This window comes from Chelmon rostratus, chromosome 11, assembly GCF_017976325.1.
Source record: "Chelmon rostratus isolate fCheRos1 chromosome 11, fCheRos1.pri, whole genome shotgun sequence".
In the NCBI taxonomy this organism is placed as follows: Eukaryota; Metazoa; Chordata; class Actinopteri; order Chaetodontiformes; family Chaetodontidae; genus Chelmon; species Chelmon rostratus.
Window position 1 is genome coordinate 16585268 of NC_055668.1, and position 72089 is coordinate 16657356.

The following is a 72089-nucleotide window of genomic DNA, read 5'->3' on the forward strand; positions in this document are numbered from 1 at the left end:
CAGAATGCTCGGAGAAAAACACAAGGCCTGTCGGGTCCGCGCAATAATCAGCATTTTGAAAGTACAAGCATGAGCCTAATCACTCCTCAGGAATATGTTTGCTTTGCACTGACCTGGGGAAAAGGTAGAAGAAAAAAAAACAGGAGAAAAACATTGTTTTTTTTTTATTTTTTAGCTAAACTGTGATGGCATGGAGTATCACAAAAACAAAACCTCTGCTGAAGGAAAGCAGAGATTAATGTGCTCATGTGCAGTGTGTGTCCTGCCTGTGTGTGTGTGTGTGTTCACATTCTGTATGTGTGTGTGCATTACTGCCCGTGTGCGAGGAGACAACACTGATGAATTAGAGATAAATAATGAAGTAGCTCAGGGACTGATTTGTGATAGCAAGAGGGCCCATCAACAGAGAACACTAATACTTTTGAATGCTATGCTGTTTGATGTTGATCAAGTTCAACTCGGTTGACAGGGCTGAGAAGACTGTGGGGAACGCAGGGACCGTACTAGAGAACCCACTCAGACAGGTGAAAGAGGAGAGGGACAATACCACTCAGACAAACTCACGTACGCAGCCACTCACACATACAAACACACACACCTAACCACACACATGCCGAGGAGCCCTGTAACAGCTCACAGAGTTATTTAAGCATTTTACCTTTAAACAAGTAAAGGTTGGAGCTTCGCTTGTGTCCTCAAACGCATTTCTTTTTGCATTTCAGAAGCCACTTTTTGACAATCAACTGGGCGAAATTCTTAAGAAACACACATTAAATGGCTTAGCGCCCTGCCAATTTGTGTCTATAGACATTCATGACATGCCACTGTTCCTGCATTGCTTGGGGCACGGGTCATTTTGAAAGTGTCACCATTTAACCGGGGGGAGGGATGGGTCTCCATACCTCCAGCATTAGCCCATGTGGGCAGAGTTCGGGTGTGTGGAGAGCGTGGCCTCATTATGAAGGAGATAAAGACCGTTAAGGCTGTTTGGTCTTGGGCCGGCTCCAGCCCCTATGGTGAAACACACCTGCTCCCCTCTTTAAAAAGCCCTGCTCCAGTTTAGCTCTTGGCCACGGACGAGTAATGACCTATCCAGGGGGCCGTAACGCCCGCTTCGTTTAGCCTGTCGTTAAGACCCAGAGTCAGCAGCATACTGCGGCACAGTACCGTGCCAAAACTCAGTACAGGGTGTCCTTGCCAAAGATCTAACATCAAGCCTACTCTGTTAGAATATGGATAACTAACTAGCTAACCACATTAATGAAATGGCAGAATATATTTGGCAGCATTACTCTCCACTTGAAGAATTTCTTTTAGGCATATTGTCAGTTGGATTTGATACTTTGATAATTCAACTGAATCATCAACATGAATATAAATCAAAAAATAAGCCCTTGTATCCCAGCCAATAGGAGCACACTCAAGAATACAGTATCCACTTAGTAATTAGAGAACATAAAGTTGCAGCTTGACACTGCTTGGTTTCCCATTGTTGTCCTGTCTTTGTTGTAACACACACACACAGGCACTTACAGACATGCACAAACACACTCGGCGAAGACCCGCGCACACGGGCACGCAGCGCGCACACAAGCACATACAGAGACGCACACACACACGCACACAAGCGCGCTCACACACATATAAAGATTTCCCAGTTTCCCAGTTATGTTTTCATCAAAGCTTTTCTTTGGCACTACAGAGCAGCGTCAGTATGGTAATGTGTTGTGCTGCCTGGAAAGCTGTCAAAAAGCTCCCACCTTGGATGAGAGACCACGGTAATTCAACTGGGCTCCTGTCTTCTGTGTGTTCAGGTCTCCTCATTATTCCGCTTTGCAGGGTAATGGCGTCTTGCACTGTTTTATCTGTCAGCTCACAGCAAACTATAGTTTTTTAGCCCTGTATATTAGATGCTAACATCAAAGGCAGCTGTCTTGACACAGGAGAGAAAGAAAAAATTGTTGCGTAAAAAAATGGAAACACTCCCGGTAGGCGAAAATTGAATCTCTTTACGTCTGGGGTGATGTGTGTATTGAGAATAGATTTGCTGGTTGGCGTCTATGTGTTTGTTCTCGAGTAAACAGCAAGGCTTGTTTGGGTGTAACTGTCAGGTATATGCGTGTGCCCCGTGTGAAAATGGGTTTGTTCGCAAAGTGGGAGTTAGAAAAAAAACAGCAACACAAATTCACTCTCGCTGTCTGATCAATGGGGATTTAAGTTGCCAGTGACAACTGCATAGCAGATGTCAAGAGACATAGACCTCTCGCATACCGTAGCAATGCTAGCCGCATATTCTATCAGCAGGTTTTTTGACTTGTCTCTTTTTACCCAGCTGAACGCCTCTGAGAAGTGATTTGTACATGCACCGGTTAGATCATTTGAGCACACATTTTTGTTTGGAGTTTTATTCAAGTTTCAAGAAAAGTGTGCTTCCAGAACTGAAGTCTGGCACCAGCCTGTTCCCCCACCTGCAGTCACCTCTATTTGGGCATGCAGGGCTTTCGCCCCCTTGGGTGGTGGCAGATTTGTATACAGTATGTGTGTGTGTGTTTATTTCAAGTGTGTGTACGGTGAAGTAAGATCTGTGTTTATAGGAGTAGATGAATGTGTGTGAGAGTGTGTGTGTGTGTGTGTGTGTGTGTGTGGGGGGGGGGGGGGGGGGGGGGTCTTCAGAAGACGCGGGTAGAGCAAATTAAAACTCACCGCAGGAAATGAGCGCCCTTGGCACTCCTCTTCCCAAGCAGCTGCACACACCCCAACCATCATCTGCCATTTTGACACATCCACGGGGCGTAGCAGGCAGCGACAAGGGGGGAGCGAGGGGTGCCAACGCGACACCCACGGCTGCGAGCATCGCCGGGCCGCAGCCTCCAGCCAAACAGGTGTGTGACATCATGCCGCTGGTTCCTCTTCGGGGGCCCGGGGAGCAGGCTGGGGGACCGGAGCAGAGAGGGGGGTGGAGGAGGAAACAAAGGGAGGTTAGGTCTCTACCTGACAAGCTCATTGATAACGTTTGGGACATGAGCCCTGAAGTCGATGGCAAATTGCCTCTAATGTCTCCCGGAGATCACGGGCCAAAGTCAGGTGCTGGGCGCTAAATGGGCTCATTAGTTATGATTTTTTTCTTTCCTTTTTTGGACTTTGCAAGGAGTTTCACACACACACAAACACACACATGCACACGCACACCATGTCAGAGATAGTTGAAGCCAGAGGGCTTTTGCAAACTTGGGATGTCATAACTCAAGACAGGGTTATAGTTGAGTCCAAGTGTTGAGACCTTTTCCTCTCAGCTCCTGTAGCACATACAAAACAGGACATTTCTGGTTTGGAGTTTGACTATTTCAACAACTGAGAAATGGCGACTACATCAAGTCACATCCAGATGATCTGAAATCAATCCCACGCAGACGATGAACGCTGCAATTTTTTTCCCCCATCAAATCTGTAACCGCGACAAAACTTAACATAGAGACAACAAATGAAATCAGCACGTAGATATTTAGAATTCTCGGCACGTTTCCCACATACACCCCTCTTCACACTTCAGTCGAATCCCCCAGCGACAGATCCTGTAACAGAGGAGAGGGAGGCTGTGAGTAGCCTGGGGGGTTCCTAAAGGCACCCGTCTGGGACCTGCTTCATAATCAGTGGACAGAGAGGATAGTGGTGGTACGGCTTCCCAGAGCCACTCTCTCCCCCTGGCTGCCCGAACTCTGGTAAGCACCCCAGGGCTACCTGTTAAGGCGTTCCCCCCGGTCCAGTCTCTCTTCCTGGGCAAAAAACTCACATGCAGTCTGCTGTCTACAGTGAACAAGACCTGGTTGCTGATTGGATGAAGGGGACAAGGAGTTCGCTTTTTGGAATTGTTTTCGTGCATTTGTACACAAATTAATGTTGATGCACACGTCCTTATGCATGTGTGGGCGCGTGATGCATGCGTGAGCACAACCACGTGTGTGTGTGCACCTGCATGCGTGTAATGCATGCACATGTTGCTCCGCATGTACAAATGCTGTGCATGACTTCTTGTGTTGCTGAGAGGAGGTATATTATTGTTAGTTGTCAAGGAGACATTGCAAGGGAGCTGGAATTACTCACCCACATGGACATAACTGTATGCCAAGTACTGTAACAGCCTGGACAATACAAGTCTCTCTGCAGACCTCTTTGGCCCTTATCAACAATAATGCTTGTTAATAATGTGAAATGCCTCTAATTAGTCTGCAGTGAAATTAACTGCTGTGGCTTAATAAGAAATTATCTTCCTGATAATAAAAAATTTAAAAAGACAGCAGCTCAGAGATAATGGACAATAAAGTTGAAATATGGCAACTAATGCGTGTCGTTGGCTTTTTAGGAAAGTACATTACGACATGTTGTCCAGGATCTGTTTTATCTGTCTGAGTTTTTATTGTAGTTACTGTAGGTATATGTAACATTGGCTGTGTTTCTCTTTCCATAGTCAAGAACAACATTCCCTTGACTGCGCCTCAGGGTATATCTCCTCCTTTCCGCTGTTTTACAGCAGACCTCAACATCACCGCTGCTGTTGTAGATGCAGAAAACACGATAGTGGTATGAAACCAAGGAGGCAGGTCTGGGGCTGCAGCCGTGGACTTTCTAATTCAGGCCCTGGCCAAGGGATCTGGGAGAGAGTGTAGATTTTAACAAACACTCTGGCCATTTCCAAATCTGCCGTGTGTGCTCAGCCGTCCATGGTTCTCCAAGATATCTGGAGGAGAGGGAGGGTGGGCGGGAGGCTTCGGGGAGGTGGGGTGTACAAGGCGGAGTGAGCCAGGACTGTGCCGTCTCTCCAGTTTGGTTTGGTCCGAGCACAGAGCCAGCTGGCCTCATTAGGACTTGATGGGAGGCGGGCTGGCATGAGACGTGCACATGCATGCACACATCAACAAATGTAGTGTGAAGCGTGGCCTGATGCCCGTGAAAGACCCACACGAAAGTTTTTTTTTTTTTTTTTTTTTCATTTTTTTTATGGAGTGCACTGTGGCTTATGGGCAGAGGGAGTGTGTATGATGTGGGAAAACATGATCATTAGTTTATGTCTCTCTTTAAGGTGCTGTCTTTACCTGGCTCACCTGCTCTACCTCAGTGCGCTTGAGTGCTCGTGTGAGGGAAGAACGAACCATGAACAGGGGCAATGAGGGTTGGGGTTGGATGGAGTGGAGTGGGTATAAAGAGACGAGAGGATATGATTCATGGTAGGGTGGGTTCATCACGAGAGACGGCCGCTGACCTACAGTCTGAGGGCCGTTGGACCGGAACCAAGGCCTTGTTCCGACAGAGCGAGTGTAGCGTGAGCTGTGACGGATGGCGCCGGTCTGTTTGAGAGCCCCTGAGCAGGTGTGTGTCTCGCTCACATCTGCAGGCAAGCACAGTGAACCGAGACCAAATGGCAGACGCACGGGGCCCATCGGGTACCTGTGCACTGAGACACACTAATGATTATGGATGCAGGCCTATTAACGGTCACATCTGTAAGGGAGAACAACAACCAGCGCAGTGGGAGTGAGTCAGCAGTTTTAACTCCCCCCTGGAACACAGACATGCTGGTGTCAATGTTTGGATGAAAACTCAAGTCAAAATGCTGCCTTCCCCTCATGCTCAGGTCCAGGTACGGACCTCAACTCCGCTCAGGCTCCGTCGAAAACGATGAGGCGCTCTGGCCTCCTCGAGAGGAGACTTTAGGAAGTTAACTTGTTGAACTTGAAAACTGACACCTACTTGTTCCGGATTTCAGGACAGAAACTGAAGGACATTCTGAGTAGAAAAAAAAAAAAAAAAAGAAAGAACTTGCTGTTACAGCTCACCACTAAATTATCTAATGAATTCATCAGCCTAAAAACAGCGTTAAATATTCATTCTAAGAGTATAGGTAATAAATTAAATATTACTCATTGACTCATTATTTAAAAATGCATAATATGATTTGCATAGTTTTATCCTGATAGGAAATAATAATGGGTAGTTGTCTTGTAGCGTCTTTCATGACGGATGAAGCTTGCGTCTTTTTGTTCCCTCATCATCCCTCTCTCCTACTTGCTTCTCATTAAAGTTTTAACAGAGGCTGTTTTAATTGTCAATCCTTTGACAGGTTGATAAAAGCAACTTGACAATTAAGTTCATTGGCTCTGCTATGCATATTAATTAGGTCTTATTTGGGTTTCTATTGTTATTGGAAGGAGCACTCATGGTGTAGCAAAATGTCATCCATTAACTTCCCTCTTCTCAGAACTTAATGTAATTAAGCTTGCTATTGTATGACTACGAGAGGAGACTCAAGAGAGAGGAACTTTTAGTATTCATTGTATAAATGAGTAATGCCATTCCTGTGACACTGCAACAACGCTATTTCTCCAAAATCAGCCATTCACAACTTTATTATCTATAACAAGTGCTGCCAGCTCTTGTTTGGTTAACAGACAAAGGAAGCTTGCTTTCATGTCATTGTGTGTGCACTCACATGTGCATGTACTGCACGTGTGTGTGTGTGTGTGTCTGTGTGTTTGTACGTGGGTTTGTTTATGTATGTGTGAAGGAGAGATGAAGCGTGAGAGGGAGTGCATGTCAGAGGGGAAAACGAAGCAGGACATAAAGGGTGCAGAGAGGCTCAGAGTCGGGCGGGAGGGGAAAGGAGTGGCGGGGTTGGAGGTGGGGTGGGGGTGTTCTAGCAGATTACCCAGTGCACCTTGCTCAACTCTGCAGGCCCACACACTCACATCAAAGTGGTACCCCCTATCTGCCCGAGGCTTAGTCGGCCCCTGTCCACCCCCCGTGTCACTCCATACATCCTCCTGTTCATGTTGAATAATTGACAGTTCTGTTTTACATGCTCAGCATTTGCCAGGACATGGAAGTGTGACTCCAAACAGGGCATGACTCGGAGAGGTGCTGTGCGTTGGGCTGACTTCATTATTGTGCCCTACTAATGCTCCGCACGCACCCTGAGCTGAATACCATCAAGCACAATCCATGGAGGAATTGTCTGCTGAAACAGAGAGGTGGCTACGGTAATGAAGATGCATTTTTGCTGCGGTTTTATCTCGACTTAATTGTCCACATAGCTTAAAGACTTTCCCTTCCCACATGTGAGTTGACAGCAGGTTTCATTTCCTAGCCAGGTTTATGAAGGGAGCAACAACTCCCTTCATTGCAATGCAACTGTTTCAGCTCCTTCTTTGAAGATACTATGTACTGTCTGGTGTGCACTTACATTCCGAATCTGCTGAACTTGTTGGATGTCACTCAAGACCGCCAGAATGGCCGTGCATAGCAAAGGACAATGACTGCCATGGGTGTGTGAAGGGGGCTAGAGTGTTTGTGCCAGGGTGATCTCTGAAGTCAAATAAGCCATTATCAGTCTGTCAAGCCAGGTCTCATTTGAGGTCTCTTAATAACAGTTAGGCCGTTTGGTGAAGTCTCTATCAATGCCCCGGTAATAGCTTTTTACAACTACTGTAGAGAAATTAGACAAAGAACTGAAGTGATAAAGTAAGGTTGCAACAGGGTGGCAAGTTTCTCAAGTTATAATCGCCTCTTGTATATGTGCTGAAATGAGAGAAAATACAAAAGCGCGTCTGGTGTTCTGCCTTTGCATCGCTTGGTTTGTATGGAGATTGAGGCTTTTCTCTGGTAGTGTAGTACAGTATGGTATAGTCCTTACAGCAGGGGAGGGAAAGGCCTGGCTGTTCATTTGATAGTTTACCTTGACCCCTGAAGTGTGTCGCTCGCACCCTGAGGGCTTGGGCTGGCAAAACCTTTCTCAGCCCCCCCTGGGAATGATAATCTCGACGTGGGCGTTTACTCCGGACACCAGACACAACACCATTAGCCACAGCTCCGCTGCTGCTCATTAGGACCCCCGATCGATATAGGCGGCCACAGAAATCGCCAGTCCTGCGGAACCAGCTATCACTCTTCAGAGTTATTATCGTAAACAGCACAGGGCAAGATTTAGGGCAGTACCCCACTTTTGCTGTTTCTATTGGAAATAGAGGGTTGGGAGGGCAATAACTGACTGACTGAGGCCCTTCTAAGGACATTATATTGTATCACTTGTTGTTAAACTTTGCGCTGTGTGGAGTCATTGTCTTGCAATAAAATTAGAAGCAGTCAGGAAGCATTACTGTGCACGCTGCTCTGCTCTCTCTGGGGTTTGGTATTATGACATGGTCGGAGCAGAAAAACACTGACACAGAGGAAGTTCACTCATTACTGCGGAGATATTTGAGCGCTGATGTCTCCCTTATTGAGTGTCAAGAACAAATGAGTAGGTTTAAGCACAGCTTCCAAATTCGCTGAGTTTGCAAAACGTCTCGGAAGACGACGCAAAATGTGTTGTGGACAAAAATGGAGCCATCTGTAGGGTTAAAATGGGAGCAGCTCAATGCAGAGCGGCCACGCTGCATTTCAAATGTTTCAGTGCACCGTGGGACCCCTGTTTGATATCACCATGACAAGATAATTTAATTATTTTCCAATTCGTCCCTCCAAAACACGAGGTGTGGAGACATTAGTCACAGGAAATTGTAGATGAAAAGACAAAAAAAGGATAGTCCATTGGTTTCTGGCAGAGGAGAGAATAATATCGAGGCAAAATTGTGAAAATAAGAAAAAGGGGAGATGTATTGATTTTTGGTGGAGCCAGGGAAAGAAAAGAGAGGGAATAAAGAAGTGCTCTTTGGCCGATGTGTCCAAATGATGTCTCAGGGGAGGTTCTTAATGGTAGGGGGAGGGGTGGAGGGGGGTTAAGGGGGTGAGGTGGGGGTGACGGGGGCAGGTGCCTACCCTGACTAAGGCATGGAACTGCCCTTAGGCTAGGGCTAATGGTATTGGCTGAGCTTACTTTAAGCAGCTCTTTCCTAATGGCCAACTATGAGTGTGCCACAGGATAGACAGGTATTGATTGGTTCAAATGCTCTTGAGTTGACAAGAACTGAAAGTCCCTCAAGCATATACAATCTTGCAGCAAATTATGTCACACGGAAAGGTGATTAAAAACAGAAGCTTGGGGCAGGCACACTCATTAAAAGTGTATATGATATTTTTCTTGTCCTTGTATCGCTCTGTCTTCTTTGTGTTTACTCCTCTTTCTGCCAACGCCTTTTGTCTCTCTGGCGTTTGTTTTTTCAGTCGTCTTGAGTGAGAAATGTCTGTTTATACGTCGTGAAATTCCACCAGCAACACAGTCTTCAAACCTTGTTTTCCATATTAGAGATGCAGCGCATTGACGGTTGGACCTCCATTGCATCAGTCAAAGTGGTGCACATTCTGTAGTTGTGCACTTCATCAGCGGTGCAGGCTAGTCATTTAAATAGAGTCAAATGGTCTGACATTTTAAAAAAAATGAATACAGGTGAGATGGTTGTATTCTCTTTAAAAAAGGTGCAGCATGCGGGTATAGTATACAGAGAACAATGCCATATATTTGCTTTGTTGTCATGCCCCCCTTCCTCATACACACATACAAAAAATGCTGTGTACAAGATTTTCTCTTATTCACAAGGGGCGCTTTCTAGACTGCTTGAGGCATCTGCTTTGATTGCATAATTCCCAAGAGACGAACAACACAAAACAAAAATACTGACTGAATTCAGACTTATAATATACCGAACAAATAACATACCAGCTCCACTCTTCAAAACCATAGTTCTCTAAAGAAAAGGAATTGGAGAGTAAATTCAAAGTTGAAAGCTTAGCTCTTTCGCAGTGAATGCAGGGATAAGGGGTTAAAGATGAAATAAACTTTTTCCTGGCTGAAAATGTGTGGCATTACCAAAACAAATAGGCCATAGCATGCACATTTATGTACACTTTAACTTAAGTGGCACATATCAGAGATGTTATAAGCCATTTTTTTTTTTTTTAGCCATAAATGCTGTAGGTGGTTCGGGGATGACTGGTGAGGAAATGTTTTATTATGCAGGGGTAATACAACAGGTCCCCCACGTCATGTGGTGCTTTGCCAAGTGTAGCATGACAGTTTCAAGCAAAGTTAACAGTGTTGAACAAATGAAAGTTAAATGAAATGACGGGTCCTGTTTCCCCAGGAAAACACGAGAAGAGAGGGAGAGAAAGATTTTCTGCATCCAAATGATACGGCTGCACTCAAAGCTCACAGTTTTCTTCTCTTTCGATTAAATGCTCTTTCTCTGGCTGTTTGTGTTTTACAGTGGAGTGTGCTACATCGCTACTTTCTTCTCTACAGGGGCCCCTGGGCTCCCCAAGCAATAGGAGTAAATTAGAGTGCACCTGTTCCAGCTCCAAGATAAGCCATCTCCAGAGGATTTCCTCTGAGTAAAATGAAGTGAGTGAAGAATAAACAGAATATCACAGCATTACTCCGCCAAGGTGAAGTTGCTGCTGCTCTGGGGACACGGTTCGTTTTGCACAACACCCAGCAAAATATCCTCTATAAACCTCTGGATGTAAGACTGTAGGAATGGTCTCTGCTCACAGCGGAGAGAATAGGCGCTGCACTTTTGTGTTCCAACCAAGGCAGCGAGTCTGCTTTTTGACTGTATCTACTCACAACCTTGACTTGAAATGTTCTTATTTGTGGTCTGGGTTTTGTGGTTTGTTTCCAGCATGTTTTGACTCTGTGTCAACACATCTGCGATAGTCAAACATCAAACCACATACTTCCCCTTTTTCCTTTCCTGTACCGCTGCCAAATATTTCTGAAAGTATCTAATTAAGTCAAGTAAGAAAATTGTCAGTGCATCTCTCCCCTCTTCCCATCAGCTTAGCCACATGAGTAACTCCTTGTATGTTTCTTAGAGGAAATAAAAGATGTAACCCCAGTGTGATGCCCAAAGACCACTGACCGTAGATGTCTAGAATGCAAAATTCACTCAGTTGGTTTACACATAAAAGGCATGGGTAATTAGAGGAAAAATGTAATTCATCATACGTTTGATAATCAGTCTGATTTGGTCTCCTATCTGCACCAGGGTATTCAAATAACCCCCCTACTATTAGCACCCCACTCTCCCTCACACCAGTAGTCTGTTTTACCCTCTCTTTGTTCCCCTACAACACATTATCATTATTGTAGCTAATTGCATGGTTTGCCTTGAAGTTGTGCTGGAGACTCGTGATCTGGGGTTGAAACGTGGACAGGGATCCAGTCTTCTCCACAGCTTGCTTTGCACTGCTAATTGCCGTTACCACAGGATAAGGCATGCTCCTCGCTGTGGCCAGCCGGACGAGGCTGGAACAGTCATGGGGCGGGCGGGGTGGGGGGATACTATCACACAAGGGTGGTAAGACGTGGGAGGGAGAGCCAAGGGTGGCATAACTGAAGTGGGATGGGTAGACCAGATTGGGGAGGGAAAGGATAGCGGTCGGGGGTAAGCGGGGGGGATGGAACCGGCGTTAGATGTGGGTCAGCGGGAGTGGAGTACCCTAAAGATTACAGTTGGTTAATGCGACCCCTCTCTGACAGGATCTGAGCCCTTACTCCCAGCAGAGGTGGACCCTGGCATTTGGGGAACCCAGCTATTAGTGAGGCTAATAAAGCCCGGGCAGAAAGTTTTGAACCTCCAGCCGTCCAGAGACACTGTCCTGCCACAGGTCCAAAGGCTGGATCTTAGTTAATATAGTCCTAAATGACTGAGGAGGGTCTTTAAACGCTTATTAATAAGACAACGGAGCTGTGATGAGGCGTAAAAGACATCTATAGGCACCAATTTTCATTTTACAGTCTCTCCTAATAATTGTGTTTTTATGAGCCCATCTTTTTATTATCTTTGTTTATTAAAGAAGTGTAATGTGAGAGATGAGTTCATCTAACTCTGAAAATCTGAGATTTGTGCGAGCTCTGATAGTTTCTTAATTCAGATGGGAACGTTAGTTTTACACCACAGTATCAACTTCCAACTTCAAAATGAGTCACAGCTCCCGACGGGGTTTTAGAAAAGGAAGTGGAATCACAGACATAACTAGTGACAAAGCCTCCATCACCTCATATAAGATCTCATTCCATCTGTGAGAACTTTGGGTCTACCCTAGAAAAATAATAAATATCCTCGTCTCATGGCTGGCGCTCGTTTTGTTCAAAAGGTGGTTTCAAGACCAAACAAAGGAAATGGTGTCATTAATCATATATATTATGAACTAGGGCCTCTTAGAACAGTTTCCTACAAATGCATGGATAAGGGGTTGATCTCTTTCCTAACAAAGGATCTCTAAAATATGAAGTGAAAAGCTACCCAAGATGAAGCTGGTAAAGAAACAGGCGAGGAAGAGCCTATTTCCACAACACAAACAGATTTCCTGGCCTTTAGCAGTCTCTTACTGGGATACTTTGAGACATATCCATCAAAACACAGCTGTATTCATTCATATTTCATACCTCCTCCTTCTCCCAGTGCTTTAACACTGTTCTTTGATCAAAGGAGAGAAGTCGGATCACAACAGGAAGGTTCCCTGCCAGCCAAGAAGGAGAAGGAAGGCCAATCCGCTACTGTACTGTACATGCTACCGTATAGATAGCTGTGCTTCAACTTCAGTCACACACACAAAAAAGAGAAAAAAATTAGAATAAAATAAATTAATGCGTAAATGCAAAACTAAGAACACTTGAGAAATTCATGACTTTCCACAGATGAAATTCTTTAATATGAATTTGCACATTATGCAGCGAGTGTGGTTTCAGGCCACGCACGGCTCTGCTGCAAAATTGTACAAAACACTTTTTGTTACAAACACAAACTCCATCAGTCAGCGCGCGGCAAAAAATTAACAATTTCTGCAGAGTGAGAGATGATTGATTGAAGTTTGTGTTAGATTTGGAGGAATAACAGCTTCTGCAACTTAAAGTGATGGAATTGCTGAGAGACGGCGGAGCCAGGAGCAGATTCAAAACACACAGCTCAAGAGTGGCACCATGTGGACGCGTGAGGACATGACGAAAGAGTAACCGAGCAGCGCTGAGAGCAAATGTTTCACCTGAGAACGCAGCTCAGCAAGAGCGGACATATTTTCATTTCTTCTGCGACCCCTTCCTTGGATTTTTTTTTTAAAATATATATTTTTTTCCAATTAAATTCCATGTCAACTGCTTTACATTAAGCCTTCAGCCTCCCTCTCTTCCTCACCTCCACTATATCAATTCCAAGACACAGCACTTCCAAAGACCCTTTTCAGTAAGGCTCTGGGAAAAAAAGTGTTTGAAGACCTCCCTGACATTTAGACTCTCTCTGAAGATGACTTTGCCTTCTACTATAGCCTGCGGGAACATAATAAGACCCACACTAAACTTCAATTGATATGCAGTGCCAGATTCCTCTAGGGGAAATTATCATTCTGTTCATAATAAGAGCCACAACAAGCACCTGGAAAATGACTTTATTATACACTCTGCTTCAATAAAAGTTTCCTATGACCCATCGGATACACACACACGGTGCACAGAGCATAATCGTGATGAAATGAAAACTATATTATGCATATGATAGAATGCTTATTTGATGGTAGGCTGTGCGAGGATGCACATCTGCTCGGGCGCGCTTGATTGGCAGGTGTGTTAATGCAGCGCTGTAGCCTTGGATGGAGGTGCTCTGAGACCCCTCTTTCCTGAAGTCATTATCCAAATATGTTCTGTTTTTCAAACAAATGAATGGCACAAAAATCAAAGTATCAAAAATGTATTGCCCTTCATAATGGAATTCCCTCTGAGCAAGGACATGTAACAATGGGCCATTCTGAGCTTCCTGTGCTTTCCCTCTCTATATGCCAATGGACGTGACCTCCACAGCTTTAACAATGGGGCATCCAGCAGCACAAGCACTTGGCTTCTCGCCACAGCCACTACGTGCAGTAAGGTTGCTTTCATCTTTGTTGTTATATTTAAGGATGACATCCTAGCCTGTCGGCCTCTACTATTGTCTTCACCGTGATTATTTTCTACCGTTGTTTAGCCCCAGTTGTGGCTCTTTGATGAAAAGGTCGCCACTCAATTGGAAAACAGTCATTAAAATGCGGTGGGTACTATTCACCAGTGTGCATGGGGGAACCAACTCAACTGAGCTGGTTAATCAAAAGTTAATTATATAATTTTCATGCAGATGAGGGAAACATTCAAATGAATCCCAACTCTACAATCATTACAAAAAATAAATAAAGAAATAATTCTAAAATGCTATAAAATGTTCAGGGACCGGGAGGCTGTAAACAATATGAAGTTTAATTTGAGGTAAACAAAGTGAATATCCACCAGGGGGTCTGGGAAGGAGAAAGTGAGGTTAAATCAAATTTGGAAACATAGATACCAGCAGGTTTTGTTGTCCTGATATACGTGCAATTAGGCAGGTCCTTGATGAGGACACTGGGAGGGAGAAAGTTGGCTTTCACAGCAAATGCTTTGGGATTATTTAAAGGGAATTTATGGGATTTTATGCTTTATCTGTAAACATTAATTATTCTCACACAAGTATACCAAATTGAATTAAAACCATATTTTAGAAAATGTTATAAAAGCATAATTATCTTTTATGAGGATGTTGCAAACTTATTGAAAACTGCGTAAAGATAAGTATGAATCAATTCAAGGAAGTCTCATAGTGACTTTCAGAGGAAAATGCCCTGGACATCATTTTCAACTTTGTCAAAGAATGTAAACTAGAATATAACACTTGACAGAAAAAAAAAAAAAAAAAAAGTCTTTCCTCATCAAAGGAAATGATTGTGTTATGCAAATTACAACCATGAATATTAAACCAACGATGTGAAGTATCACAAATGAGCAAGCATTGTTCTGGAAGTGCAATGGAATGTGGTTTAATTTCTCTTTAATTCTATGTGCTTTTATAATGTTCACCTTTTCCCAGTTGTGCCAGCGGGTTTGGGTTCATTGGTGTGCATTACAACCGCGCTCTAACAATGCAGGGCCTCCACGGTGTCAGCACAGTTCATGAATCCTGGCCCCTTATGCACCAGGCGATTAGTATGGTGCTCTGTCTGTGGGGCTTTGCCAGAAAATGAGTTCTCTTTAAAACATATGCCCCCTGCTGATTCTTTTCCTTTCCTGATATGAAATTCCAATTTTTATAATGAACACCAATTTCCTGTATATGAAGAGCAGGGGGAGGAAAAAAAAAAGTTTTGCACTTTTTCTGTTTTGGATGACTGCAGTTATCCTAAATTAGCGGGAAGCCGTCGTGGACAACACAAGCAGAGCATCTCTCGGCTCGGGGGCTAATCAACATTCAGGTACGAGCACAAGAAAATCAGATGGCGTAATTTTCCACATCACGTAAGCACACGGCTGGTGTGGCAGAAAATGGAATTACCAAAACTGTAACAAATTCAATTAAGTCATTGATTTCTAATAAATTGGCTTAATCACCAGCTGTTGTCATGCTAAGATTGTTGTGTCACAAGTTTGTCATGCTTGTCGGTCGTGGCGGCTTTACAAAGACAATTTCATCTATTTTAAGTCTGTAAAACAGCATTTTATGCATAAGTAGAGTCACTTCGGTTCTAATGGCCGGATCTACAAGGTGAGATGACACTCTGTGACAGTCTGATTTAACAAAAGATTTGATCGTCTCATCAGATTTCAAAACCTTTATTACGATTTGAAATGGATTTAAAAGTTACAGACATACATGTAATTGACATTGTTGCCATAAATGTAATGATTCGTTGAAGTCCGCATCCTGCGCTCAGGCGATCCAGCACTGGTGTTGTTGATGATGCAAATAGTCTCTGTTTCTCTTCTTCTTCTTTTGTAGCTCTTCAAATATTCGGGAACCTTTTCTTTCGGTCAAAATGACTGGACTCATCATTAATCTGAAGGGGTTGGAATAAAATCACAGTTGGTCTGCCGTTCGAATATTTAATCAGAGAAATATTTTAATTTTCATATATAGATATGACACCAAACAAGTCTAAGCAAATTAGCGTGACATCTGCCCACACTCAAAAAGATAAAACGAAGCATTTGCACATTCAATCATGCAAAAAGGGAAAATAAAACCAGTCATTGAGCAGTTTGTATATTGTCATTGCTGCTTTGGAACACAGTGGCACACAATGGTGTAGTGTGCATTAATATTGTACAATTGAAGTAGACATTGGTGATAAATTATGTATAATAAGCACTTACTACATTGTATGGTCTAAGTCTCTCTTGGGTTTGGGCACTCGCCTCTTCAGGAAGGGAAACCACTCCTCCTGTACCCATCATCTAAGCACAATAAAAAAAAAAATAGATATTTTAGAAGATGAAACCAATGTTGACTGAATATTTGCAGTATTGTGAAATGAGTAAAAAGCAAGTCGTGCTTTAATTGACCAGCTTTATGGAGGCATTTCTGTCACATTTTGCTTTAATCTCATCAAGACTCCACATTTCCTAAAACCACACTCACAAAATTAAATAAAAATAAAAACACTCACCCTGATGGTTGCCTCCAGCTCTCCCACACTCCTCTTTCCACCTGGTAGCCATCCGTAGGACCAGTGCTGGGACAGGGTGACCTGCACCACCAACGCCAACAACAGCACCTGCACCATCACTCTGCTGCTTGCTTCCATTAGAGCTAAAGAGGAAGCCACATTTGCAATTAAAACAATAATGTCACAGTCTTCTCTCTCGCAGCCCCACAGCTCACAGATCAGGGGATACAAAGCATTGTCTTACATTAGTAAACAGCATTTTAGAGAGTAATTAATAAGAGGAATCTAATTTAATGAACATTGAGCAAACTTCATTGAGGACTGGCTCACCTCTGTATTTGCCTCGTTAGCATGTGGTGCATTAGCCAGAGGGGGATTTTATAGGTGTTGCAGAAGACTGCTGTCAGGATTATAATCCCCTCTCTGCAGGTGTGACACATTTACTGACTAATGGGACACAAAATACTACTAATGGAGCTGGCTAAGTGCTCAGCTATGCTGACATCACCGCGAGGGTTCAAACAGCATTAAATATATATCAAAAACGTCTTAATGTTTATACTGAATGCATCTGTGCAGAGGTAGACAAACAGACAACATTAGGATGAAATGCGACATTTCTCTCCATCTATAATTTATTGGAATCAGCTTTTAGCAAACAAATAGTAGTTCAATTCCATACAGATTCAAAAGGCAGAAACATCGTCGAAACAAGATGCTTGTGCATGTATGTTCACATCAGCTGCAAGGCCTCACTGTCATTACCCCGATTTCTTGTTCCTTCAGCATGACAGCACATTAAAATGAAGTCAACGATGCAGGAAACCTTAGTGATGATTAATGACCACAACAGGAATTTATGTACACTAAATAAACAACATGATCTGTGTGTCTTGTATAAACCCATCTTATGACTTTATAATAATGCAAGTACAAACACAGTAGAAAGTTCTTTACCCAAACGTAAGACTTCCAAGCTTACCGTTCTACAAAGAAGTAAGCAGAAGCCTTGCAAAAATATATGCTTTTGAGTTTGCAGCAATGTTGGGGTTTCCTTGTTTAAATATGAAACTAAAGCCTAACTATCATAGTCAAAATATGTCAAAATGCTTGTGCATGCATATTTTATATTTTGGCTGAGCACTGGCTCTTGATATCGATGCTTTTCACTGTCCCAGACATTTTTCATCTCAGCTCCTGAAGATGAACAAGGTTCAGCGGCATCGCTTATCAGCTCTTTCATTAAAACAGTGTTTCTCCTCTCGTTTTTTATCACACTTATTTTAACTAAAACTATGGTACATTTTTTATCCTTAGAATATTCTGAGAAGTGTTTGTACAAACAATGAATTAATGATCCATACAGGGACCACCATTCAAAAACAATACACTCTTTAAAATGTGTCTATCCTATTAAATTAAACATAAACATCTGGCTTATCTGTATTAAAATTGTGTCACTTAGTGACAAGTTATGATGATTAGAACTGTCTTTCTAATCAGTATGGCACTGCTTTATGCACATATGTGTACAGTTGGCTTGTTAATGTGTATAAAAAAATGTTTTTTTTAAGCAGGATGTGATGCTTGACTGCAAAACTTTTGTAAGAATGATACTTTTAGATTCATGTAATAATACATTATTTTCTGCCTGTTCCAATGTGGGCTAATTGCATTTTGCAGCGTCAGGCGCCAATCCACTAAGTAATATTGCCACAGGCAACAAAAGAAAGTTGGTGAAGTTGAATAAAATTGCAACAGGCAGCAGCTGTTAAGTTATTCACAGACAGACGTGAGGTAATTTGCAGCGTCTTTTAGAATGAAATGTGTCTTATGTGTCTAGTGTGTTTTATGCTTTTGTTTGAGCTAGAAAGTAGATCATAAATATTATTAACACATGTCAGACAGGACATCATTTTAGCACAAGCATTAATCAGTTTAGCCTACTTATCATACAAACAATTTATTCTCCTCATGGCGATCAAACATGTTGAGTGGGCTGCATAAAATACAAGACTACCGGAACGCAAAGGCATTGTGGTCAGTAACAAAATAAAGTGGAAATAAAAGAATGCATGTACTCTACGAAATGTTAGTGATGCACTTCAGGTAGTGAGTAATACATACTGCAATATATGTATATATTTACACTATTTATACAGGTAAAGTTGGAATATACAGGAATATTTCCTCTTAAACAATTTATTAACCCTCACAATGTTGCATTTAAGCAACGTAAATCTCATATTTTTTTTACATATGCAAGAATTCAGCCAACTCATTGAGTAAACCAGTATAATTTCTATATTTTACATTGGGAAACTTAAAGATCGAGCATTCCTGAAAGAGACAGACTCTCCTTGAGCTCAGATGTTCTCAACTATATTATGGTATGTTACATGTTTTTCTTCGATCTGTAATCAAGTGCAAAATGTAAAAAGAGCTTGCTTTAGAAAATAACATTCAGAAAAAAAATGCATTAGATAATTTGCCGGAAGTATAGAGAACAGTATCTGACAGGCATTATTTAAAATTGGCATAGTCAGAGAAGATGTCAACAAAATCCTGAACCACTCTGTAGCAGAAGTCGTATTGCTCCTGGAAGGAAAAGCAAAAGGAAAAGTGTTACTATGCATATATGTGCAGAAATGGTTCCAAACAACACAAACGTGAACAAGCTGACAGTTTCTGCACAGCGGGTTTGATGTTATCGCGTTTTCCACCTACCACGGTCTGAACCATGTGTGGCCTCTGCATGCGTAAACTCTTGACTGTCTGAAAAACGTCCAGGAGGCCTTCAGCTTTCACCCTCTCCAGAATGTTACTGAGGGCGATGAAGGTGCCGGTCCGACCCGCGCCAGCACTGAAACATGAAGGACGGACCTATGAGCGACCACATCACGCAGTGCAAACGCCAGACTGCATTCGAAAATGGGGGGATTCTGCACAAAGCTGCAGTTGTGGCTCAGAAGCAGACCAAGAGAATTTCAAATTCTTCTCTATTTCTTAACAATAATGCTGCAATGGAAGTCTTGTAATCTCAGCAGCACATCCTTTTTCCATTTAACTGAAAAAGTTTGCAAGAGAAAAGGTGACCTTTGTGTAATAGTGCTAATAATCATCCTCACTTAAAGAGAGGCTAATCCAAACGCTAACACCAATCAGTTAGGAAGCTCAGTGTTTGACTGAGTCAATGTTTACAGTGATGGTGGGTTGGAGAGAGAAAGACAGAGAGGGAGAGACGGCGAGCGAGCACGAGAGCGATGTGCGATTCGGAAGAGAAGTGTAGAGAGACGTTGGGGATTGCAGCGGGTTAGCCCCATTTCCCAGGGGCAGAGAAAAAGCTTTAAAAAGCCCTTCTTAGACAAGTGGTGATGAAGGAATAGAAGAGAGTGATGACACCATTTCCTGTCGTTAGCTCATCTTATCAGATTAATCATAGTGGGAGTCTGAGGAGATTTCACTTTGAGAGGTTTTAATTGACTGTGAATCAGTGGATTGGATCAATCCCACAGGGGCATGCTGCTTTAGAATCACTTCACCTGAAGCTAGGTTCTGATCAAAGCTTTCACAGCTAAGTCTTTATAAGGGATCACATAAGTGGTTTAGGCATAGAACACCAGGTCTACTGAGGCAAAATGTAGAATTTATTGTAACAGACGTAAGAAAAATGTATCCGTAAAACTGAAATTGCTTTAAATATCACTCTGAGAGGTTCAGGTGATCGGGTAATAAAAGCGCAGTGCAAATGAAAGGGGTTGTATTAAAAGCTTGAGTGGACAAAAACATCGCTGCATATAATTCCTGAAGATGCACATCATGCCGCAGAATTGTCAAACCGAAATTCCTCACCTGCAGTGCACAATTATGGGACGGTTTCCCGACTGCTGCTGCTGCCTCTGCACAGCGGCAATAATGTCAATCATTCCTCTTCCCTCGGCTGGTATCCCGATCTCAGGCCATCCGTGGAAGTGGAAGTGTCGGACGTGTTGTGACTGCTTCTCCTGGTGGGATGGAGCGCTTACTCTGTTATTTTCATGCAGCTAAAAATGGGAGGTTTAATTAAATTCCCCAAACTTTGAATCTGCAAAGACAGCATTAACAAAACAGGGAGGCAAATATATTCATTTTTAAATTTTGCTGGTTTTAGCTGGCATATAAAACATCACGCACTGGTCTGTAGGTGAGCACCATGTCTTTGAGAGTGAAGGTTTCACACAGCGTATCTCCAGTCAGCTCAACAGCATAATCTCCAAATGTCACACTGCCCTCTGATGGCCAATACTGGAAACACTTTTCCTGGTAGGAAAGGTCAGATGGAAATACAATTAGGCCACATTTGACTGATTTATATCCGTTTTTTTGCTTTTATATTATAAGTGTGCACCACAAAAACAATATAAAACTATTAAATACATACACAGACTGACAGAAAAAAATAAGACAATGACATAACGGAATGGAAAAGACGGTTTGAATGTGCAACTGCACTTTTCAGCATGTACTTTTGCAAGAGCACCATACTGTACCTGCTCCCTCTCTTTGAGTTCGGTGAGCATAACGATTGAATGACACCTCCACTCCCACACCATCCTCCAGAAGTCCTCCACTGTGTGAGACAGGGGGCCCTGGGTTGCGATAAAATAGTCCTTCTGCCTGTAGCCCTGGAGGGCAGATCATCCGGTAAACAACACTTGAGAGTGCAGCAAACATAATATTTTGCATTGTTTGTAAAGGAAACAATGAGCTTTATATATACTTCTATGGGAAATCCATACAGTAGGTCATGAGGGAGTGCTTACATCAATAAAGGAGGCATTGATGTAGTCGGTGAACTCCTGTCCTCTTTTCACTGAGAGCATTACTCGGTTGAAATCATCTGCGGAAGAAAAAAGGAAAAATGAAACTTTCCGCAAGTGGTTCCTAATAAAATAAAAGTTTGAAGAGGCTGATGGAAGGAAAAACAGCTAAGTAAAACTTTAGCTGTGTTATTGAGGCCAAACACGCCAGAGCCGGGATCAGTTTTCACTGTAAAAAGTTGTACCCAGGCTTTCCATTCCCGCTCTGCTCCCAACTTTAAGTTAAGATACAAGCCCTATTCAAATGTCACTGATCACACAGACATGCACTGATTATCCAGACATCTGTGTACGGCTATCTATAAAATCACCAGCAGTGTGATACTTTGATGTTACTCGGATGTGATGTATTATGGAACTGTCGGGAGCATCAGAGTAGTCCTTACACGGAATGATCTGAAGCACACGGTTCTTCTTCATGTTGGCAGGGAGGTTTCCAGTTCTCATGTTCTCCTTCATTATGCGAACGTTGGTCAGCTTCTGACGGGAGAAAACACGAGCGCACTGATCAGGACGTTTGTTTTCATCAGCGCAGGGCGGTGCAATGCTAATAAAAGGTGTTTTTTTTTAAAATCTGGTGACGCTGAGGTCGGGGGGTTTGTTTTTTTTAAATGCAAGTCGGATAAAAGCATTTCTTATTAGCAGAGAAGAAGAAGAAGAAGAAGAAGAAGAAGAAGAAGAAGAAGAAGAAGAAGAAGAAGAAGAAGAAGAAGAAGAAGAAGAAGAAGAAGAAGAAGAAGAAGAAGAAGAAGAAGAAGAAGAAGAAGAAGAAGAAGAAGAAGAAGAAGAGGCAATAGGGAATAATTCCATTCAGTGTGTTGGGAACTGTGAGGGACTCTTTGCAGCAAAAATGAGAAATTTCCAGCAAGCTACAGTAAATTCTGTGTGGCAGATGGTGGTGCCTTATAAAGTTTTAGTTGATTCAAAGCATTGTTATTTATGTTACTACTGCCAGGAGTGGCACCCTGGGCAAGTTTTCCATGAAAATATAGCGATGCAGGGCACAGGGTGATGGGGACGATTCATTACTGACTGAAATGTTTAAGAGTGAGCTTCTTTCTTCCTACCCTGAACTCCTCCTCCAGGCCCATCCTGTCGTGGGGAGCCCTGGTGTTGTGAAGCCTCTGCAGATGGCCCTCCAGAGAGCACACATCTAGCTCCGTGTCTCCATACAGATAGTACTCCAGCAGCGCTTGGTAGATGAAGGAGTACTGCATCTGAGGAGGAAAGACAGAGGAAGTGAAGGAGACGAAGAGGCAGAAGAAGCTGCTTTAGTTTGCCAAACTATTCCCCGCTATTTTCGCATCACAGGCACGGCTGTTTCCCGCGTCCTCGGCTTGTTTGTGCCGCGACAAGAGCGAGCGAGTCGAGCTGTCAGTCCAAGGTACAACAGGTCGGAAAGGGTCAGCACTTACATCTGTCTGGATGAGCTGACAGCGCTGTTCTCGTATCCTGCTCACGAAGCCAAAGACATCCACTCTCTGTTCCATGTGCATCATGTCGATCATGCTGTCAATGACAATGAACGTCCCAGTCCTCCCCACCCCGGCGCTGTGGAAAACAGGAAGCCACAAGGTCTTGTCTTTAACAAAGAGCCAAGCTACGAAAGAAAATGCATCAGATAAGAACCTTACAGGACACTGCATCTATTATAGCACAAACAGAGGAACGCAATAGAAGAGCATTCGTTTTTTTCTCCCATAACACAGAACAAGAGTAATCCCACTATTCTTAACATAGACGTCAATCGTGGACATCCCCAAGCATGTGTAAAAGTGCTCCACCTCTGAAGCCCAAACACACTCCTAATAGATTTACGAGGGTCATTTCAGCAGACGGCACCTCTGGGAGCTCAGAGCTGGGATTCCACAGCGGGGCGTTGAAGCCTCATCAATGGGCCCCATTCAAGTACAGCAGTCCCTCTCCCCGAGCACCTGTTGCAGCAGTTGCTACAATCGGCTGCAGATTTCTCTGGTGAGGCTTTACGCTCATCGGCCAGACAAACACGCGCACATATCATTCACTGATTCTACTTACAACGACGTTCACCTCTAACCTTATTCCATGAAAACCAGGAAATCTTTGTGCTCCTGACATACACAAGTGTTTTCTCCTCCTTAATAATGAACTGAATCACTCTGTATCTGTGGCTTCTCTTAGATGCCCTCTTCTGGCTTCCTTTATATGACACATTTACCTGCAGTGCACAACAATGGGTCCAGCATAGGATGGATTGACAGCCTTGACCTTCTTGAGGAACTTCAGCATGCCGATGGGTGAGAACGGCACCCCGAAGTCTGGCCAGCTGGTGAAGTGGAGCTGGGTGACCAGCCGGGGAGCTCGGGGACCGTCGCTGCCCTGCTGTGAAGCACAGACACAAAGTTTCAACCTGGGCCTGAACAACACGTCAGTTGACTTGCTGTCTATTATTCATACGAACGGCATCAACTAAAAACCTGCAGGAGAAGTAACCTCAAATTAACTGAACAATTTGTATTTTTTTCGCCACTTTGCGACAGAATCTAATTATCAAACATGTGTACTGGCTTTCCTTTGCCTCGCTCTCATATCTCCCGAATGCCCTCTCAGGAGGACGTCATTTCATTCTCTCGAACACTCGGCTGCTCTGTGTTCAGAGAGCTGAATGCGAAAAAGCAGCCGCCTCGTAAGGCAGCGCTGGAGCACAGTCACAGTTTTCAGAGTCGGAGAGGATATCTGCACGTCTCTGGCTTCAAATGCACAGGGAACAAAGTGAATTTTGCAATCTGAAGGCTTTGCAGTACACTGAGCTGGAGCGTGGTAGTCAGAAACACAGGAAAAGAAATATAGGTGCTGTATGAACTTCTAAAGATGAGTTTTGAAGATCTGTGCAGTATTGACTGCATGTTGAACACACCTACATATTGATAATTTGACTCTGTTCATTACATATCCTTTAATATTCTTTAATGTGCTTTCATTTATTTATTATATTGTGTATCCTCTTACAGTTTACTAAAATGTTTCAATTTCCCCATGGGAAACATTGCTTTTTTACACCATCTCAATGCAGCTTTGTCTCGTCTTTAATTTTTAATAAGCATCCAGCTATTATGATTATAGATTTTTACAGCAATTAAGAACTATATTAAGAACTGTTATTACCACAACTGCTATTATCTTCAGAACATGCGTTTGACTGAATAAAAGCAACATTTATCTCAATGTTAGGTCATTTTTTGGATAAATGTTGTCCGTGCTCCTACTGCGCAGTACAATTTTAATTTAATTATAATGAATGTGCAGTGAGGTAAGTCAAACTCTGCGCTGCGCCATAGGGGACGCTGTTGTGTGTTTAAAAATGATAAACACTTGATAATTAGCTTTAAAAATGCATGAGTGTCATTAATATTCTGATATGTACATCCACATATTTTTACTTACATATTGAACACAAAATTTCCTAATGGTGTAGTCCACCAGGACGGTGAAGTCCTCCATTGCCACCCTGACGTTCCCGTACATCCAGCAGCCTTTTTCTGGCCAATACTGAAAACATTTGTCCTGGTAATAGAGTCGCAGCAATAAAGAGGTTATTCTCTTTGAACTGGAAGACACATTTAGGTCTGTAAAAAAAAACACACAGCATTGCAACTCGCATATCAGATGGTTGTAGAGCAGCATCTATGGTGTGTATCGCACGTGTGCCGGATAGAAACGTGTATTTGACGTGTGTATTTCACAATCCAATTCACAGGCAATCACAGGGACTTTGCGCGACTCAGTCAGTCAATAAGATCTTCACCGTGACGTTTCAACTCATTAACTAGATTCTCAGACTAATTATCATGAAGCCTCTCAGGATCTTATCAACAATTATTCCGTCATTGATCCCCAATGCCGCCATTCTGCCCTATCAAACCTGCTGTTGAGCTCTCAATTGATCATCCCTTTGAGGCGAAATTTAATGCAATGCTAAGTAATCTGCTGGGTGACACTTTGTATAGATTCGAAGTTGGGAAAGGGGTCAAATAAATTATGCCCATGACTTTGGGTCATGAGAATACAAAAGGGTTTCACTAATGGTGCACTGGAGGCATATAGATTGTATAAGTTCACGCTGTAACACGCTCTGCTTGGTAGCATTAGAAGAATGCAGCTCAGGGGGAGAAGACTCGCAGACAAACCTCCTTCCTTTCTTTCAGATTCGTCAGCATTACTATAGTCGCTGTTTTCTGTTCCCAAATCATCCGCCAGAAGTCAGCCACTGTCTCGAGCTTTGGGCCTGCAGCAAAATCAAGAAAATTAGAAAAAATATGCTACAAATGGTCAGAACTTTTATGTGCAAGTTCTAAATTAAATTCTAAACCAGGCTAAAATGTGGATTTACCTTGTGCTGCAATGAATTTGCTCTTCTCTTTAAAACCCTGTGTGAAGAAAAAAGCATTAATGATAATTTGCCAGCTGCATTAAAAGCTGATTTATAAGGAAGACTCACGTCGATGTACGATGCATTTATGTAGTCTGAACATAGATGTCCATCAAGATGACTTAACATCACTCTTGAATGATCATCTGCGGAAGAGAGGAAGAAAAAAGGCCATCTGCCTGCATCAACTTTCCTTAGGATTTAGTGATCAATAAAACTAAAGGTTACATTAATATTGCCTGCCGCAGACTATAGATCCTCACTCACATGGTAAAATGTTGGGGTATCTGTTTTTCTCTCTGTTGTGCTCTCTGCTCGCCTCCTCAAAGGACCCGTGGTGGTAGTAACACGGCAGCGACTATAAAGGAAGAAGCCAATCCTCATGAGATAAAAATAAAGCCGCGGACATGCAGCCTACTAGCATAACATTTTATTACTGTCCTTTGCACTGCTTCTATGCATGCAGGACAAAGATCTTGACTCCGGTACAGACTGCACTGCACAGACCATGCCGCACAAACTCAAGCTTACATTGAACTCCTCTCTGAAGAGCTTGCCGTCGTCTGCGGAGCGTATCCGGTACTCCTCCTCCAGCGAGTCCAGAGGGATGGGGAAGTACCTCTTGGACGGCGAGGGAGATCTGGGGAGGAGGACCACTGTCTGCTCTCCTGTGTTTAAAGGAATATATGGCGGTCAGACTGCTAACGTTTCCCAATAGGGAGCATTAGAAGCCCTCATAGCACCTGCAAAAACAAGCCTGATGGCCATTAAGATTTCCTGCTTTTGTGGGTACATGACAGAAATGATTTCTTGAGTCATAAACATGCTGCTGCTGCACGGAACTGTCTTAACTCAGAATTTGGCCTTTCCCTTTATTTATTTATTTTTTACTTGAAGTGAAAGTTTATATGGCTCCCTACGTGCTAGGAAAGCTAAGAGCCTTCGAAGACCTTTCCAGATACACTGGACTTCAGATCGTGAAACTTTCCCAGTCTATAAAGACCATAAACCTACAATTAAAATAAAAAAGGAATAAAAAGTAAAAGGCTGAATTATATTTTCATGCACTGGCGGTTATATTGAGTACAGCACAACAGTACCTTGTTCCTCCATGAAGCCATTTGGGATCTTTTTATCCACCGAGGTAACTAGAGCTTTCCTGTGGTTTTTGAACCTATAGTAATGACAGAGGAAGAAGTAGAGAGAGCAAAACCATCAGAGAAGATAAAGGGCAGATATCTGTATTAAAGAATGCGCCCCCGATTTCTCCAGAAGAGGGCGGTTAAGCACATAAAGTAGGCAAACAACAAATACCAAAACCAATATCAACCATCTCAGAGAGGCGAAGCTGTTCCTCCTCATGCCGTCGTCGGCTTGGCCTCTGAATGAGTGTCTGCGGCCTGACCTGACCTGGCTGTTTTTGTTTGCTGTCTTACTTGAGGTGCAGCTGTTTACCCACAAGCCACTGCTCACCGGCTGTTTCCAAACCACCCCCAGCCCGATGCCCCAGCCCGACACACTCACTCTCATGCTCACACACACGCTAAAAGGAAGAGAGGGACAAAACAGGAAGCGGTCAAAGACGGGCAAACAGAGTAAACTGTGCAGGTTTATTCACCTTAGACAGTAGATCGTCAGCAGCACGACGATGATAAGAAGCAGGGATATGACCAGCGTCGAGGGCAGCACGTGCGCACCCTGATGGGTGGGGTTTTCTGGATAGAACACACAGATAGATAAAATAGATTCAGACAAATTGATATATGACATTCAAAGGAACAGTTTGACATGTTGGGAAATATTATTATAGTATTCTTGTTTTTTTTTTCTTGACCATCTGTCCATTAAATATGCAGCTCCAGCCAGGAGCTGTTTAGCTTTGTTGCACACAAAGGCTGGAAACAGGAGGAAGCAGCTAGTTTGGCTCCGTCCAAAGGTAGAAAATCTGCCTACCAGCGCTTCCAAAGCGCATTAATTAACACATTATATCTTGTTTGGTTCATCTTCACAACAAACAACACATACTGTGTTAATTAGCGGGATTTAGATGTGCATGTAGGCAGATTGTTTTATTTTTTGACTTGTTTCCAGTCTTTCTGCTAAGCTAAGCTAAAGCTATAATCGGCAGATATGACAGTCGTATCAATCTCGCTCTTTGCAAGAAAGAAAAATGCTATTTTCAATTCCAAACTGTTCTTTAATGCAAGACTATGTTTTGCTGAATGGTGACGGCTAAAGGATAATGGTTAATAATAAAAGTCATGAAGTCAGCAAACTGACTTAATAACATCAGTTGCATAGCAGTATCTGTCTAAAGCTTGTTAACTAGCTTGTTAATTAGCTAAAATTAGCTATTGTTTCATAAGGTACTGAGCATATGAAAGTGAGTAATTGTGTGATTTAATTCTAATAAATTAAACTTTTCATCTGTATGCAGAAAAAAAGATTTAATTAGTTACACAGTCGCCCTTTAAAATCTGATGCTAGCTATAGGCAGTATAATTGCATAAATTACCTGCAGTTTGGTTCTCATGAGATGAATTATTCACAGCAATAGAGATCCCAATCAGAAACAACACCATTGTCACTGTGGATAAAAAAACAAAACAGCCACTTAAAATAGAAAAACAGATGGACCCCTGTAATCCTTCACAACCTCCACTAGAAGGCGCCAAATCAATAGGAAACGCATCTGCAGCCTGGAGAAGCACAGCGAGGCCAGAGAGGAGAGCTCAGCTTTGATGAGGCTTGAGAGCCATGTCTGTCTCTCCGCTGAGCAGTTAAAGTCCTTATGGGAAATCTGCTTGCAGTCTTGTCCTGTCAGGCAGACTTGAAAGAGCAGCAGCATATCAAAAACCCGATATTCAGACATCAAACGAGAGAGGAGGCTTTAACCCACAGGTGACAGTAACCGTATCCCCCTGTGGACCCTGTGGATTTGACAGTGGAGTTGAGCTCAGCGTAGTATTTGTTAGAAGCCATTTCATTTTGCTGTGTTGTCTTTGATGTGCAGCACTGTGCAGCCTGGCAAAGCATCATGCACCGTGACAATAAGACACGCACACTGTTCCTCAATGTAGTTGCTGTTTTAAAATGCAGTAAAATGGCCAGAACTATGATTTCAGGGCAACTGTAACATTGATAAACAGGCTCAGAGTGCTGTGTGAAAATTAGCATATGTATATAGGTTATATTGTTGGCTTTTTGAAGAGGGCCAGATGGTGTTGTTTTCCTTTTGCTGCAGCGTCTCCCTTTTTTTCTCCCTCCATCACTCCCTCTCTCTCTCTTTCCGTCCCTCTGCAGCGAACCATCATTTTATTCTACATTCTCAATGTTCCCTTTCACGTTATTGCTGGAAGCTGCTAGTGATTTATTTGGGGCAGAGCTCCGTGAGTGTCTTTCCAAAAGGAAAGGGATACGTCAAGCTCCTCACAACTACACCAGAATTAAATCGATTCTGACACATTATCCTTGTGTCTTATTATCTCAAAAATGTAGCAGCCAATTTCTCCAAACTCACATCCATTTCCTCTTTTCTCCCCCCCACCCCCGTCCTGCAAATAAGAGGGTAAGAAATCACAGAATAAATTGGGCAAACGGGGCAAATCTGCCTAAATGGCTTTGATGGAATAAATGAGAGAAGCAAGAAATGAGTGTCCTAATTTATCCTCTGTTCCAAGTCCCCTTCTCGTTATAGAGGCCACAAGACTGAATGGAATAATTCATTGTGTCAATTTAGTTCTTCTAGAAATGGGTCATCTAGGGGCCTAATTTGTGATCTTTGAGAGAATTACATGCACATAGCACTAGGGGGTTTCATATAACTATATCTCCCAGAGCTTTTTAGAAAACGGACCAACATAATAACGCTCTAACAATGTGCTCAAAACTAAATTCCTGTCGAAACTTATAAACTATCATTGGACAACAAATTAGGTGCTCTGTGTTTTGCACATTATACAGCCTCTCTCTGCAGTACAACACCCACATGCACATTTGCACACATGCACATTTGCAGACTTTGTAATCAGGATGGCACCAGCTGAACAAAACCTCCTTTTATTTAATTAATTCAATGTTCACAGTCCAGTCTGGTGTCTATTTTTCACACTAATAATAGCTGGACAAACAAATAAAATCTCCCAGACACACACATACCCCAACACACACACATACACTGGCTTTTCACACTTCACATGTATGCATGCCTGCACATACGTCCCGCAGCCAAAGGCTATGTGTTGCATATGTGCCACACTCTGTTGGAGGAGCCAATTCTCTCTCCAGTGTTAACAAGCTGGCAGTGTCGGCACCTGTTCCCCACTGTACCCCACTGGGCAAGTCACATTCACTCACTCAGACCCGTCCTACAGCTCTATGCTGCAAGGCATGCTGGGTCACTGCACAGGCCACAGCATATCTGTCATCTCCTGGCAGCTCCAGTATATACAGCACACGGCCAGGAAATTGAAAGAAGGACACAAGTGAAATGTCAAAATATGTCAAAAACACTATCGCTTTAACTGACGAAAAAATTCTATCTGATTGAGACTGAATTTTTCCTGTGAAGCTGAAGGGAAACAGAGGAACTGGTAAAAAGAAAAAAATCTAATTACTGAGATCTATCTCTTGGTACAGTCTGTGCTGCAGTGTGGCCGTCTGACCAACAGAGGGAATTAATAACACAACCTGTTTTGCTAAGCAGAGGAGGCAATAGTCGATACCTTATTGCATTGTACTGTAAGCATTAACAGTGTGGCCACTTTATAGAGGATGAATGCACTTATTGTAGGTCACTTTATATTCTTCAAAGTGATAAACTAAATGTTTTTCTTCCTTTATGACTAAAGTGTTGCTGTATTGCTAACCGAAGTATTTAATGAAAATAAAAAGGTCTTCAGCGTCATCCTGCATGCAAGGCCTCAAAAGTCCTTTATTATGAACATAATACTTATCTTCAGTTCTCTAGTGTTGTTCTAAGTAGAAGAAATCATGGACAGAGCGTGACTGAACCCTCATTAAAAGTGATTTCTGTGATGATTTCGATCATATATTTAATTAATGAAAAAAAATCTTCATTTATCTTCATGAAACTTGTCATTATGACACAAAATCAGTATGGCTCATACCACTTGCTATACACTATTTATATATCTTAATTAGCATATGACATCATCTGACCCTCATATGAAAGAGGCTTCGCGGGAGAGACACATTTTAAACAAGGAAAGAAATGCTTTGTTATAATTGGCCTTGCCGTCCCCACCAGCTAATGCATCATTCAGTCCAGATCCCTGCTTTTTCTGTCTGTTTAATGATACTAACAACAATGTGATGACTTCAACCTCCAGCACCTGCTCGGCATAAATGTTCCCAGGGAATTAAATTATACTGCATCACTTGAGCTGGGAGTGCAGAAGCAAATCATCTCACCCATGCATGATGCAATGGTAACATTCAGAATGCATCACATGCTGGTTCAACCTTGAGGGTAACGTTAATATTTTGTGCACGAATATGCATTATTCAACATTGATCCGCTTTGCTTTTGTGCTTGTGAACAGAGGCCGGATGAAAATAGCACATGATGTACATTAAATGTTCGACAGCTATAGAAACTTGAAAAATCCCAAGTGCAACAAAAAGCAGGAACATACACTGTACATCTTCTCAAATCCCAGGACTCGGAGCACCCTGAAATGAATCTGTTCTGCTTCGCATCAACGTTTCCCTCACCTTGGCTCCCACATGAAAACCAGAAAACTGACTTGAACAAAACAGACATCAGAAATAGAAACAGCAACCACAGAAACCTTTCCTTGTGCCAGATCTGCAGCCAGTTCACTCTTTCTTTCAATCTTTATCATTAATTCAGAGCAAACTGTGCAGGGAAGGTGATGTATTATCCATTTCCAACCAGCCACATAATAAGGTGACCCAGGTGAAAGGTGTACATTATACTATTCTTAAAGAAAATCAGGTTTTCACCTTGTTAGCACGTCCATGTGGTGTTTTTTATACCCTACAACACATATCATGAGCAACATAAGCAGTCAACGCCATGTCTGAGCATTTCAACCTCAGAGCTGTCGTGCACCAATGGCAGTCTCACAAACATGGCTTCAGACAGGCGGGGTTTCATACGTAATGTACCTAAGGAACTGATACCATCAACACGTGGGGCTGGGACTACAGTGAATAGAGGGCCAGAGGTACACTGGGTGGGACTATTTAGCAAACTAAATGAAGGCAAAGAAGTAGAGTTAGGCATGAGGGGATTTTTTTTCATGGGCAAATATTTGAGTAGATTCATGAGAATTCACAGTTCGCTGTCGTATTTGACTGCTGAGGCTCATCATGTGACGACAGGGTTCACACAGTGCATATTAAAAGTGTACAATCTGCTGCCGTGTTCCCACTTCATGTTCTTTTAATATATGTGTTGTCACAGTGCGCTGGTTCGATACAACACAACAAATTGCAGCCCTGTGTTTGTGTTCAATCTATTTCAGCCTCAAAGCCAGGAACGTCAGTGAGTAGCTTGCTCAGCAGTCGTTCTTTAAATCTTCACCCTAAAAGCATATGGACGCAACATGGAAGACACAATGATGAAGTGTTTATACCTTCACAGGGCCTCTGTGACGGACCAGCTGGCAGTTATTATGGTACTTTTATTTTTTTTTTAAAAAGCAGTCTTAAAATCTGCAAAGTAAAGAAAAAAACAGTGCAGATCATGTTTTATATATATATATATACACATTTTTTTTGTTCTTGTTCTGTTTTTCTACCTCTCCTATTTTATTCGGCTCATGTAAAAGGTGAAATTCCCTGGCATGGGATAAATAGTCTTATCTTATCTTGTCTTATCTTAATTAGCACTAAGGTACAGTTGAGGTTGACAGGGATGAATTTATTTAGCGAGATAAAAAGCCAGTTACTAAAGTTACTATAATTTATTCTGAGGAGGACATAAATGTGACCCATCCAATAACTATCAGGAAATTTCACCTAAAAGACAAACATTAACCTCATGGGCAGAAGTCAGCGGATTCATCCTCTGGGGGTCATGAACACATCCATCTAATAGTCTTTCAGTGACACATTTCAGTCTGGACCACAGTGGACCACTTTGCCATCCCTACTGCTCTAGCAAATGATGCACCATTGCATCCCCATGCATCAATCCCACATTACAGGTTGATTAAAAACAGGAAGCTCAAAGCATATAGCAATCCAAATCACTGCTGACTTGAAAAATGCATGATTTCTAAATTATTTATCATCCATGACGTTCATTCACATTTGCCAGATATAATTCTTATTGAAGTATGTTTCTGTCTGGAACAACAGGACCACTGCTAAAAATATGGCTAGCATTTACACTGCAGGATAGTGATTTGCTTTACAAGAAAGGTGAAGAATGCTGTGTTTATAGGGGTCTCTCAAACAATAACAAAATACATCAAACAGATAGCTGCATCCAATCATGTCTCCGTTTCTTCAGAGATCAATACAGCCTCAAAGACAGATCCACATTTTGTGCTTGGCACGGAATAGATGGCATGTCTTGTACACAGAAAGATAAAAGTTTTGCTGTTTTGTTTTTTTCGTTTCCAGGGAGAGGAAGAACAAAGGCAAAGCAAAAAACCAGAAACAGCCACCACTTCCATCGTCAAGTGCCAAGGAAAAGGATGGAACGAGAGCACAAGCACATGTCAGTAAAGTGTGGCAGCGGAGAGGAGAGAGGAAAGATGAGAGAGGAGATGAGATGAGAGGAGAGGGGAGAGAGGAGTGAGGCTGGAGGAGATAAATGTCTAGATTCTGGGTTCAGAGATAACAGCCATAATGGTAGACATCTTTAGCACACAGAGGCAGTGGAGAGGATGAAGCTGCACAGCCTGGTAACTCTCTGCTACATCTTCAAATGCAGTTTGCTGTATTTCACATGTGAGGGAGGCAACAAGGCTGCCTTTCAGAACACATCTGTCGTGCACTTCACAAAACATCACAGTGCAACACTTCCACTCAAACAGACACGAACCCGAACGCTGCTACTGTATCTTTATCCCATCTCCCCAATCCGGTCTCCCGGATCTAGCTGTGCGCTGCATAGTTAAGGCCAAAAGAATCAATCTTGAGAAATTATCTGAAATCCAATTAGTCTCATCTAGAAAGGAGACACTGTAATTATTGGATTATTTCCCATTTAATGGATTACATTTTGATTGATTCCCTGAAACAGAACTGACCTGGTTTGTGGTCAGAGGGATTAATTAAACACTTACACTTCCAAGCAAAGCCAGCGTGATCTGGTATCAGTTGACCCGTCAGTCCATAGCAGCCACGTGATCCCGGTTCCTTTCTTGGTCGGACTTATCTGGATTTCCTATCCTCAGTCCTTCTCCCACTCACATCCTCTCTGAGATATCGATAACAGCACCGGAGGAAGGGTTGACCGGGGTCGGCGGCGGCGCCTGAGGTCGTTACGAGGTGTGTCAGAGCTTTAGATTGGGATCAAGGCACAGGGGATCCTGGAAACCTGGAAAATTAAGCAAAAGACAATCACAATGTATAAAAGTTCAACCAAGCCCAAAAGCTATTCAACATATGATACTGCTAAGCAGAGGCAGATTTTCTGTGACTCACTGTTGAAGGCTGACTCAAAGAAAAAAATGAAATGCATGAACACACAACAAAAGTGGAACGAGTGGGAGTTTGCATCTGTGATCAACTGGGTGAGTGCGTGTGGATGTGCAACCATTTGCGCTGTACATGCTGGATGTTCGCGCACTGCTAAGTGCTCTCCTCTGCGACAAACCTCTGTTGCAACTTACAGGAGCCAATGTTGCAGAGCAAAAACATTAACAAGCTACTCATCTCCAACCATGCACAACTAATTATCCCCAAATAGGTCTTTCCGAAGAGTGTTTGTGGTGCACACGGGGAGTTTACAGACGTTTCGACGCTCGGCGAGCGGTGTTCACAATCAGTGTTGCCCAATTAAAGTTACCACTACGCACGGCCCGGATCTGTCCGCGAATGCGTCTGTACAAGAAAAGCACTGAAGTATGCTGGAATTAATCCGTCACTACTTACACAAAGACTTGACTGTGATGCCTTTCTATCGCGTTGCCGGCGTCTGAGAAAGAAAGCATGTCCTCTTTTGCCCCTCACTCCTACTCTCTGAGAGTCCCACTGCCCACAGGTGTGAGGCACAAAGCCATATTGTTAACACTTGGCCACTGTGACACAGCCGAGCAGCAGAGCAGCGGAGAGGAGGTGAATTAGTCACCGGACCCAGCTGGACGAGCCCACTCAGTCTGAGGAAACTTAATGAACAAGGTATGGAAAACACCTCTTTTACCCCGCCGTATCATGAGAGCCGCGCTCAACTTTTCCAAACGCTGAAAAGTCTTTGGCATTAAAGCACAAACACGTTCGCCATTAAAAGCACCCCATTCACCTAGAGAACTGTAAACCTCGTCAAAAGATCCTTCATAAATGAGGCTTTAAAAATGTGCTCCGGTGGTTTACTATTACGCTTCCATGAAGTTCACGAAGAGGCACGACTCAAGGTGGAAAAATTTAATCAACATTTTGGAAAAACTATACATCTATAGTTAGGATTTTTGAAATAATGAGTTTTTCTATAATCAGCTCATAAATGTTCCCACCCACCACGATACTGGACTTCTACCACTGGTGCATATCCTTCTTTAGGCTTGATTTATTAATGTTTAGCTCATTTTTAAGGGTACATCCTTAACTTCCATTTAAGTCCTGTTGTCCAGTCTGAGACACAGTTGAGTTCAAAGTCTCAGTGGCAGACATTTTCCCACAATTTCCATCTAAGTTTTGGTGTTTTCGCACTGTGAGAACAAAGAGCATCACAGGCAGGAAATTCAAACAATCTGAACAATCACTAGGCCCATAATTCACCCACATTAGCCAACTGCGTGGGTTGATTTTGGTCCTTAAATTAGAAAAGAAAATCTCCAATATCTGATTTACAGACTTTGCCTACTCTGGGCAGAACAGTCCGTATACTGCTCCACATCTTGTCTGGCATATATCTCAGATTATGGATTCACATTCACATCGCACAGATGCAGTATCGGCCTGACTTTCAGTCCTTAGCATGGCTCACAATCCAGAAACTGCATCCTACATCTACCATGATGTAACTCCTTTACAGAAACTCCCTGCCTGGCTAACACCCGCGTCTTTAAAACTCCACGCCCAAGCAAAGACTCGTCAAGTGAGGTCATTCCCTCAGACTGAACAGGCTGCGCAGCACTCCCTGAAGAAGAGTTCCTTTAAGGTAACACGTCTCCAGCATGGTAACAAGTGACACTACGGTGCATTTATTCTATATGTGGAACTGACGAACACACCGATGATACAGGAAGGTCAAGCTAAAAACATACCATGAATGTATGTCATCGCACAGTTCCTGCAACCTTTGACCCGGGCCTCAAACATTAATCTTGTTACTGAATCTGCCACTCAAAGATGAATCAGAGTAATCAGGCAGAAATGGTATTTTTCTCCGGATATGTGCACATTTCAGCTCCTGGGTTGAACTCCCTGCTAGCTGTAATACAGCAGCTTTAAGAAAAAAAGATATTAATGATGAATAAAACAGTTAAGGTGCCACACTGAAGTAATAACATGCTTCAAAGGACTAGGCTAGGCTTTTTTCACCGGTAATAATGTATATTTTTATTAATGTTAAAAAGCCTGAGCTAAATGATAATAGGTATAAAAATGGATAAATTATACTATAAGTTATTCATACTGTATTTCAACTGCCTAAAAGTCTTTTGGGAGACTTTTATGGAGCCAGCTTCATCTTTTCACACAGAGTATTGTTCTGCTTTCAGCCCTGCACATTTAGTCCAGAGGAGGAGGAGACATGCTCACGGCGCACGATTACTGCAGGCACAAGCACTTCCTTTCTGTGCCTGTCTGCCCATTGACTAAGAAGGGAAACATGCACGCCATTAAAGTTTTATGGGAGTGCAGTCATCACCCAGCACTCCGTGGTTCAATCATTAATTCATACCCAAACAGACAATACTGAGTACTGTAGCTTAGCACGGCTACAAAGTTATTTCTTTTAAATACATATATAGAATTTAAATATCTCAATTCTTCAATACTCACTCTTTTTTTCTTTTTTGGGAAAATATTCTCAACCCATGCCCAAATCTGACGGGTGCTATTCACACACCCCACATATTCAGTTAATTCAATGAATCTGAACTTAGCTATTCATGCCATTCACGCTGCTGCCTTCCTGACACATAAATCCAATATTGATGGCTCCTGCCCCAGAGGCGCACGTGGTTTCCTGAGCTGATGAATCCACGGTTTCATCTATAATGGACTAAACCGCTGTAGGTCTTCAGAGAGCGCAGATGCATGCAGTGAGCTTCATTCATGGTGCTCAATGAGCACAGCAAGACTGTGTTTTTGTCAAGTCAGGTTGGAAAGCATCCTTATGTTTGCTAATTCGATCCAGTCTGCGAGGCTGCTTGAACAACAAGAGAAAATGCTGCTTTTTAAAGAATGAGATAGAGACACACAAAATATATTAAAAGTCATTTCATAGTGTTTGTGTAAAGTTCTGCCACTTCGAGACTTCACATTACTTCCAGCTCACACAAATCCTGAACTTTAACTGCCTGGTCTACTGAGCATGTCAGAGCCTCAAACACCCATGCTTTGAAATAAGAGGCTATCGCCGAGGGAAATAGCTGAGAAACATTATTTTTATGCCTTCGTGCGAGAGGACGAGTGGATTAATCTCCTGCCTCAAGTTTGAGGACTCTGAAAATGACACTTCTGGGGCACGGATAGGTGAAACCAGGGACAAGAGATAATAATCACTGCAATTACAGCTTCACCAATCGTTCCTGCGGCTCAGCTAAGGGTAACAAGTTTGTTCTTTTTTGCTTGAGTCTGGTACAAGTGGGTTAGGGACTGTGAATCAAGCAAACAGTGCTACAGCAGTCCAATCCAAACTGCTGTTCTAATTAATATGGCCACGCTCAGGTCTCCTTGTCTCATTCACCTTGAGTGTTTCTTGAAACAGCTCTTTGTGTTTAAGTGCAGCAGCTCTCATTAAAATGAGCAGTCGCTTTCTTCCAGACAGAGTGACAACACGAGCACTTCCCTTTTCTCACAAGTGACACCACAAGTCACTGCTCGCTTATGAACGGCAAGCAGCTAAGCCTCAAACAGGCGCTGTGTGCGTATTCATATACAAGAGCCAGAGCAGAGTCAGAGGTTAAATGCAAGCAAGAAACTTTTTTAATTGGGTTGTGACGGTGCAGTGGGTGGCTCTTTCATAAAATGTATGGATGTAGAGCCTGAAGATTATTTCCTGGCCTACATCCAGCTGCATATGTGAGGAGCACAGTCATTTCCATCCAGCACACTGTGCCACAATCAAGACTGCAGAAGACCGTCCAATCACAAACAGCCGCATTGTTTCATGAGGCTATGAGGTGTCTCTCTGCTCGTTTCACCAAACCACTCACAGGTCAGTGTACGCACGCACACAATCTTATATGAATAATCAGCGGAAATGGTGACAGACAGCAGACAAAGACGGCAACAGAGACGAAAGTCAGACAGTTGAGATCAAGGCATTATGAAGGCTAATTACCCATGTAACTAATGAAAGACTTAATGTGGAAGCCCTGATAAAAACAGTGTAATTAAGATAATGAAATGTTAAACATACAAATCCGTTTGGATGAAAGACTTGCTTTCCCACACTGCACAAATCCTCTCTGGCCTAAATATTTCTGCATGAAGCATTAAGTCTCTATTAAAAAAACAAACAAATCTAGAAACATTCCAGTGCACACAAAAGTGATTGTGAAGTTGCTCCTCGATACAAAACTCGACTCAAGTGCTCTCTGCCTGCTTCTTTCAGCCCACCCATCTCACACCTGGCGGAGAAGCACTGAGGTGGGCTTTAATGGCAACCTCTGAGTTACCCCTCAAGCAGATGGAAGTCACTTTAAAGCAAGAGAAGTGGATCCTGTTGACTCAACAGTGACTCACGTCTCTCTACGCAGGCTGCTGTCATATCAATGTCCCGCACCCATGTGTCAAAGTTTACATAAACTGCCCCATCTATTCTTCTGCAACGCTCCCAGCTCTGCTAAGTTTAAAACAGGGCGGCGTGGATGCATTTAACATATCAGAAATCCATCTTTATATTAGCATGAGTCTAACTATAGCTCATGTATTCCCAAGGCGAAGAAGATGTGGGCTATGCAGCCTGATATTCAGACCACAGATGAGGAATCTGAGGTAATTCTAAAATTAACACCAGCTTTTTACTAGGCCATTTAATCAGGAATGGAACTGGAGGTTAGGATATTGTGAATGAGGTTATGGTGAATGAGGGACATTTATAATTCATGTGTGAACACATGGTATTTCCATCAGCTTCCCGTGCTGCAACAATTACACATCATCTCATTGTCACATTATCGTTATATTAAAGATCAGCCTGCAAAAACCAATTAAAAGCTAAGATAATGAGCTGGCTTTCCATATTCCTGCCTGCTCCTGTCTTGTTCACTTGTTCCAGATTCAGTATTCGAAACCAGCAGCCTACTAATGTGAGACACTGAGGAAATGTGTGTTTTGAGGATATTTTATTATGAAATGTGCATCAAAATACACCCAACTGACACGTTGGTGATATGAAGCAACCCATAATGTGGAGGCTACAGCATCCAGGATGACTGATGAGTATACAGCGCACAGGCCTGTCCAATACGCGTGGAGCTACTACGTGTAGTCGCCCCCCTTGCTTTTTCTGTCTAGACCAGTGATGCCAATGCGCCCCTTTCCCATAAAATCTTAATGTGAATTCAACAATTTTATTGGATCACTCTGCAATTAACGCAAAACAATTCTTGGTAACAGAGAAAATAATCACATGGTGGTCGCAGGGCGGGTGGATTTGCTCCACTAACCCATATTTACTGTAGTCCGTGTTGTCTGTGTTCAGGAATGGCAGGCTGAACGGAAATATGCAGCATGTCCAGAGTCCGTGGCCTGCATTCGCTTTCCCTCCCCTGATCATCAGATGTTGCAAAAAGCGAAACGCATAGTGGTCTAATTAGAAGATGCATGAAGCGCCATGCATCACAGCTGCACTGAGTGGCAGCAAAAGATGAGGCTGCATGTACAACCGACGGAAAAGACTCGTTGTTTACGCATAAAATACGCGGATGGAGAGACACCCGGGCTGTTTTTTTTTTTTTTTTTCGTCTTACCGTGGTAATCCGCGGTGACCTCGCCTCACACGGCGCAGCGGATGATGATGTCGGCTTGTGCCTCCTCCTGCGCGTACCCGACGCCCGCTTCTGCTGTTATGTCCTTTGGAGGATAACGCAAAACACGAAAAGTTGTCGTATCGTCTGACCGGAGCCGAAGGATGCGTTCATGTTCCCCCGACGATGGCGTTTCCAGCAGATCTCTCTGAGGATGCGCTCCCCCCGCTGCCTGCCTGCCTGCCTGCCTGAGCCGAGCGGCGCTATGGCAGCCAGAGTGGAGACTGGAGACCCTCCCCCGGGCGCAGAGCAGTGTATCAGGTGGACACTCAGCATCCTTCACATTCCTGCATCACTGGACGATAAAGGGCAGGCCTGTACATAAACAGGCCCAGTCTCTTCTTGTATTATTCTCCCCTGTGACAGTTTTCACGCTTGACATTTTAGCATATGACGTTTGTTCAATACATTAAGAAAGGCCTTAAACTATCATTTTGCTGTAGTGTTCCTCTAGGGGTGTTATACTGACCTTATCAACTTTGTTAAAAAAACAAACAAACAAACAAAAAAAAAAAAACATGCCCCCTAACATCATATCATAGATAGTAATAACAAACATTTATTCTCTCAGCTTTAACTGGCCAGGAGCTCCATATTGGGCAGGTTTTATACTAATTTATGTTTTTTGTTTTTTTGTTTTTTTTTAAAGATATTGTTCAGGGTGTGTTACAGCAGTGCTTCACACAATCATATGGACAAACTTTATAGTGAAATGAGAACTGGCCAAAGGTTTTACTACTTTTAGAGCTTAGATGGAAGTAGAGCCATCTGCTGGCAATCATGAACCTGTCATGCTGCCTTCACAAGAACTTGTAAATAGAATAGCAAACAGTAAAATGAAGTTATAGTTGATATATTAAGACCATGGAAGTTTCTTGTTAATAACTCAAGAGGAAGAACAAATCAAAGGTTATATTAGATGGTGTGTAGGTGTATGTTTGACAGTGTAGGAGAGAATACGAAACATTTGTTTTAGATATTTTCTTTGTTATACTTGACATTTTATTTCTAGTAAATACTCTGTCTTCATTCTGCTGCTGCATGACAGCTAATGCGAACAATCAGGTTTTGTTACTATTAAATTCTTGTGCACAGAAAGTGACATTTGCATGCGTGAGTCAGAAATACGAGCTCCCAGGGAAAACATGAGGGCAGCTTTGTTAAAGGGCAGCTACGTAAAAGCCCTTCTGTTCCCAGGACGCGCAGCCGAACAGGCAGATATATCAAGTCTGCAGAGGCTCCAGAATATCACAAGGAATGCATTTTTTTATATTGTTTATATCAGTTATAAAATGTCATAAACAAATGTGATTCTTAAACAGATGGGACAGTCCTCTGTGGCTTTTATTGACTTTCCAGACACATGAAAACAAATCATGTAGCTTGACTGTGTTGCTTTTGCTGACCTCTTGTGGAAGCTGCATTGAGTTCATGGAGAGATTCAGTCTCGACTGCTGCCAAATAAATAGGATTCAAGCGGGGGAACAAATGATTTCGTAACGTCTGCGTAAGATCTAAATTGAGAGATCTGTTCCGCAGATTTATCCACAAGCTGTGAAGTCTTGGGAGCAGAGGGTTCAGTATTATTTTTATTTTGTTTTTATGTTATTTTTCAGTTTTGTTTAAGTACATAAAAAAAAAAAAAACTACTCAGACACACCAAGTGGAAATAGTCCCAGATACTGTGACTCGGATTGAGACTATTAACATTCATGGAGTTTGAATTTTCTTTTAATGTGGCCCAGAGCCTCATGGGTGGATGCCTGCAGGAAAATACAGTGCAGCGTGCAGGACACTTGGCGCAGTCATAAAGGCCTTATTTCATAGAGAACAAATTTGAGCTGACTTTCTTGCACAGCTAAGGACACAGATGACAAAACATACTTTGTGTTTCACTGTAGTCAAGTGTATGAGTCCACATGAACAGGGCAGCAGGGTCACCTACTGTAGTGTCAGTCAGTTTCTCATGTGCTTAAGATGACCAATTACTGTCTTACAGGTGATTGGAAAAGTCTTCAAACGTAGCAAACTTGGAGTGTGAGTCCTCTTTTACAGCCTACAGTGTTTATAGCAGAATTTCTGCTCTATTTATTGAATAGCTTAATCACTGTGTGAGCTAAAACTCAGCCACATTTTTGATGGACTGGCATGTTTTAAGCTTCAAAACACAGTCCAGGCATTTGTTGGAATTGTTTAAACGGGCCATATTTCTGCATAAATATGCATGTTGAAGTAGCGCGTTAGGGGATGTTACATATGCACAATTTCCTGTTGTGTACTCCACTTTACTTGTAGCACCAGTAGCACACACCACATTTCAGCTGGGGGCAGTGTTGCTCTATAAATACTTCATAAACATCTACAAACACTGTGCACTGCTTAGTGATTCAGAAAGTTTCATGTGTGTGTGTGTGCGTGTGTGTGTGTGTGTGTGTGTGTGTGTGTGTGTGTGAAACAATGACCCAATCACTTACCTAATTTACCTCATCATATAATTGAGTTATTTTAGTTTCACTCCATATTGAAGGCAAAAGAGATCCAAGCGTCATGCTCGGCTGCAATTAGCCAAAATGCATTGTGAGTGAATCATGCGGATTGCTCGCCCAGCTGAAGTTAATTGCCATAGAAGAAACACTTAAGCCTGCTGAAAAAAAGAGGGGGGGGGGGGAATGCGGCGTGTTCAAAGAGCATCTTTGTCTTTATCAGTGCAGCAACAATAATTGCATTCTCATTGTTTGAGGTTTAAATCAGCAGTGCTTTGTGCAACAAACAAACTTCAATTCCAAATTGACAGGTTGCATCAGTGTGTCAATACTGTACCTGATTGCTTTGGTCTTCAGTGACTCAGTACTTTTTTCTTTTTTTTTCTTCTTTTTCTCAGATAATATTCAAACGTGGATTTACAGCGAAACAGCGCCGAGGCTTTCAGCGGATGGACAATGTGGCACTATGTTGTACGGGCACATTCGCTTCCTCAAGGCTCCGGAGACCTTTAGGGAGGAAAATGTTTTCCACCTGCATGTCAAATAGACTTCTGTGCTGAAAAACAACCCAGTCTGACCTTCATCACTTCATTTTATCACATCTGAGGGAGGGAATCCTTCAAGTGTGTTTTAGCATTGAATAAGACAGTTTCTGTGGGGGGTGGGGGGGTGGTTTCTTCACATCCACTACAATACAGTGACTGATGACACTGAGTTGATATATTAAGGCTTACCACAGAGCAGAAATATCCTGTCTGCAACCAATGACAAACCCACACTACACATCTTAAACTGTGCCCTTGTACTTGAAGCATCCGCAGCTTGGCACTAGCGGGTATATTGTTCTCAAATAGGCCATGATGACAAGTTGTTCACTAGTGACCGCTGGCAGTGATATAAATTTTTCTTTCTGTCCTGCCTGTTGGCTCTAATGCCTGACCAAGAGAAAAGGTGCTGCTGCGAGCTTTATGACAAAATGTTTTATCCCCCATTAACCTTCACAGAGTGGGAATCAGGAGGGGATTTCAGGTGGAATAAAGCACCGGTGTCAATAGGCAGGTGTGTCACTGAGCTCAATGGAGACGACGACGGGCTAGCATGAGGCACCTTCTGTCCTTCATTTCTCCTCTTTCTTTTGGGGTCATTCCTTAGCTGGGCTCTGACAGCAACCGCTGATAAGAAAATGATTAAGTATCATGGACACAATCCAATTCACATTCCCAGTTGCTCTGCACACACACACACACACAAACAAAAAGCTGTGTCAGACGCCCTTTTTTCTAATCAGGAAATCCTAACAGCTTTTTGATTACTCGTCATACAAGCCGTATGTGTGTAGGGCTGCCAGACTTACAGCCTGAAATCCATTTACAGTGCATTGTGTTTCTGAATGTGGCACATGTTAGAGATTAGAGGCATGGAGGAGCGCGAATACTGACTCAGGATCAAAGAACTCAATGAGGCAAGTCAGGCTGAACTCTCCGCTGTATATCTGACATGGATCGGTCTGAGCTGAGGTACTGTCAAGTGCCAAAAGCTGTGGAAACATACAGTCTATACACACACATACAGTATCTGCACATGTGTGTATGTATAGGCAGATTTAGTCCACGGGGATCAGCGGTCGGCCATGAAATTCCCCCCGTGACACATCTGGGCACCCATGAAAATGGAAATGGCAGCGGTTGATCTGTCGATGGGGACCAATCTGTCTTCTCATCAGGGCTCTTCATTAAAGTCAAGCACTGTCCATTAGACCCAGTAATCCTCTCTCACCCAGCGCCCTACACGACCTTGAGGTGTAACAGTACGCACTGTTTAAACAGCTCCTGAGTTCTCACAGAGGCATGAAATGTCAGATGCGCTTTGGTTGCCGACTCCTCTGGGTGTAAAAGTTGTTCTCGTAACACTGCGGTTCCTCGTGGAGCCGTCAGTCACATTCCAGCCAATCGTAACCTGTAATTTAGCTTAGCCTCATGATGCTGTCACGGCTCCGTATGACTTTTTTCAGTGTCTACTAAAGAATGCGATCATTCCCTGCTCACCATAGTCGCTGTTTAATTGAGCTGGATGCGCGTCAATGATTTCACTTAGAGGGGATCATCAAGATTCAGACAAGCACCTGGTCTTTTATGTGCCTGTAGAAGCCTGGCAGGAAAAACGATTACCGGCCTCATTTGTTCTCTATAGACAGTTGTGACCTTTCCAATTGGCACATCCTCTTGCGAATATGACAGCTTTTCTTTCCCAAAACCAGGAGTGATCTTCCATTTAATATGCACATAAATTGCATTTTCGCCTATTGGCGTGTTTGGAGTGAGAACATACTGTACTGTGCAATTAGTATGGCGGCGCTTTTCGACATTGGGTGCGTCAGTTTTCAGTGAGAGTTTACGGTTGTCCCATTGTGCTCGCCTTACAGCTACATGAAAAAAACATAATTTCTATAGATGCCTGTACGCATGCTGAAATATGGTTTTATTTAATGTCCAGTGTGGTGAATAAATAACTATATGAATCATGTAATATTAACTCTAGATTGCGCTTTTTTAAACCTCAGTTTGAACACAGATATATGTAGAACAATGAATAAACTATGGCCTCGCACAGCAATTAAAGCTGTAATATGCTGGATGACCTACATACAAGCCTTTATTTGGCATTAATATGTAATATGCCAAGCCAACAAGATGCAGAAAGACAAAGTATTCCTCCAGAGCTGTCTTAACACCAAGTAAGAACTCTTGGCCTCTCAGATATGAGTTGCTGGAACGTTAACTTTTAGAAATACAAGACAAAACGCACACATGGGGGATACACAGCAAAATATAGTGTTCACAGTACATACCAATAAAATCCCCAGTCTCCCTTTGTACAATGTGGTTAGATTGTATCATAAAATGCATTTCTGCTGAGGGGTTGGGGACGGAAGCACAGGGAGTGATTGCCAAAATCACTGTTTACTTGAATGGATTACCTTTCAGTGGAACTGTTTGGATGTGCAATCACCGGGAAATATCAGCGCCGAATGAACTGGCAGGACTATCAAAACAAAAGGCTCGAGCGGCTGTTTGATTTGGAACTTGTATCCTCACCAGGAGCCACAAGACTTACAGTAAATGCTATTTTTGTACTGGACAAGTGCTGCTTTAGAGCGCAAGTTCACCCCTATCATGTTTATCAAAGACACAACAGTGGGACTGCTTTTAATCTATAGATTTTCTCCTGTATGTCGCTTCACAGTCCCTACAATTTCCACTTTTTCTTTTGTTCGAGCTTGAATCACACATGAATTGCATCGCTCAGACCTTTCCAGCGTAGTAAAAAATTGGACATTCGTAAGGAAAATGAAAAGGAAAGAGTGAAAAGAAAAAGAGAAATATTATTTGCAGCCGTCATTAGAAGTTTAAAGTTTTACAAACTTACATTTTTCTAGTGAGAGGCAGAAAATGCAGCGCTGCAGCCTGGAAAACGTGGTGTGATGTTGACCTGCGGAGCGCAGCTGACAACTCGATCTACAAGCATGACGCAAAGACAAGGAGTTGATGAAATGTTTTCTCATTTTTGCGTGACATAAAAAAAAGGAAGAATTCAATTTGGGTAGGTTATAGAGAGGGATTCATCTTTTGACTGTGAAGAGACAGAGAGAGAAAAGGCGTAGAGGATTGCATTTCAGGCACTTCTATCTCTCTATGGGAGTGTTAATGCGTTTTGGTGTTGCCTCTGTTTGTTGTGCAATGCCCGTGTGGATCAGCGTCTGCTGCCTCACTGTCTGTGGAGGCTATCTCTACTGATGAGATCATACAGACTGTCTCTCAAATGCCCACACATACTCTCATACACAAATACAGGAATGCCCACACACACACATATAGTAGGCAATACAGAAAAATGAGTTCAAGGACACCCTTAATACTACACACACTGTGTTTACACATCTCCTGCTTCCTCTGTCTGTCATATTTTTGCATCACTGCTTCTGTTTCAGTGTTTAAGCCAGAAGCCTTTTAAAGTCGTTTTTTTATCCAGGGGTTCTTATGTCCATCACTGCTTTCATATCTTCAACAGGATTGGAGCCCAGTCTAAACCTGGGTCTTAGTAATGATGACCACAGGCACAACAACCATCTGTAATGTGTCTGCTCCTCCCTTCAGGGAGCTGGAGAAGGATCTGCTGTCACTCTAGCTGGGGAAACATCTGTTCCCATTAAATTACTGTGGCCCTGCCATGCAAGTTATCTCCACCGCTCTCCATTTTACTGCCTGAGTCCTGCGCCTGTCGACATGGGGATAAAACAAGATTAGTTAAATGACTGGGAACTGGGGAAGTAGTAAGGGATGGACAGAGGGGGAGAGAGGGGAAAGAGAGGGAGACGTCTCTTCTCTTGTCGTCTGCTTTCTTACCAATTAGGAACTGGGGACTGTCCTCGAGCGAAGAAAAGAGGGAAATAATCACCTCATCCATCAGTTAACTTGTCGCCCGCTTGGCCTAAACCCATTACATGAGTAAGACTGTGAGTGGCCTGTGAGAACAAGCTTGTCCACACTGAGGATCACTCAGATTTTAGGATGCCTGAGCACAGTTGTTGTTCTGACATTTGCTTTTTTTCGAACGCTGCAGTGCTGCTCAGGGTCAGAACTTTGTTTTGCTTTCCAACTTGACTCCGTTTTTTTTTTTCAGTCGCGTCCAGAATCCAGCTGCTACATTTTTTGTGGTCAGATGGATGCAGAATGAATGTTTGATGTGCATTAAAGCAGAAAAGATAAAAAACTTGGAGCCGGGCATATGGTACGCAACCGCAACCCGCAACATCTGGTGTTATCTGATTGTAGATGAAAGAGCTGTAACTGTGTCACATCCAGTTTTGTTCTTTTTCTTTCAAAGGACACATAAATAAACAGAGTGCAGCATCATTTGGACAGTTTGTTCAGTCAGCATGAATTAAATATAGCAGAGAGAGGTTTGTGCGTGTGTGTTGATGGGGGTGTTCATGTGTGGCTAAGTGCTCTCTGTGACTCTAACCTTTGTATCGCGTTCCATTGTAGTTTTGACATTTTCCTCTGAAAGAAGGCAGAACAATCTTGATGCTTATGCGTCTGTAACAGATGCGGCTTGAAGTGAAGCAAAGCAGAATGTTTTTTTTTTTTTATGTAAACCTGTACATTCTTCACACAGGATGCACTCAATTTGTATTCAGCAAATACAGATGTGAGCTAAACTTGAGGTTGCTGTAGGCTCTTTAACATAACAAGCCTGCTGAAAAACCTTTTAGAAAACATTTACGCTGTCATAAAAACTCCACAGGAACAGTGCCAGTGTGTTTTTATCACATGCTTAGCGGCATGAAGTATGACCATATGTGCAGACATCCGCTGCTGAAACGCATTGCAAACCACAAGTCACAGCAGCAACTATCGCTAAGGTTTATTTAATTTTTAAAAGGTGTTTGGTTGCACAGCTTTGCCTTGTGAGAGTTACGTGACTGGAAAATACAACCATTTCCCTTTTGGTCTGATGTCATGTTGCGGTAATGACACAGGCGACTCGCAGCCCAGCGCTACAGAAAATGACATGTTATGCTAATTAAAATGAAAGTCCGTGACAGAAGACTTTGGGGTTAAGCTGTAAATGACTGCATTTGCGGTGGTTCTGTTGTAGCTTGAAGGAGTGCAGGTGAGAGCTGTGCGAGGGAAGAGGGTTGGGTGAGGAGCACGGGGCAAGCCTGGTAAGAAGAAAAAGAGATATCTAGAGGGTAAAAACAGCAGGGGAGAATTGAAGTAATGAAGAATATTGGCTGAGAGAAACCCCTGCTGAGTGTCATGACAAAGTGAGTTGGCAACGACACAGACTAAAAATAGAGATCCTCAAATGGAGAGATATAAACAAAACACACACACACACACACACAGTCACTCATCAGATGACATATGTGTCCTTGACAAAAATAGAGAGAGAAAGTAAGTATGCTGCAAGTCAGAGCTTTGCACAAAAGATCTGGAGTGAACTGATAAGTCCCGAGAGGGCAACGGAGGAGATGAAAAACAGAAAATAATATCAGAGGCTGGAGAGTAAATCATTATACAATATTTGGGTGTAAACAGAGCAAAAGCAAGTGCGACAGTTTAATGGAACAGTTCAGCATTTGGGAAATTGATATCAATACTCTTCTCACATCTATTCATTTAATATGAAGCTACAGTCAGGAGCTGGTTAGCTTAGCTTAGCACAAAGAGTGAAGACAGAGGGAAGCCACCACAACCTGTAAAGCTTATAATGTGTAAAAAGAAAAAATGTTGGTTATGCGCCAAACTATCCTGGATTTTGTTGTAGTTGGACATCACTTACTTCCTGCCTTTATGCTAAGCTAAGCTAACTGGCTGCTAGCAGTAGCTTCATATGCTAGATTTGCATAAATATACTCATCTAACTATCCGCCAGAAAGTGAACAAGCGTATTTCCCAAAATGTTGAACTGCCCCTTTAAAGCTACTCTGTAAATGTAGGAGGCTTTACCCCTTTACTGCACCCCCACGTTGCAGCATAGCCTCTCATTACAACAAACTCCTCATCATTAAGCTGTCTTTGAAGAGGCACCACAGTCCAACCTTTGCCTCGTTCATCACAGGTGAGATCTTTCCCATGCAACTGATGGAATGTTTCATGGTAATTAATAAACCTTTTAATTATTCAGTGGAGCGCAGCGGGTGTCATAAAGCTAATAGTAAAAAAGCAGCAGTGGCTATCATCTTTCACCCGGATAGTTTAATTCTTAGCACTGCATACGTTTGATTAAAGCTCCGCAGCTCATTGCTATGCTTTTCAATACAATGACTGGGAGCTGTGATAAACAACTTTTTAATTGCAAATGCCTGAAGTGTGACCAGTGTCAGAAGTTTGCATTTTACATCAGCGTGCTGTTTGCATTGCAGCACGGCTCACCTCGCCTAAAAGACGGTGAAATGCAGACCCAGGCTATTCAAAACACAAGACGCTGCTTTGTGCATTTACACAGAACATTTGGTTTGATTTTATTTATTGCTTTCATGTTTCTCTTCTTTCATAAGCATAATCTATTTGACCAGTGACTACTGCATTTACTGCATGGATTACCTGAGGCAAGACTGCATAAGAAATGTCCTATGTAGGTACCCCGTGTGAACATGAGGATTAATCATCACTGAATATTCATTAGGAAATCATTGTTACCATCTCCACCATGTGATGCATCACAGAGCAGCTTTCTTCTGATAAAGACATAATTGTCTTTTGGGGTCTGCAGACTCTAGTGGGCTTCAAGAGATTCTCACACAGTAACGATTGGCCCTCTGTGTTGGACATGGATAATCAATGTGTAATTATTCTTTCAATGTGAAATGAATATGCAAAGACCAAGACACGGGACATGAAATACTGTTTTACCCCCATTTCCATCTGCTAATAAATCAATGACATGAAAAGCGATAAGAGAATATCTCTCTCTCTCTATCTCTTATAAATCTGCTGGCCCATGACGCCCTCTATCATTTGGATTCGTTTTACAGTAAACTTTTACAAGCAAGATATCTTGGCTTGTTACGAGACGAATATAGATTTTACAGGTTAGCGGCGTCTATCTGGCAGAGCGTCTTCCCCCGCTGTGATAAACAACATTTTGTAATATGCATTTCACCTTGAAAAATGTTTAGCTGCGCCATCGCTGCATCATAAACAACGATTACCCAGTCTGAAGCCCTCTTATCATTCCACTTCATAAAAAATACAAAAAGCCAAAAATAAGACATTGGGTATCTTGATAACAAGGCAGCACCCAGGTTTCAGCTTTCATCAATATTTATTCAGAAACAAAACACCATATCACTGTTGTGTAATACAGGCATTTTATAGAAGTGCTTTCACAGCAAACAGCAGCACTACCTTTGTGCCCTTGATGCCCCATGGTACAGGATAAGACATTTATCTTGCGCACATGCATATGTAAGCATATATTTTAGAGCACATGCACACAATACCACATGAGCACTCATGCAGAGCCTCCGCATCGGCCTCTTTCTCGCCCTCATATCACAGGGATGCCACTGAGGAACACAAAGAGAGAGCATCATAACCTTGTGCTGTGGCTAGCCTTTGTAAATTGTTGCCTTTAAATTATTCATCAGCACCATATTTGCCAGCCAGATCCCGGTGTGCTGTAGAGGGTTTTAAATATTGAGTAGATTTCACATCTAATAAGACCGGAGTACGCGCTAAACTCCATAAAGTAACTATCAGGCAATGCATGACTCATATACAGGATGTGTCAGCCAAGCTTTAACAGCAGAAGAGAATCCCGCTGCATATGTCAGCATCACTCCCAGTCTGCCTCTGTGCTGTATGAAAAATGGTAAACAGTGTGAGAGCATCCCATTGAATCTGCCTCCCACTCAGAGTCTCTCTGCTTGGTTTTCTGACACTCTGCTGGTGGGAAACAGGGGGGCGGGGGTCAGAGGCACGCTGCCCTGGTACTCAAGATACCCCGGAGTTCATGACTAGCTCTAATTGTGGTTCTGGAGTGGAGGAGGTTTTGACCTTTACTGATTTATTTACACACACCAAAAAAACATTTTTTATCATCATCTATCATTATGGATGTGGCCGGTCGTCTTCCCTCTAAGAAATGCTTGGATCCAGCTACAAAATACCTCTTTTAAATAAAGGTCTCTTTTATGAGACAACACATAAAACAGTGAGACAGACACAGTCGCATTTGCATGCCCTGGCATAAACACACACACACACACACACACAGAGACATACACACTCTCTCACTGGAGGAGAAAGCGAGCAAAGTCATTTGATATTTGTAACAGGGCAGAGTTGAATTAATTAAACTAACCAGTCTGGAGTTACATTTGAATTTAAATCTTTCTCGAAGGGGCATCTTCCTCGGGACATCAGTAATGTTTGCATTTTACTGAGGGCTACAGATAACATTATTCCACATATCTTGCTGAATGTGATGTTTGACTTTCACCCAGTTGAAATGATTGGATTGGGGCCTTTCATCATGTTAACGTCATATGGCAACAGCTAATAAAACCTTTGTCATCTTTCCACTGCAGCTATTTTTGTAATGATGTAATGGTGTGCATAAGACTTGAGCACCTCTGACAGCAGCAATATTGCTACAGCCTGCTTCGCTATATACAGTATATGTCATTAAAAGTCAAACAACCCTTGCTTACTCCTCTCCTGTTACAGTGTGACTCCATTTGTATGTCCTTCCTTGCTGAAGTCAACATTTTCAACCAGAAACACATCACATGATGGATTGGTGGCAGACATTGACTGGAACACAATAGTAATCAATGCAAACTGGCTCAAATAACCAACCAGCTCAGTGGAGCACCATGCAAAGCTCTGAGACAAAACAAATAAAGGTGTGCGGCGTGCAAATGCTGCCGATACGTAACAAGCTGTTCTCTAACATGTGAGACAATAGTGAACGCAATTATCATCAGCAATGCAAAATGCATCACACACTGAAAACATGGCTGACAAGCATATTAGAGTGAAAAAAGGTCAAATCTTGTTCCTGCAGGTATAACACTCACTTGGTCTCTCATCCTCTCTTTTCTGTCTTTTTCATTCTAACTTGTTGACATTAATAGCGTGTATTATAATCTGCAAGATCGTATTAATATTATTAAAGTATAGTAATTGTCCTCTATTTAGTTGCTGAATCGTCATTAAAGGCTGTGCGCCTAATTTAAAAGTTGACTAAGAGGTATGTCAGGATGAGAAATTGAATGCTGGTCATGCAAAGAACAATGTAATTGGATCAGGCAGATATGTTGCGAAAATGATTAATTCATGAAATTACAGCATATAATGAGATACGAAGAAACACCATCACACGCTGATAAATGCCTGCAAAAGTCTAATTACACAAACATAACAATCAGGCTCACAACATTAACTATGTCTTTGTGTCTGTCATCTCAAGCTATTTGCCATCAGTGAAATGAATATTTAATCTCTGGAGATCTGACTTGCAAAAATAATAAATTGGGGTCCCAGGAATGAGTCAGTTTGCCTATTAAAGGACACGCATCGTCGTAGATGGCTCGTAGAAGGCTCAACACAGTAAAGCAGCAGAAATGGAGACAAGAATGATTTTGGTGTGTTGGTGTGTCACCTGCAGCAACACTTCACCCGGGAAATTACATTTTAATCACCTGGATGGCCCAGTATGTGGTGAAATGACTTTGTAATTCGTAAAGGTAATTTCCCAATAATGTAATGTTGGAAAGCATAACGGTGTAGCTCCCCGAATTCTCTGCATACAGGTGCAGTTGTTTTCAAGCAAAGAAAGAGCAAACAAGGAATAACGGGTATTCAAAGAGTGTTTTTTTAAATGAAAATATGTATCTTTTTGCCATTTATTCTGTTATTGGAAGGTACAGACAAGAAGCAAAGGGAGAGAGAGAGGGGATGTGACATGCATCAAGGGCCCCTGGCCAGAATCGAACCAGGTATGGTGGGATTATGTGGTCTTAACCGCTAGCAGGATACCCAAAGAGCAGGACTGGGGTTTGCACCTCTGTGTGGTTTGATGTATAGGTAAGAAAAGCACTGTGGTTTGTGGTTTTGGCTGCATATTGATAAAGTAAACCCCCGTCCTGTGCTTTAGATCAGTGTCTTGCGGATGTTGTAACAAAATAGAGTCGTTCAACAACATTTTGGTGAGAAAAATGTTAATTAATGTTTCCTCAGGTTGACGATAAATAGCAAGCAACATTACGTGTCCTTCAAAACATTTTTGCTGTTGCAAATGAGCAGCGGTGAATCCAAACATCATGTCCTGTCATACCTTACAGGGCTAATAATTTAACCGTGAATATCTTTCACAGGCTATAAAATATCAAACCGGAGACTTCTTTATTCATCAGGTTTTTGGTTATTATTAAACTTGCATTCAAAATTATCACTCAAAAAATGTGGCTGTCTATCCCAGCGGGACACAACCTGAGCAGATCAAATTAACAGGCAGCACACTGAGGATTTCTCCAGCGTTGCTCACCCACCATGTGTGGAGCGGCCACAGGGGACAAAGTGAACAGCAATAAAAGAAGATGAGTGAGGGATTTGGATAAGTCACCCAGGATCACCCCATTATATGAGCTATTCCTTTTTAAACCCTCATCAGCATAGCAGGGATTTCCAGTGCGGCTTTACCACAGCTCAGGCAAGACTACAGTCTCCCGAGAGAAAAAAAAAAAAAAAAACGCTTTTTTTACCACTGCAGGATGCAGCTGTCACTTATCAGCACATGAAAATAAAGGCCTCCTCGTTTATGAGATTTAAGAAATTCCTGCAACACCTAACATTAAGGCGATATCTCAAAAAACTTCAAATGAGAGGGGTTGCTCAGTTCTTTTAATGCTCCATCGGAGCAGTGAGAGGTTTTTAAGTAATTTCCAGGCAACCGTTAATCTGCAGAAGAAATTCAATACGTCATCCTTGAACAGTGTCAAATATTTTTCTGCGACAGCGTGTCAGAGCTAGGAAAACCGCGAAAGAGGGCAAGGGTCAAGTGTTTGTGTCAGACAGCATCAAGAGAGGCGTTCAGGTCAGACGGTGGCAAAGTGAAGAAGGTGGATATGGGAGGACTCGGGGAAAACAACACATTGCTGCTGGAGTCAATTCTATGAGGGAGAAAAGCATTCTGCTTCAGATTCACTGAAATCTGCAGAGATTCGACTGAACATCTCTTTCTCTGTTCTCCCTCTAAGCCATTACATTCTTCAAAACACGTGTCCATTAAACTGCAAGTGGTCCCCCCCCGCCCTCACCTCTTTCCCCTTCAGCTACAATATGTGCTTTATTGATCACAAGGCTGTTACTTGGATTGCTGTTATAGTTAGATGCCATTGCTTTGGTCAACCGGAGCAGCCTCACAAACAACACAGGAGACTTTCATTTTCAAGGTGTCCAGAACATAACATTCAGGCAGGATTGTGCAGTATAAGCTGCAAATATTTCAACTTTTTTTTTGCTTTTTTGCCCACCTTGATTAGTATACAGTATGTGCATTCACTTGAAATACGAAGTCCTGGTGAAGAAGGTTTGCATAAATTGACGAACGGCTCTACCTTAATATTTTAGGTCCTCACTTTGGAGTGAAGGAAGCTTATGTCCGGACAAAAGTCCTTGCCATGCACTTGAGGTGAACTTAAGACATCTTACACAAAAGAGGAAGGCAATCAAATATTGATTGGACTTCTTCGAGAGGAAATGAATGAGGTCGGCTGCAGTCAGCAGAACAAAACCCACAGATAAATGTTGCATGTTTCCCTTGATCAAGCCAAAAAGAAAAAAAAAAAGAAATAAAAGTGACCATCAGTGGAGGGATGTCTTCATTTTTAATAACTAATAACCATAAATAACCAATGAGTTGGTCCATTGCCAAGTCTGTCAGGTAGAAGTCACTCTCTGCTGTCTTGAAGTGCACTTAATAGTCCATGATAAGTACTGATACTGACCAGCGCAAGTTCTGGCAACTGGCCAATGACACATCCAAGCAAACTGGATTTGTGCTGTCATGTTTCATTCCATATGCACGCACAAAATGGCCACTGTCAGTATGCATAACGGTTCGAGGTCCAAAGACTGAGGACAGCGACATGTTCAATGGTTTTCTTTCTGCTTTCTGTGACAATTTGTTTGCTAAGGCCCACCTCCCTTAGTTACTGTTGCTAGCCTGTTTTACAGCACTGCACATGAGCAGTCTACAATAATAGCTGCACCACTTCAAATCCATGGTCACGCTTTTTTAAAACACGCTTGCTTTAAAACCAACCAGCAGATTTTCTCAGCTGTAGCTACCTAGATAAATAAGATAATATCAGCTCCCTGCATTAGCCATCTTCAGCGGACGTTTTTGAAAATAAGAATCAACAAAAATATGCACTTATTGGCTACATGATATTGTGCTGAAACACTGAGGCTAAAGCTGCACGTTGCATCCAAAAAAGCCAAAAAAAATCATCCAGCTGATGATCCAAGTAGAAGATGTTATTGCTCTTGAAGTGCAGGGTGGATCTATCTAATTAGAAGGCCTTTTGTAGAATGATAAGAAAGCATAAGATTACAGACTGTTGGTTCTGGCATAATCCTTTGGCTGCAGTTCACAGATGCGTTCACATTTTAGACCACATGACTTCACCTTTAAGGTCAAAAGAGAAAAGATTTAACGGTCTGTTTGGCAAACATATCGCTTCCTCAGTCAGTCTAGTGTTTGTGAGGGTTGCTGGAGTGTAATCCAATAAAGAGCAAGACAGAGCTGCTAACGCTATCCTACACTCTGACATGGTAATATCCAGGGCCGGCATCCACACGCTGGGGAAATACTACACAGTGGATGTGCCGGTCTTGAACGGGGGCTTCTCACAATGTAATTTATGTATCCTACATGTTAATGTAGTTAGTAAATGATGCGTAGTCCTCAGCATCGGAAGTAACGCTATGCCTAGTGACCTAGTTACCTTGGCATGCTAATGATTGCAGCATTCATTAGAGCAGAACACAGTGTTTAATTCATTCCTAATACTTTTGTGTTTTGCTTTAGAAAAGGATAAAAAATGGACACCCCCTCCCAAATAACAGAGCGTCTCTGTTCCTTGAGCATGTGGCTCGACAGGCCTGCCATGTCCAAAGTTGTTAAGCTATGATTGGACAAATGGTCTTCATGGGCGGGATTTAGCAAACATTTAATTTTTTGCCAGAATAATCGAATATGTTTTTTCTCCTGGCAAGTGTAAGTTTCAACAGGTGCTCCACAGTGCATTTTACAATACTGATTCATTTGCCTGAACTGTAAGTGTATAAATTAGACTCAGATTTATTTCTCTCCAGGCCGTTTAATCGCTCCACTGTAAATCTATTATGAGGGAAAAAAAACACGAAGGGGAATTCACGCACAGCAGGCTCGACCGCAGACTTTCAGAGCAGGTGTGAAGATACAGTAGAGAGGCTTTATAAAGTCAGTGTCGGGTAAATAGACCGAGTGGAGAGAACAAGTAGCAGGGGTAGGTGTCATTCTGACAGGCAGCACAGTGAGGAACAGGAGTTGCAGTGCTGGGATCAAGAAACACCTGCTGCTCCCCGAAGAGCTTCGCAGCAGCATGGAAATGCAGAGGAAAAAGAAAACAATAAACACTTTGCTATGCAGCGAACAAATAATTCTGGCTCGGCGTTTTGAGTAGGGAGCCTAATAATGGCATGAGACGTGTTTCCATTTCCATCTCTGCTGAGACAGTAATCACATTATGCATAACATTTTTGCGTCTGAATACAGCCGGCCCTTTTACCTGCACAGTGGGACATCACGGCGTGTGGGGCTCAGTTTGCAAATACCAAACCTGCTCATCTCCCCCAACCCGGGGTGGCACAGGCGAAAAGACACATCAAAATATTACGCATTTAGGTGTATTCATGTACAGGTTTCGTTCTCTTGAACCTGCAAATAGCAAGGGCACCTGATACTGAAGAGTCGGGCCTCTTTTCACAGTACAATCGCTCACATTTACTCGAGTGATGTACTCAAGTACAAATTTAAGGTACTTGTACTTAATTAGAGTCTCTTCTTTTCGTGCCACGTTATATTTCGACTCTACAACATTTCAGAGGGAAATTCACTAAATTCACAAAATGATTGACAGCCAGCACTGAAAATTTATAAAACATGTTTAGTTTTAAATTAAACTACCCAACTGTAAGTACTCTAGAATCAACTAGTCAATTAATCAATTAACTGGTTGCTCGAAAAAGTAAATGGTAACTATTTTGATCATTTTTCATGCTTTGAATTTTTATTTTTTTTTTAACTACAACTACATCAGTAAACATTAACGATATAATATATATAATGATATACAATTTCTCCGCATTGAATATTTAATACTTTGTAAGTAGAGTCTAAAAAATTTACTCAGACTTCCACTTAAGTAATGTTTTATATGCAGGACTTTACATGTGACAGTATTTTTATGGTGTGGTATTAATGCTTTTACTTGAGTAAAGGATGTGAATACTTCTTCCACCATTGATGTTAGTAACTAAGAAACCACAGAGCAGTGTTACACCACTGCAAAGCTGAGCGAGCTCGCACTTGAACAGAGGTCAGCACTTAAATGATGACCGACAGAGGCAATCAGGGCCCCTTCCCCAGCTGTGTGACATTCCCACAGCACTGTATGTGATCATTATGCACCCTGAGCACATAACTTTAGTGGGCTAATTCCTAACGATTCCTCAGCCTCCCCAACCACGACCACTTCTTTTTAAATTCAGCCAGCACAATTGCCCATGAATCACAGCTACTGCACAAATCAAAGGGGAATGACTGCAGGACTCATGTGGAATCCCTAAATGTTACATTAGCACTTCTATCAACTCTGCCTCTCTAAAGAAAGAAGTGTGTAAAAAGCAAGGAGATACAGATATAAAGCAGAAAGAAAGTAAAGAGTGGTACTTTGTAAAGTGTCTTACCAACACCTATCCAAGGCATGCCCAGAGTAAACTGAAAGCTGTTCTTCAACCATTTGGAAGTACAGTACATGCATGGTTTTTGGTCTCTTTTGAAAGGTAAAGCTCTGAAGTTCAATCCCCAAAAAGAAGAATCAGAATCACTGTGAGTGCTGCTGGCAATGAGGACTGTATGCTTTACCCTGAACATTTTCTTTAAATCTGCACCTGTCTTATTGCTATTAGTAGATTCTCACGCACATTTAAAATGAAAAATTACTAGCCAATCAATTTTTTTACAGTGAGAAAATAGTCTCACACACATACATATATTTTAACCAGGTAATATCTTGAGATGTACAGCAGGAGATTTAACACACCATTGAGAAACAAAATGTAATAAAAAAAAAGTGTATAATAAAAGCCATATACGTATTATTCTACTTAAATACAAAATTCAATCATATTAATCTCAGACTGGAATATTCAGTGTATTCTTAGTACTCACATGATCATGTGGTTGCATGATAAAAGAAGTTTTATCAGATGGAAATCACCAACATATCTGGGTAACAGATCAGCCCACATTGCAGATTACAGTAGTTTTATTAATCTACTTATACGCAAATCACAGCTACAATATAGTATATGGTGAAGCAACCCAACAACATTCCTTGTACAGGTATCTCCTCATGCATACCCTTGAGAGAGGTGGTTTCTAATAAAACTTCCTTATATAGGACATGTCAAACAAATAAATCGCCATAATGCTTCAGTTCCACAAAACCTTAATGCACATATGCCATAGAGTAGCATGCTTAAAATCAATAAAGTGGGCCAGACAGGATATTCTTGTGAGAGTGCTTTTATGCTGGCCATTTTTAGGTTTTGATACATTTCCAATTTACAGTGCATCAAACAATATGGCCATTTCATCATATTGTATCAAAGGACAGGGTACATACATCATTGATGGGGCAACATTTTCCAGTGTGAGTCCGGAAAAATTCGTCATTAGTAGAAAACTCTCTTTCTCCAACCCTCTCGCTGTGCTTTGTGTGAATAAAGCATATGGGAGCCTGAATAATGTTTATTAATAATGAAATGAACTGGCTTTTACCTCCATATATTGTTTCATATTGCTGTTTTGGAGATGACGCATGAAGACGTTCAACAAAATGCAAGGCGGAAAGTGTCTGCTTTTGTATAAATGAAACACATAAACGTTTACTGTAGACAAAAATTTCAATGAAACAAGGTTAAAGTTAGGAACCAAACCATATCTAGTGTGCAGGAGTAGAAAAATGGAAAGGTGTAGAAATTTATTGGAAAATATCAAAGAACATGAACATCCTGTTTTGTTATTGGTGAGCTCAGCGAACACATGTGAGAGGGACCATTAGGTAAAATGAGGGTCTGAAATGCACCACGAACCTCCAGTTAATAGACTCTCAGACTCTGTGAATGATTGTCAGTGGAGGTGGGGAACGCCGTTCCACATGTCCCCTGTTTCCATTCTTCATCATGAAAAGCTGGGTGAAAGGATAGCAGCCTGAGAGTTACAAGAAAGAAGTAATTGATTCTTGCTCCAATACTATTTGTTTCACTGCTTTTAAAATGAACGTTATGCTCCATTGAAATACTCCTGCTCATGTGCAATTTAGCCTGTAACAATAAATGAAGCACTTTCACAGGCAGGTACTTCTTTCTGCTGCAGCGACTGTTTGTATTTTGCACTGTTACGCAGGTGAAGTAGAACAATTGGTTCATTTTCCTAGAGGTCGCGAGGTGTTTCTGTTGCAGCAGAAAGAAAAAGAAACACAAAACACTGATTTCGGAGAGCAACCAGTTACCTGCTCTTCCTCTAATCAGTATTCAGACCCTACCACCCTCATCTAGCATGGATCATTTTGAATCAATGGACGCTAATGCACCGACAATGCCCCTGTCAGACACACCTCTGTCTACAAAGGCAACAGCAGAGCGGTGAGATTGAAGATGGCGCAGCTCAATGTTGGAATTACCTGGTGTGATCCCCCTCCACAAACACACAAACACACAAACACACACACACACATAGGATTTGTTTGACTTTATGCAAAGCAGTAAACATTATTATAGCACCGTGTCACGTCAGGCAGCGTCTGAATCCAGGGCCTGATTACTGTATCTGAATTAGCCATGAAGAAGTGAAATGGATGCTTACAGGGCCAGTCACTGGGCTGATGCAGAAACAGTTTGGGGCTTTAGGTTACCTGGCTGCTTGGGAGGATGCCGGGAGCTTCAGCGACTCCTCGCCAGCAAACAATAAATACATGATTTAGCTAAAAGAGAGAAAGAAGAGAGAAACTGCAGACAGACACCAGACTTACACAGAGAAGTGCACACATTGCACCCGGAGACTGAAAAATCCCAAATTGGAACGGATTATGATGCTCCATGTCATTTCACTACTGTGCTCTGAAGACGTTTTTCATTCTCAAGAGGGTCGACCGAGTTATTAATATAAGGACATGTCCTGGGTGATGGGAAAAAATCCCCCCGTATTTTGATTTACAGAGGAATGTGAAAGTTGTGAAAGGATTACCCTCCATTAGCAAGTCCTGCCAGGTATTGAGACTTTAAATAAACATCTTTCAACATCAGCTCCGCCGACAGGGCTTAACAGTGGAAGTGTTGGCGTTCACTGTATCGAAGACAGTGAGAAATTCCATTTTAGGGTCTCATTCAGACTATGCCGCTTACATGCACATTTAGTTTAGTCGTATAAAAATAGGATTTCTAGGAGAATGGCTTGACAACAAACAGCAGCATTATTCTGTTTACTGCACATGCTCCATTATCCCAGCTGGAGTTGACACATCAAACCTGAGAGTTAATATGTATATGTGCCAATTCAAACATTACATGGGAAAACTGTGATTATGTTTGTAGAGTAACTGCAGTCAGAAAATCATGAAGAGAATTTGTCTTTTACCCTTTTTACCATCTCAAGAACTATAAGTTCTGCATTTCTTGAAGTTGTTTGATTACGTTTGTAATTAAACTTAAAAACAAAATTAAAAAGTTTTTCTGAAAAGTTACAGTTTTCTTTTTTTTTCAGCCCCAAATCAAGATCCAGATAAAAATCGAACGTTTGGACTTCAGGGAACTTCATCCCAGATATCGCCACTTCATAATTGATGTGAATAAACATAATCTGCATATCAATGACATTCAAATGACATTCACATTAGCTTCACTCTATTAATTCACTGCAGTCACCAAAGGCTTGAGGGGTCTTTGTCACATGTGGCAGCTCTCCAAATGGTCCCTTTGCAACAATGGCATGAGGGAGTCACTGCAGAGCTGCTTGTAATGAACTGAGTGCTCTGATGGAAAGATGTCTCCGACACAAACGAGCCAATGGCCTTCAAGTAGTTTTTTTAGTAGGTCGAAAAAACAGACACTTAACACTCCTCACATGTCATTTGAATCAAGTTGGTGACAGTTAATTCCACTCTGTGATGCCTGGCTGGTTAATAGGAAGCCTGGTTTGACTAGTAAATTATGTGAGAGCTGAATCTGGAATAGCAATAACAATAAAAATGATATAAATATTTGAAGGATAATGTTTGAACCGGATCACAGTGAGTTTCCGACGGCATGAAATTCATATTTTACTGAGAATCAGTTTTAGTTGCAGGCGACGTTAAACAGAACACAGCCACAGGTTACGTTTGCAAGTGATGTTCATTTGCCTCGTCAATAAAAGACATTAAGTCATTGAATGGATTATGCAACTCATTTCAGCTGGTATGCTGATGAGTTACAAGTGCCTCAACAAGCCATTAGCCTGCAGTTCACAGTACTGCGGCGGTAAATGTTCCACATTTTCTTATTCTTGTACATTTGAATATACTGGGAATCTATTCCTCTCCCACACTCAGAAGAAGCCAAGATCATTTCAAAACACAGGTGGCATCTGAATATGAATGTTTACCTATTCACTCCGTTGCAATTCCCAGCACGAGCTGTATTTTTGAAACAAATGAAACAGCTCCTAATGTGAGGATTCAGCAGTGCTGTGTTTCATAGCGATAAGGTTTCCTGAAATAAAGGAGAAGTGAATAGAATAACTTGTTGAAATTAGACACCAGATGACTGCGTTTTGGCCAGACTGGCTAAATGTGGTATAATGCGCAGACAGCACACGGAAAGATGAAGGGTTGTGATATTCAGCAGAGGCTTGCCTGGCCCTGGTTTTTAATAAGGGCTGACTATGAGCTGCTGAGATCTGTAACTCTGTGCATTTCCACTGGGACTGTGCTGTGTATCGACCCCAAACACTGGCTCTGAACACACCCATGACTGAGTCCTGCTTGCTTATTTCCCTCAGTAAACATTAAACACTCCATGCTTGGTTGCATCTACATTTACTGGATGTAGCAAATTATTTACTGAAATTAGAAAATGAAACCGGACCTCTTCATCTAATTTGCTTGAAACATATTTTCAGCTGACCCGTGCATTATTTGCTTCATAAACAGGATTTTGTTTGCCGTAATAATGCTCTTGTGGGCAAACCAGAATTATATTTGTCCTTTTTATGTTCAGACTATGATACAGACGGCAGATCACAGTTTTTACCTTTAATTTTGATCAAGGTTCCCCGGATTCTTTCTTGTTAACAGGACATCCAACATTTTCAACATTATTCTGGTGAAGTCAAAAGTGATTTCACTGATTATGCAGAGCAGAGGAAGTATTCAATTTATGCACCCGGAGTTTGCAGTGAGTGGGTTGTGCAGTCTCCCCTGAAATCCCATTGTTGGCTTTGCTTGTCAGATGTGTATTTCAACCCCTTTGTAAATCTATATGGACATTCTGGGGTTTACTTTATCACTTGATAACTGCGAGAGACTTGCCTACCCTCAGGGACTGACTCCTCTCTGTGTTCTTGTTGCATAATGTCAAACGCAGCCAGTCTTTTTTAATGACGTGTCTGTGCTGAGATATGATACGTCTTATGGAGTCTCATACCTCAATATGTCTGAGAATAACCTCAACTCAGATGAGCACCAGCATCACCCTAATTCTAAATTGTATTTCCAAGCAAACACAGCTTCATTTTGGCACGACTGAACAGGAGCTGCTCTTGGGGCAGCCCATTATAAACTATGAGGAAATGTTGAGGAAAGTGTTTTTTCTCACTGTGACATTTCCCATGCAAATCTGATCAGTATGACCCAGCACAAACATGCTTCAAAACAAAGGCAGTTAAATACGTCCCACCTTTGCCTTGCCCAATTATTTATTAAAGATGGCAGCCGACTCCTCTCCTGGGCTTCTTTCGCAGCATTTTGGAAAATGTTGGTTGGAGAGGGAAAGGGCACAAAGGAAGAGTTGGTAGCTATTTTTGATCCACTTGAAACATCCAAAGTTCAACTAGATAAAAAACGAGTTTCTCTCATTCAGCATCCAAACACTGCAGTTGTGCATAATTACGGGCCACTTGCCCTGTAACAGTGCTAATAGTTTCCTTTCAGACTATTTTTAGCATTTTCAAAAGGTATTTTAAAACTTCAGCATGACTTATACATTGTCGAGGCAAAAACTTTTAGGAAATACAGGAAGCCTACTGCACCTCAGGGCAAGTTTAAGTATGAAGGCACCAGTAAAAGCTGAAACTACATGCAGAATTTCATCTATATATTATCACAGGATGCATGACAGTTAAAGAGGCCACACAGAGAGCAGTCAAACCAAACGGACTAGTTTTTCCTTAGCAGGTTTCTAACTGAATTAATGTTAATTCGCAACATCCAACTTTGGAGTCAAAAACTGTAATATAATTTCAATGACATTCCTCTGAAATATCCAACTGCTCCTCGCAGTACTCACCTCTCTTAGCGAAAATTTGACGAAAGTGGACGTTCAGTTGTTTCTGTTTGGCTGGTGCCCATGCTCCTTCCCCGCACCCCCAGCTGGAAGTGTGTGACTCTCTGCAGCATCGATAAAAGGTGTTGAGAGCTGTACGTTTTAGCACCTATGAGGTAGACACATGCTGAGAGAAGTGTAGACAGAGGAAGTGGAAGTCTAAATGGAAAGTAATGGATTTGCGATGGGAAGGAGCACATCATGTAGGAAACTGCAGGCTCTGACTTCAGCAACCTCCACTCTCTCTCTCATCTGAGCCCTCTTTGGTCAGTGTGACCTGAGCCCCCTTCACCATTCATTATCTCTGCCACTCACTCTCTGTTTCACTGTCTGTTCTGAACTGCCCTCTCTCTTAATATCCCCTTACCCTCTTAAAGTCCCTCTCTTTTCAAGAATAATTTTCTCTGTTTAACTTTTAAACACCTAATATGCTGAAAGAAAGAAAAGGAAGAGGTACAGACTGGAGAAGATGAATGACAAGAATGGGTAAGTGAAGCTCAAAATCAACAGCAAGGTTACTCACATTATTCACTAATTATGGCATTAATCCTGTTGTCTTTGTTCAAAAAAAGTGTGCAGAATTTGTCACATACTTAATGAAATTTTACATTACAAACTGTCATTATGACATATGGCATATGGCATAATATCAAACTGCTGAATTTTCCATACTGTTATTTTGACTGAAGTTTCATTGATCTTGTCTTTTTAACCTTTACTCATAATGTGACCCGTGAGGTCTGAGCAGTGATGCAAGGTCTGCAAAAAGTTGGCTACATTGAGAGTAAAATGTTGGCAATACTGGAGCGGATGATTTTTTTCAGCTATGTTCAGGTGGTGAATTTAAAACAGAATAATTTAAATGATTGACAGACTAACTTAGATGTGGTGGTTGGTCTTCCAGGTGCTTTTATTGTGACATTCCACTTCCTGTGTTCGTGGCTGTGTGCGCTAACCTTACCTTTGTTTCTGAGGCTCCCCTCCCCGCCTGCGGCGTCAAGGAGTGATTGGACGCACCTGGATTCACTTCCGAATCAAGACGGCTACTTATACCCTGCGGTGACCCTCCTCGATGCCAGAGTATACTACTACTTTCCGTGGTACCAGTGGCTTCAAGTTTCTCTCGTGGTAACATTATAAGTCTAGTTTTTTCAGTGAACTTTTCGTGTGAAGTAATTCGTTGTTTCTCTCTTGTCTCTTCCAGTGCCTCCCGTGCCCACACAGCCCAGCACTCTCAGAAGCCTCTTTCTGTTGTTTGGATCTCACGCACCATTCCACCATTTTGATTCTTGTGTTTAACAATAAACCTTTGTTACCCCTTCTCCGATTCCGCTCCTGGGTCCCTCTCTACTCCAGCGTCACATTAGATTTAGATATTAGGAGTAAAGCAATTGTGTCACTGGTCAAATATGATATTTTAACATTGATTTAATTTTTGTATTGATTCATAGGTAAACTTCTACTCGACTACATTTCAGAGTGAAATATTGTTGTTTATATTCCACTACATTTACTGCATCCTACAACTAAAGTTACTAGTCTCTTTTCCGATGAAGGTTTACATTAAAAAGCATATCATAATCTGGTGCATTTATATTTGTGCTAATGTAAATGTGCAAAATTGCACTGTTACTCTGTTGCGCATTTTAATTGTGGCGTTCCTCAAGGATCCGTCCTTGGCCCACTTTTGTTTTCAATATACAGGCTTTCTGTCAGTCAAATAATTCAGAACCACAGTGTCTCCCTCCACAGTTATACAGAATGGCCTTCTCCAGTTCAGCCTACTCCAGTGACATTAAATGCTGAATGTCCCAAAACGTCCTGGAACTTAATGATGATAAATCTGAGGCCATAATCTTTGGAAGTACAAATTCAACAAGCCTGATTTGCAATATGATTGGTTCCCTGAGTAAAATTATTAAGCAGGTTGCTGAAAATCTTGGAAAATCCAAAATCCATCTAAATCTTGTCTCTTAATGATTTACATAAGGTCATACATGCATTTTGTTCACACCTGGACTACTGTAATGAACTTCATGCTAGTGTCAGTCAGTGTTCCCTTTGACTTCAATTCTGCTGACCAATTTTATAGGATTAAATGATCTTGTTCCAAGTTATATCAGTGACTTGTTGGCTCGCTATGTGTCTGGGCATTACCTGCAGTTCTGCTTGTTATTCCTGCATCTCGGCTTCTGACCAAAGGTGACCCAGCTTTTCCTGTCAGAGCCCCAAGACTGTGAAACACTCCTGCCTTTTGAGATCAGACAGGCTACATCATTAGTGTCTTTTAAATCCCTTCTTAAAACTTTCTTTTACAGAAAAATGTTTATGAATATTTAATATGCTGCTGAATTTTTACACCATTTTAACTTTATTTTATGTCCCAGTATTTTATGATCCCTGTTTTTATTTTTATTTTTTTCTGTAAAACACTTTGTGACCTTGTTAAGAAAATGCTACATAAAGTCATTAAAGCTATTCAAACCTCACAAACCTCAGTGGAAGTGTGCTTCATTCAAATGTGTGTTTGAGGATCAAAGAGGTCAAATTATCCTTTAAAAATAAGAGAAAAAAGATAAGAGTGAAAAAAAAATTAAAACAAGTTTGTGTGGCAGAACTTCCAATTAATCATCCCATAGCCACTCAAATGTATCTTCTGACCTTCTGGAGGGGTCTGACCCCACAGGTTGGGAACCACTGGACTAAACTACTGAATAGAATATAAAGTAGTTAAAATTTGCTTCCCCTTGACCTGCTTCAACAGTAAAATTCTACTTGTCAGTATTGACAAAGAGATCTTTTCCCTCTTGTTGAGGTGTATTTCCTTTTTCTGATGCAAGTACACTGAATGCAAGGGTTGCAGCACACAAACTACTCTGATTCTGATACAACATTCACGACTGCCATTTTTCTGCTAAATTTACTTTTGATACTAAAGTACATTTTGCTGGTAATACCTTTGTACTTTTCTTGAGTAGGATTTTGAAGCAGAGCTTGTACTTCCAATGAATATTTTCAGTATATTGTATTGGTACTTTCATTTACTTATTGGCTCTAGATTCATGACTTGATTGAAAAGTAATTACAAGTTGAAGTTTTTAGATGTTTTAAATGTAGGTTGAAACATCACTTTTATAGCTTCAGGAAACTATTGAGTTGTGTCGTAAATTCAACAGTCTGAAAGAGAGAAGAGAGCCACACAATCTCAATGAGATTTGAAAATTACAGCTGACCGAGTAATAGTGAGTATTCATTACTTATTTCTTTGTACATTTGTTTCCAAAATATGTCCTCTGTCAGTTTCAAAGTAATTTTAGTCTCAGATTTATAATAAATGTGAAATAGTTTTAGGCAGGTCACAGTGTATAACCAAATACACTAAATAAAGTAAACATTTGGTAGAGTAAAGTTCTGTGTGTGTGTGTGTGCGCGCGCACACACATATTAAAGAGAAAAAGAGAGACAGCTTGTGTGTGCACGCTCACACACTCACACACACACAACAAATGTGCATACAGGTTGTACAATAAAAAAAATGTCCCCACCAAAGTTAAAACTGAGTTTATACCCATGCATTATGCACACGATAATGCTTTGCACCGTGCAGGGAAAAATAAAACAGAGAACACGTTGTGCTCCATCATTTTCTCTATCACACATTTTGAAGCACTGTCATACTGTGGCAGTGTTCCCAGAATAACAGAAACAAGAAACCTGAAATTCCTCTATACGTTAAACCTCGCTAAGACAATATGGTGACTATAGTCGGTTATTTGGTATACTGTCATGTTTCAGTATTAATGTTAAATAAGCCATCAGCACAGTCCCTATGATGCTGTATGCAATACCTGCAGCCTAATATAGGCTTGCTATTGATTTTTAACCATGGTAAAACCGTTAAACCACATTTGATGTATCCTTCTTCCTGATAAAACTTTTGCTGGACACCTGCCAGCCAACCAGAAACAAGCGTTTTTCTTGGCCGTGGTAAAAACGACCCGGTCTGGAGTCACTTAAAATAAGCCAGAGGATATACATACAGAAGCTGTCATCCGACAATATCAGATTATGAGGTGAACAGATCCAGGTTTTTTCAACTTCATTCGTGATAAAAGTACAACAAAAGGCACTGTATTTCAAACAGAAGGATATTTAAATAATTTTACTGATGAAACACTTGTTTAACATATCCATGGCTACAGATGTTGACAGATTAGTAGCACTTTATAGTGGAGCAACACACTTCGTCTGTGTCAACCAGTGCCTGCAGCTACACCTGTCTGACTCTTCGAAACCCCTCATGCATTCGCACAGGAACACACTGTATAATTCATCAGCTGTTTTCTTGATGGGGAAGCCCTTGATGGAGAAGTTACAATGAGTGATGAATTGTAATACCATCTCTGGCTCTTGTCAAATGCTTTAATGTATTACTTGAGAGGGTTCACTAAGCAGCTGCTAAAGAACTCTTCCTTCATTCCTTTGGTGTGTCAGCAGGAGAGGAATTCATCTGTACTATAAAGATCATTAAATCATGTGAAGTGATTTGAATATTCTGGGAAAGAGCATTATATGTAACGGTTAGAAAAAGCATCTAAAAGGAAACTAGTGGTTCAGTGATGATGTTAAGCAGGTAGGTTTATTATAGGCATCATGTTTGTTCTGTGGCAACATCTGCTACGTAGCACCAAACACAACCTGCAGCTGAAGCGGATGGAAATGTCAATTTTGCCGGTATTAGTCAACTTCAAATTTCGACATGATAATGGCGCTCGATGAAAAAAAGGTAAGCGATCACCAAATTAATTATTGGAATCCATCAAATAGTTTGGCTTTTCAATTCCAGCCATTCTTCCTTGTCAAAGCATGGTGCCTACATTACCCACAATGAAAACTGATTGCTCATACGGTTGAGTGTCTTTTGCTAGTTGTGGCTATTGTAGCCTCAAGCAGACATGAGCCGGATACACAAGTCTGGTTACCCGACTTGTATCTAAGTCCATCACCACAGGAGGGTTTTTTTTGGAGTCTTCAGACCCAACCTACATTTCAAAACTACAAATGGATATCCCCAAAGTCATCAGGATACATCATAGAGGGGCCATAAAGCACAAAATCTTGGCTTAATCCATCAAGAGATGTTGTACAATTTCACAGGATAAGAGAAAACTTTGACCTGCTGGTGGCGTTAGACAAAAAGGTATCCATCCAACAGGTGTGGAGACATTTTGACACAATTTCCCAGGCACAAAAGTCAGGACTCCAAATGCACGACACAGACAGGATGGGAGTAAAAGGCTTCAGGCCAATTTTAATAACAAAAGGTAATATGTACAAAAGGTGGAACAAAAGGTGCACGGCTCAAAAAATACAAATAAGGACGCTATGGTTTTTAGATCTCAAAAAAGGCAAGGCAAAACAAAACTCTCAATGACAAGACAATGGCTATGGTAAATGTTGGACTGACGTGAGACAAGGCACATGACAATCTGGCACAGGACAAGGGGAAACGCCGACTATATATACACATGGGTTAACAATGAACAGGTGGAGACAATCAGACAGGCGGGAAAACACACCAGGAAGTCAGGGTCTGAAACGAGAGGAGAGTTAGGGTTCCACAATAAAACAGGAAGTGCAAGACCAGACTAGACGCTCGTGAAACAAACAGCTTAACAGACACGAGAAGACATAACACATTTCCCTATAAATCAAACCTTTCGAGCTCACCGTGGTGCGGGAGGGAAAGACAGTAGGTTTCATCCTCTGGAGACCATGACTGTCTTTGCAGATCATGAGATTTACAGATATGGCAATTTATCTGATAGTCGTCAAGACATTTCAGTCTGCAGCAAAGTGGTGGACTGACTGACCAACATTGCCATTCCTAGATCCACCCGACTGGCATCCAAAAGCGCTTTTAGCTTGGTGTAGTTTCAGTCAAATTGGCAGGAATACACACTTCGAACCAATTCATCTTGTAATTATTTTAGTTTTGTTTTGTTTTTTTAGTGTAAAATAACATCAACAATCACAAACAAATATGTCAACGAGGTACAAAGTCCCTGCTATGATGCAGCCAGCCCTGAATTTTGGTACTTTTGTGTACTTCCTCTTGGATGACAGTGTTCACCCTTAGTGTCACGTTAGCCCGACAAATGAGGAAACAGTCTCTTTTTCGATCACTTGGATGCAGTGTGCATGTGTGTGGGTGTGTGTGTGTGTGTGCATGTACTGTGTACGACTGCCTGACTGAACAGTGAGGCACCTTGCAGCCAAGAAGAGGAGCCGCAGTGTTGCTTTCTGCTAAGCTCTGCTTTTGTTGGACTCAGAGAGAGCGTGCCTGGCTTAGGAGAGGGATCAGGCTGTTGTGCAATTGATCTCTTTGACTGGATATCTAAAGCTGCAACATCAACAGTAAAAAAAAAAAAAAAAAAAGTCATAAAAGAATGGAGCAGTGCAAAAAATCATAGTGGTAAAATGTGTAGAACGGGTGGCCTGCTAGTTAAACCTTGAAGCAGCCAAGGATGAAAGAGTAGAAAAATGAAATAAGGATGACATCACATGAACGAGTCAAACTGAGGTTGTGGAGCATCGAATACGACAGTAATTAAACGCAATGTACATTTGTTTTGCAACACCTGTTCAAAACTTTTCTTTCAACAGGCCGTCAGCGGATCTCGGATTTGGAAGCAAAGCCGGTGAAAGGGGGGGACAAATATTCTGTCGGACATTTCAAAACACAGATTATCACAAGCACAGAGTTGTGCAGTGTGAAATTGCCGGGTGGTGTAGTGTGAACGATTCAGCGACTGAACAGACCCTCACCATTAAATCACTCGCCTATTTCTTTTATCCAGCCTGTGGAAATAAAACGTCCGTAGTTGCTTTGGATGATAAAAGTGTTGAAGTTCTGAGAGATACCACACAGCAGCGAAGTGCAACAGTAAACACGAATTTTAAGACTCAGGCCAACGTCTGTTTCACTTGTCTACAGTTGCTTTTTTTTTTTCCCCCTGTGGAAGGTCATGCACAGGACTCACCAGAAAAGAATTGGAAAAAGATTTGAAAAATGTCTCGATCTCTCTCCCCATCTCCTGGGAGTGCAGAATCAAAACAGGATCTCAGCTATTCAAAATCACAGCTATGCAAAACCAAGAATGTTAATAGTTCAGAACACAATCAGCACTTACACGCCACACTGAACGGCTCCTTTGCGTCACAATATTGGAGAGCAGAGTCGTGTTTGTTAAATGTTTGTTGTTTTCTTGCTTGATTGTTCACTCAGAAACGTCAGAAAAGGATGAATCTGATGAAACGTAACTGCCAACCAAAAGCAAATGTTCCAGCCAGGCCCGACGTTTAGATGAAGACACTGAACTGGCACCTGCTCAACTACCAGAGCTCAGAAGCGTCTTCTCGTCCCTGCATTCTGAGGTATACACCTGCATCAATAACAGTGATATCTATGCACTTGACACAGTGAAAGAGAGTAAACGTATGCATGGTTTCCATAGTTCCACATCCCACTGTCTTCTCTCTCCTTTCCTTCCCTTTCTACAGTACTCTGAGTGTTCAATTTACTGCCTGTCTGCATTTGACAAAAAAGCCAGCCTTGAACTGCAAAGATAAAGGGACAAATCTGATCTCCTATTGTTATGCCAGCAGAGTGTGTAAAACATTGGCACTTTTTGAAGTAAAACACTCTCCGGCTGCCACAGTTTTTGAAGTCTTCTGAGTAAAGTGTCAGTCGTTCCTGAGATCGTACGTACACAGCTCCCTGTTGCTTGGGCCTCAGTGTCACAGACGAACAGGTAAATGCTTTTCCGTCAGGCCGTGCATGGGTTAAGTGATGAATCTGTGGTTACTCCGGGGATGCAACCACACTTACCTTTGTATAAACGCCCGATTGATATCCCCAGTGAGGCCGAAGTTAAGTTCTATCAAAACCTATTGTTTGACACCTGAAAACACACTGACTCATGTTATTTTCAACCACAACAGGATTGTCCATCTGAGCAACCATTGCTTATGCTACAAAAGCTATGAATAAAAAAAGCAGGTCTTTTTGCAGTCATACTCCATATGAACTGATGATTCCTCCATGACATTTGACAGAATCCAACACT

The 72089-nt window shown here is 42.0% G+C and overlaps 2 protein-coding genes across 4 annotated transcripts; both read right to left on the bottom strand.

Moving 5' to 3' along the window:
* Nucleotides 1-15762: 15762 nt before the first annotated feature.
* Nucleotides 15763-16563, bottom strand: gnrh3 (gonadotropin-releasing hormone 3). Its single transcript, XM_041948095.1, has 3 exons — nt 16426-16563; nt 16133-16213; nt 15763-15816 (listed from the first exon to the last, which is right to left on the bottom strand). Exons 1-3 carry the CDS (start codon nt 16561-16563, stop codon nt 15763-15765), a joined length of 273 nt encoding a protein of 90 aa, XP_041804029.1.
* A 2323-nt stretch (nt 16564-18886) lies between these two features.
* On the bottom strand, nt 18887-28274 carry LOC121614380 (receptor-type tyrosine-protein phosphatase epsilon-like). Of its 3 annotated transcripts, none has more exons than XM_041948221.1 (19): nt 28208-28274; nt 27311-27407; nt 26793-26866; nt 26224-26357; nt 25960-26050; nt 25762-25838; nt 25654-25690; nt 25451-25548; nt 24708-24827; nt 23482-23645; nt 22700-22835; nt 22352-22501; nt 21671-21764; nt 21228-21304; nt 20955-21089; nt 20599-20724; nt 20278-20429; nt 19153-19288; nt 18887-19023 (listed from the first exon to the last, which is right to left on the bottom strand). In XM_041948221.1, exons 1-19 carry the CDS (start codon nt 28272-28274, stop codon nt 18949-18951), a joined length of 2040 nt encoding a protein of 679 aa, XP_041804155.1. In that variant the 3' UTR covers nt 18887-18948. The 3 variants fall into 3 exon arrangements, with proteins under 3 accessions (XP_041804155.1, XP_041804154.1, XP_041804156.1); XM_041948220.1 differs by having other exon boundaries at nt 26224-26360; XM_041948222.1 differs by lacking the exons at nt 27311-27407; nt 28208-28274 and adding an exon at nt 27023-27054 and having other exon boundaries at nt 26224-26360.
* Nucleotides 28275-72089: the final 43815 nt, after the last annotated feature.

Bases quoted from the DNA above. Each gene is read 5' to 3' on its own strand.
- LOC121614380 (XM_041948220.1), bottom strand. From the start codon at position 28,274: ATGGTGTTGTTTCTGATTGGGATCTCTATTGCTGTGAATAATTCATCT. The intron at 26,051-26,223 runs GTAAGCTTGAGT...CTTCCTTTATAG, and splicing joins TCTTCAGAGAGGAGTTCAAT to TCGCTGCCGTGTTACTACCA. The intron at 22,502-22,699 runs GTAAGTGCTGAC...TTTCCTCCTCAG, and splicing joins GTCAGCTCATCCAGACAGAT to ATGCAGTACTCCTTCATCTA.
- gnrh3 (XM_041948095.1), bottom strand. From the start codon at position 16,563: ATGGAAGCAAGCAGCAGAGTGATGGTGCAGGTGCTGTTGTTGGCGTTG. The intron at 16,214-16,425 runs GTGAGTGTTTTT...TATTGTGCTTAG, and splicing joins AGCTGGAGGCAACCATCAGG to ATGATGGGTACAGGAGGAGT. The intron at 15,817-16,132 runs GTAAGTGCTTAT...CAACCCCTTCAG, and splicing joins GACTTAGACCATACAATGTA to ATTAATGATGAGTCCAGTCA.